Here is a 72,089-nt window from a genome sequence, read left to right as displayed (position 1 = left end):
GTCTATCTAGAGACACTGAAAACTCTAAGTTAGGGGGTGAGAATCATCCTCCATGTGCTTTAGCTCTTAGTAAGGTCCCTCACTTGGGACTTGACATCAATGCCTCAACCATCTTACAAGATTATCTTCATACTCGTTTTCCAGAACCTAATGATATCCAACAAGAGTCTCAACTGTTAGAAACCCATCCTCTGGTTGATGTGGTTAACCCAGGCAATAATACCAAGATTGATTTTGTTTTCCCACCAAATAGTTTTCTTCCAAATGTGGGAACATATATATTTCAAATGTGTCGAATATTAAGTTGTGAGACTAAACCTAAATGCCTTAGGAAATTAGAATCGACACATTTGCTTAAGAATGACCACTACTCTCACTGTGGTCAATTATGTAAGTCAAACCTGATTGACTTAGAGGATCCTCAGTTATTTAGGTTATTATTATTTTGTGATTCTAAGTTCTTATTTGAGTTTTTCCAGACTCTATGACCTAATAATTTGGATCCAACCTATGAGGAAATGCATCCGAGGAAAATATTTTATTTAGACTCTTTCATAGAACCTGAACCTGAACCACAATTAGATATAAATATCTTAATCAGGAAACTAGATAAGGGCATGCTATCCTTGTTCACTTTCTTGGGTTATTGTAGTTTCCTTTGGTCAGCTCTATTTCGTTTTGAAGACCCACAGTTATTTCGACTGTTACTTTATGGTTCGAGTTGACTAATCCTTTCTGATGTCTGGCTGAAGACTTTAAACTTAGCACTTCTTGGGAGGTAACCCAATATTCTTGCGACACGGTAATATCCTTCCTTATCTCTTTTGCTTCAAGTGGTAACAGTTTCTCCTTGTTCATGCTTTTAATTTTATCTTTAGAACATTGAGGACAATGTTAGATTTAAGTTTGGGGGTATGGGAGAAACATTTTAGTCGCATTTTTGAAACTTCTAGCGTCACATAGTACCCGGTTAGCTAAGTTTACATACTGTTTCTCACCGAAAAGATAGAAATTGGAATGCTAGAGATAACAACTTATTGAGACATTAGAGAAAAAGACATTGAGATCCTTGAAATTCAGGAGAGAACTTGTTCCTTTTAGAGGGTAACTGTGATGGACCTAACCATACATGATGGGAAGGTAAGTAGGTCAGAAGGAAATGCCAGAAAGACAAAGCAACCTCACAATGTAGTCTTAGTTACTGGATTACGACTCACTCTCAGTAGAAACTTATCATCATCAACAAGCGGAGTGACATCAAAATTTATGAAAAAGTTGAAGACGTTTAAGGTTTAGAAGCAACAATGGAAAAGAATAATCCAAAAATCAAAGTTGAAGACTTAGTTACAAGAGCAAATGATATAAGTTGTTGAAGTTCATGATACCAAGACATCACAAGTTGTGAAGATCCAAGTTCTAAAGTCCTTCTCTCATGGCCATGTAAATTTTTGTTTTCAAAAAAAAAAAAATGAAAAATGAAAAAAAACATCATTACGTTCTTTTTGTTCAATAAGGCCATAGGGAAGAAGAAATTTATAAGTCAAGCAAGAAATCGAAGAGAAGAGTTAATTGTCAAGGTTCTATGAGGTTCGAGAGTTTATCATCAACAGTTGAAGACTGAAGAAGGCGTTGTTTCTACTGAGCACTGTGAGAGAGTCGAAGAAAGATGCATTTTGGTTCCTTTGTTAGTCTGCTTTCAATCTGGCACAAGATCTTTCTAGCACTATTTTAACTCATCACACGTAATTAGTCCAGCTGTGTAGCAGATGTCCCTGTCATCTTTATCTCTCTCCTAATCTTATCCAGCTGTAAAGCAGCGGACGCATCTTACAATGTTTATCTAGCTGTGTAGCGGATATCTCTTTATCTAGCAGTCGTGCGGATGTGTCTCCCCTTTTCTTCAGTCAGCTTTAGAGCTGACACCTTTAATTTCTCTGGCATTCTAGTTACTTGGAGATAGGTTGAGAATATGTATGTCCTCATAGCTCTTTGGATATTTGTGACCAATTAGAAGTCATGGTTTTTGTGGGTACACCTCTGTTAAACCCACCCGAGATTAACTCGGTTTTATTTTTTAGTTTTGCTCGAGGACTAGCAAATAATAAGTTTGGGGGTATTTGATAGACGCATTTATGTGTCTATTTTGTTCTCGATATTCTGTATTGTTAGACTCCATTAAGTACTTATTGTGTTATTTTGTGTTTTTGTAGATGTTTTTAGAGAAATAAGCCTTTGCGGCGAAATGAGCTCGAAAAGTAGTGTTTTACACCACAGGATAATGTACCGGAGGCACCTCAGAAATACATCGGAAGCGTCCCAGAAATGTGCCGGAGGAATACAGAAAAATTACTATTTCCACCCCAATTGTTATTCGCACCCCCAGTTTGGATAGGGGACACCATCTTCTTCATTTCAAAAACTGAATTTTGGCGGGAAAACATGCATGAGAACTGGCAGAAGTTTGATCGAATTTTTTAACGTGTTATAGGGAGATTAAATGGCTGAGACTTGGCAAGAAGATGTGATTAAGCCTAAGGAAGATATTTTGGGTGTCGGGTCCGATCGAATTTGGATAGAATTGGCTAGGGAAGCCACGAACTCAAAACAGAGACACACGTACAGGGAGGAGAAAAACACGAGTTTTGGAGAGTTATGGACGTGTTTCGATCGAGTTTGATGACTCCAGCAACACTCTGGGTGATTACAACATGATTTGGAGCGTGTTGGAAGAGATTTGGAGCGTGAAGAAGTTATTTTTGGAAATTATTCTCCGAAATAAGAAAAACAAATATTCCGAGTAAAGAAGGATTTTCACGAGTTATTGCGGGGGATTTGATGATGCATGTGAGTATATAAAGGTTCTTTGGGTCAAGTAGAGGGGTTGTCGAGAGTTGGGAGAAGAGAGGAGAGCGCAGGAAGCAGAAATCACGAGTTGAGTTTCTGTTGCTGCTGCCATTGATGAAGGCCAAGAACACGAAGAACGGACTTGCATAGACAGTCGTTCTCGAACAATGTTTAAGACGCAGTTTGGTGGGTCGTAGTGTGGGTCGTAGTTTGGGTCTTGCAACAGCATAACATTTTTATCGTTCTTCTTGTAACAGTTGAACAGCGCCTTTGCAACAGTTATTTCTGTTGCAATTTTTCTGCTCAATTGTTTTACTCCCTTTAATCAACTTTTGAGCTTTATACATGTATTTTGAGATTATGATTAATATGAGGAGCTAAACCCCAACACTGGGGCGATGGAGGAAGCCTTAATTCATCTATGTGGTAATTTTATTTAATTCTATATTTACTTTTTGCACCAATTTTAATTGAATTAAGATTTTAATTAATTATTTGTGATTTCATTTGATGGTTTATGCTTATGCCATGCTTAAGAAATACAAGTAATATTTTATAAAATCTACTTTGGCAAAGAATATAGTTAATATTCATTTTGTTTTGAATTATAATTGCTTAGAATTAATTTCTGAACCATTTAAGAAATGAATTTGGCCGAATCCTAAGACCCAGTAACTCTCACCATTGTTAATATTTTATTGTATATATTTATATTTTTTAATCTTTACAAGTCCGAGCAACGAACTTTTACTACCACTTTCAAAATTACAACAGGCGCCAACGAGATGTGGCCATAATCAACGGTCACATCTTCCATGGATTGCAATCTCGGTCGTTCAACTTCGCTAGCAGAATTGACCAGCCTAGGTTAAATATTAGGTGACTAACCAAGACTAAATTAATAGCGTCACACGCTATCTCTTGTAGAAAATCTCATGAATTATCTCGCCACATATGATTACCCATCGCCTAGCTTGCGTGTGATTGGTCATAATAACTAAGTCTTGCACACAAGACCCACTCAACAATCAGCTGCACATTTTCCATGAAAACACTCGAGACATCAAACATGTCACAAACTGGGGGATACTCATCAGGGTATTAGTTTGGAGGTTAACAGCGTGCGGCATGAAACACGCCCATTACGAAAAAGTGTCGGGAAAGGGCGGACGATTAATTAGAAGTAAGTGAGTAGTGGGTGTAAAGATGACCAGTCTTCCCTCGTGATGGAAACATGATGGTCACCACTTTTTGCACGACTCCACTTCTCCACTACTTAACTGTCTACACCTCCTATGAGATCAGGCGTGCTCAATCATGACTTGTATAAATATGTTTTCGACCTATCTCGACAAAAAACAAGTGTTATCAACAGAAGTATCCAGAAAACACCGAGAACTGATAGCTTACACTCTGCAATCCAGTTCCACATTCTGATACAAGTCATAAAATAACCACACCTTCATAATTCAACATTCTGATCTCAAACACCTTCTTCGCTTCCCTCCCTAAGATCAACCCTTCTCCTTCACTTTGTCACCGAAGCAAGACTGGGACGGCCATTTCTTGGTTTAGGACATGATTGTACAGATAGATCTCTCGAATCCAAAGTACTCATGTGCAGTGCATTTGTTTGGGGGTTTGGATTCGTTTCTCATCAACACAGCCGAATTTACCAAAACCAGCAGAATCAGTTTTTACCCCAAAATACTCGCCCATCGAAAATAAATTTTACTAATAGACGCACGACTATTCAAAAAAAAAATTCTCTCGTACGAGCATCCACATTTGAAACGAGAGTTTATTCCATTTTGTGAAATTTCATATATTTAAAAAATAAAATTTTGGTTTTCGTGAAGGATCATAAACAAAAATTTCTCATTAGACGCAGGTCTACTTTAAAAAAATATCTCTTATGCTAAGGATCATTGTTTGTTTCTTAAACTAACAAACGAACGAACGTTTGTTCCTAAAACAAGGATTTCCTTTTTGGGCCCTGGCCCATAAACGCTAAACCGACCAAAACTGGACGTCTGACCATCCAAATCAGCAGTGCCTTGTCTCTTCGTGCTCACGAGATGACACTCTATCATACTAACATGGTCCTTATCTGGGAATTTGCTCGTACATGACATCATTGGAGCAAATCAGGGATTCTAAAAATGCCTTTGTACGATTAAGTTCAACTACTTATCTCATCTACTGGAAAATCACCATCCAGTCCTTACTGCGGAACATAATTATCCCTCACTAAGAAGGGGACTTAATGTTGATGGTGGATTTTCGGCAAGGGCTAAAATCGTAAAATCATGATGTTGCATGTTTCTGGCCCGACTTCAGGAATGTATGACAATTCATATTTTATGATCTGTGAACCATTTAATGATCTCTGACTGAGCGGACGTTCCTCTCAGAGCTATGATGAATATATTTCTCGAAGGGCCTCTCAGCTGAGCTTTCGATGCTTCACATATTTCATCATCACCTCTACATAGCATCAAAATGATTGGGAGGCTCCTAGACATATTGCATGCTAGTATATAGCCTAATGTCTTCAGGACGCCAGGTTTCTCGTTGTTCCCTGACTACGTAGAGAATCTCTTAATGATTGGGTGTCTAACGCCTTCAGGACGTCACGCCATTTGTTGTTCCCTGACTATACACCCCCTCAGAACGAGTATGATGCTTCAATTATCTCATATCCCAATTCTGCAAATAGGTTAATTCTAGTGTGCCATCATCGAGTAAGCCTAGAGAAAATGGTGCGAGTGTATCTAGCAATAATGCACAAACGAGCCTGAATGCACGAACGGGCATTCAATAATATGGACAAACGAGGAAACCTGTGCAAAATAGGGAGGAAAATAATATTAATAAAATAATAAAGAGGCGTCTAAGGGGCCATGCCCGAATGAGCAGTATTTTCTCAGATACTCGAATATTGTTTCAACTATCAATATTCAGTAATTTATCGAAGAACCAATATTTGCTCAGATACTCGGTTCAACTATCAATATTCAGTAATTTATCGAAAGAACAATATTTGCTCAGATGATCGAATATTGATTCAACTATCCATATTCGGTAATTCATCAAATGAGCTATATTTGCTCAGATGCTCAAATATTTATTCAACTATCAATATTCAGTAATTTATCGAACGAGCAATATTTGCTCAGATACTCGAATATTGATTCTACTATCAATATTCAGTAACTTATCGAATGAGCAATATTTGCTCAGATGCTCGAATATTGATTCAACTATCAATATTCAGTAATTCATCAAATGAGCAATATTTGCTCAGATGCTCGAATAATGATTTGGCTATCAATATTCAACAATTCATCATACGAGTAATATTTTCTCAGACTATCAATATTCATTATGTTGATTCAATTATCAACATCATTCATTCGAGAACTATGCGTCCCAGCAGACATGTTCAATTCATGAATCCTAGAGCATTCAACAATTATGCTCGACTGAACAATACTTAGACTCATCGTCTAATCAAGTCAACAACTGACTAATCAAATACATGTCTGCTTTGCAGACTCCGCGTTCATGAGACATCAATCACGTCACATGGGGGATATTAATTAGGGTTTTGGTCTGGCGTCCTACGGCACGTGTGTTCATCCACGATGAGAAATGTGATTAAGTCGTGCAAGCAATTGAGGAAGTTAGCAAAGTAGTGGGTGGACAATCAACCAAGTCTCTGCACGACCTGGAACTGGTTAAACCAAGATTTCCTACTCTTTCACTCGAGAAACCGTCACACTTAATGGAGATCAATGTGTCTACATTCTAGCAATATAAATAAGTTTCTGAATCCACGATTGAGAACAAGATGGATAATACATACAACATCCATCGTCTAATCAAGAATCATCGTGTGAGCAACAATCTCTCTCAATTGAGCAGAATCCAAACTTATTCGAACCCAGCAATTCATTTGCAGAAACCTACAACACATTCACAATCCTTGATCACCATTGATCTCACACAATTCTCAGTTTCCCTCCTACAAATCGACCCTCTCCCCTATTTGTGACCGAATTGACTCTGGAACGTCCAATATCTTGGTTTAGGTCGGAGTCTTATAAAGATTGATATCTCGAACTTAAAACACTCCAGTGCAGTGCATCTGTTTAGGGTTAGGCAGTTTTCTCGGTTGAGGAGTCTCCATCCGCACAGTCGTCTCTCTACTTCCTAAAAAACAGCAAATCGTTTTCCCCCATCAACACTTATATACCACTCCCTTCACGGCTTTATATGGATATGAACCTCCATAGTTATCATTCCCAGTTGAAGTCACCTCATCTGTAGCTAATGTAGAATATTATATCAAGGAGAGGGATAAAATCATTAGCCATCTAAAATAGTCATTGCAGAAGTCATAAGAGAGGATGGAATTCTCTGCTGACATGAAGAGAACCAATAGAAGTTTCAGTATGGATGATATGTTTTATCTCAAGCTATATCCATATAGGAAGACTTCTATTGCTGTAATAAGGAATATGAAGCTCTCAGCCAAATATTATGGTCATTTCAGGGTCATTGAGAAGATTGTTTCTGTAGCTTATAATCTACATCTCCCTGCAGAGTCCAAAATCCACCATGTCTTCGATGTATCTCAACTTAAGTAGAAGATTGGAGATGCAGTTGTCTATACACCCCATCTACCCCTAGTTAATCAGCAAGGATAAATTATCATGAAGCCTGTTGCTCTTTTGGGGGAGAGGATTATCACTCGTGACAGCTTCTAAGTGCCTCAACTGCTCATACAGTGGACCAACTCAACACCAGAAGAAACCACATGGGAGTATGCCGACAACATCAGAGCACATTTTCCATACTTTTATCCTTGAGGACAAGGATATTTTCATGGGGGGGAGGGGGTATTGTTATATCACGGGGGTTTCCCGAGTGCAAATAAGGAGTGCCTATAGAAAACTTACCGTTGCAATTTATTTATGAGTTAACTAGTCGTTTTAGTAAGTTAATTAATTAAGTAATAATTAGGGTTAGTCTGGATGGTCAGGATTAGGCCTGTGGAAGTGGATCTGTTAGGGTATTTTGTGTAAGGACTATTTATGTTTGCTTGCACTTCCCTTGAGTTTTTATGAAATGAAAAGATAAGAGAGGCTGCTACTTGTTACATATTCGTTCTTCTAGTCCTGTCAGGGTTTTTACCAGTTTTTATTAACATAACAAAAAATTGTGTCAATTATTTGGCTTATGTTTGGTATCTTGTTTATTGTTGGGTATCAAGTGTTTGCTTAGCGAAATTCGGTGCAATTGTAGTACTATGATGTCTATGTTTGTTTCAGTTGCTTCCGTTTAAGAAAATAATTGTGCAAGTCAATTTTTTTTGGTTTTTATGTATTTTTTATGGCTTAACGAAATACGGTACCGTTTGTTTAGTCCAATTCGATTCCTTATAAGAGAAACTAAGTTAATTATGATCTTAGTTAGACTTATCAAATTGGAAGATTCGGTTATTCAAGTTTAATCGAATGCCTTGACAAGAAAAACTAGTTACTAACCTAGTGTTTGTCTTGTCTAAAGAGAAAGGTCTAAGTTATTTTCTGAATAATTAGAAACTGTTGAGAAAAATAAAGTTAATTCTGATCTTTATTTTGGTCTTATCGAAATAAGAAATTATATGTTTATAATCACTTTAACAAGGGAATTAAGTTTCTTAGTCGAATTTTTAAACTATTAGGGAAAATTGATTTGGGATATTGTTCCCTTGATAACATACTAAAACTAAATTACTTGTAGTTTCGGTTTTAATATGGGTTATCTAAAGTGGTATGTGAAACCTTCGTGATTAACTATTATAAGTTGTTTACAAGTCTTCTAGATTTGTAAGATCCTTTCGGTTTGTCCTTTATTTGCTCGAACCTTTGTCATTTTGTGACAAAAAGGGGAAGAAATAAATGGAGTAAACAAGTGATTTGCAATCACTAAGGAAAGGACAATTTTGCTTAAACGTTATAACTAACGAAAGAGTAAAGCAATGACTAATGGGAGAAACATATCATATTACTTTGTAGTAATTGTAGTACAAAAGGGGAATAACAAAGATCTTCGGATTGAATATCTACCTAGCTTCCCTTTATGGGGAGTATAAGCTTTGTTATTCAAATGTCAACAGCGTCATTTATTGATTGAATATATGATGGTTATTATTTTGTTGAAACTTGGAATCAAGTGTATGTAAAATGAATTCTTGTAATTTTTTTATCCACATGTATTAAGAGTATTGTCACTAAAATTGACAAAAGGGGAGATTGTTAGAGCATAACTCAGTATGTCAAGTTTGGTTGTCATATTTTAGTGTGTAAAAACTCATCTAAGAGTCGCTTGATTATTTACTAGAGATAACTTCGTTTAGGTTGGACTAGAAAGTCTAGGAATGTTGAGACATACAAGTATTACTCGAAGACCTGAAGAACGTTAAGAAGTAACGAACTACAACGATGACATCATCCTTCCTCTTGAGGTTAGTAATATTGACTTGAACTGTATCATTCCTAACGTATCTTTCAAGTCGTGCTATATTGGATTTTCTACTTGCTCATAATTTTAGACTAATTATTCTCAAATCTCTATTAGATTTCCAAAACCTTAAGTAATTAGCTTACCCTACAATTTTTACTTCATACTATATACACACAACAAGAAAAGAAATAACCAATCAATCTTTTAGTTTGTTGATGGATTTTAGTTATTAAGATTTATCTCACAACCAAATCTAGTTCTAAACTAATATATTTTACTGACTAGTGTCTATCCTCTAATATTATCCATGTAAGATCTAATAGTGAGCTCTGGTACCAACTTGTGATTCCCCAACCTAATTACCTTCTTATCTAATAGGATTATAACCTAATTTATTGATTTTTAGAAATCATACTTACATAAACTGCTAATAACAAAATCCAAACTCTATGACATTATATAAGTGAAAGTTTCTCGAGTGATATGAATATAATAATGTGTTGTTTTACAGAGAAAGAAAGAATACATATATCAAAGATAAATAAACATCTTCAGTTCACTAAAACTTTTAGTTACGAAAACGGATATCGTCACTGCACCATTTATTCGTATAAATGAAACTGAAGTGGGAACGAGTGACCACATCATCCCAAATGCTTCACAGAAAAGAATATGAAATTAAAACAGAACAATAGAAGAAAGCATATAACACCTTTTTACACACAACACGAAGCAGAAGATTGCTTCAACTCATTTCCCCAGATATTGTGTCCATCGTGGAAATATCCATGAAAGATCCACCACCGGATGAATCTACGAGAATTGAATTAAGCAACCTAAACATATGTTATCCTAACCTCATTTCACTCAATGGACAAAAATATGCTAGGAATAACTCCAGTCTCAAATGATATCATGAATCCAGGTACCGTAAGATATCATTGTGGAATGCGTACACCTCATAAATCCAAATTCCACCATCTAAGTCTGGAATATAATAAGTTTTTGAATACTATGATATGACCCCGCAAAACAGGTTCCCAAAAGGCCCAATTATTATCGTAGACCGAAGTCTCCAAATAATGACCATATCAAGTCATGAACCTAGTATTTCTTCATAATTCAAGGTCATAATAACCCAGTCATACTACTAAGACTGAACAATCAAGTATAATATGCACATGAGTGACTTCCCAAAAATATGAAGTATATATAATATTCAACTGGGGTAAAGGCGGACTACTAAATAATATTCAAACGGGTAAATCCGGACTAATATCTTAAAGCAATAAAATGTAATAGTATTTAACCGGGGTAAAGAAGGACTACTAAGATAATATTCAAACGACGAAGCATTTCCAAACTAAATTTATCTAAGAGCCATGGGAAAACACACACTCTTCGCGGGGAAACCAAACGACGCATACCACACAACATACCCATTGAATTACAAACAATATTCTTACATATCATGCTCACAGATGAAAGTAACTTAATGATTACAAGACGGTTACAAGAGTTCCCACCTGATTTGATGACAAGCCACGCCTACTTTGTATTCCTCAATTCACTGGTTCATCCTTTGAAGCAATCGTTGTTAATAAAGACTAACTGTTAATACCACAATCACTCTAAGAGTTTATTCAATAGGCTCATACAATAACCACAACATAATTTCATACAAGTCTCCAGTTATAGGCTAAGTGAAATAACTAATGGTTCTAGTTTTAACAATGATCCTATAGCTTGTGATTTAATGTTCTAGCCATAAATTGATATCTATTTATCCATATGGGGTGAAATTGGGTTTAATCGGAAATCCCTCGAAAAACCCTACAACTTTTCAGAAGGAACCAAAAGCTAACTAGGACCATAAGTGGTCCAAAACATCAAAATAAAATATTTGTCCCTAAAACTAGCACGCGGGCCAAACCAACACGAACCACTAAACCGACCCCCCCCCCAAAATATTAAGACACAGTCTGACTCAAACGAGTTATACGGGGTAAACTGATTCATACATATGACTCGGTCGTCTTCCTCGACAACGGTTGATATTTTTTCAAGTGTCGAACACTAAACACAACTTACGGGGTCAATTTCCAAGGTCTCTATATAACTCGTTACATACCCAAATTCGACAAACGACGGTTCATTAGGATCACGAGATTATCCTCTACAATATTTTCCTACTGAATATTTTCTAAATATAGCTTGAACCTATCTAAAAAGTCTCTTACTGTCATTTGTGACTGTCTACACACAATTTCAGCTGCGATGGGTACTTTTCTTTCACTGATATCTCACTCGTGGCTTAACGGAATTGAACAATCTTTATATGATCAGAATCACCACGTGATTAACTACAATTTATGTTTATATAGATACTTCTAATTATCAACTTATTGTACCTAACGAAGTCTTTACAAGTTGGTTAGTGAACACTAAGTTTCACATAAAATCTTGTTTTCATGCATTAAGAACATAATCTTGTTTTCATGTATTAAGAACATAATTGTTTAAAGCTATTTTCATATCAAACAACTACCCAATTCTTCAAAAACATTCTAGAGTAGATTAAAAACATTATCTTTGATTTATAGACTTGTTTCCATCATTCCCATGAAATCATCATCATTATATACAAGCTTCATCTTCAACCTAAGAATATTATGTACCTTCTTCTTCTTCTTCTTCTTCTTCTTCTATTTCAACACCACTAGTTAGATCCTAGCTAAACAATACACTAACCCTTGATCTGCCTTCTTAAATATTTTAAGTTTACTATCCAATCTACAAGAATCATCTCCCAAGGGATTATCAAGCTATACTAAAGAACTCTCCTTCCTCTTCCTATTTGTTTTCCTTATTTTTCTTAGACTATTGACTAATTCTGGTCAATATTAACCTGTGTATTTCACATGTTTGCAATTGTTAGGTGTCAGTTGTCTGTTGGCGGTTTAACTAGCCAATATTGTAACCAGTTGTCTGTATAATTTATTTAATATTTCTGTCTTCTGTTGGGTCTGTAAGAATTATCAAATCAATGAAATGAAAACCTGAACCAGATTGAGAGAGGTTTAACGACCCTAACTTTCTTTACATGGTATCAGAAAAAATCAAACCATAAGTTGCCAAAGGTTACAATCAGATAGAATGCATTGACTATCAAAATACCTTCAGTCCAGTTGTTAATCCTACTATAGTCAGAATGTTCATTTCCATTTCTCTCTATAAAGGCTGGCAGATAAGACAATTGGATGTTAAGAATGCCTTTTTTCATGGTCACCTATCATAGGATGTCTTTATGGTTCAGGCACCAGGTTATATTGATAAGTTTATGCCCAATCATGTGTGCAAATTGAAGAAGTCACTATATGGTTTGAAACAGGCTCCTAGAGCCTGGTTTGACAGACTCAGTTCGTTCCTGCTTAAATCTGGTTTTTCTGCTTCAAAGACTGATACTTCACTCTTCTATAAAGTAACTTCTTCTACTTCCATTTATTTTCTTATCTATGAAGATGACATACTAGTCACTGGAAGCTCTTCAACAGCAGTAAATCAGCTCATTCATGTTCTGGGACAGCAATTTGCAATAAAGGATTTGGGACCACTTCATTTTTTCTTGGGTATACATGTTACTTCTACTTTTGCAGGTCTTCACTTATCTCAGGAGCAGTATATTACCAATTTACTTGTCAAGACTAAAATGAAATCATTTAATCCATGTAGCAAACCTTTTACTATTGTGGCTCCACCTACTTAGTCTCCAGATTTTGATGATCCTGTTCTTTACAGAAGCACCATGGGTGCATTGCAATATGCAACCATTACTAGACCAAATATTTCATTTGCTGTGAACAAGGCTTGTCAACACATGCAACATCCATCTGAAGCTGAGTGGTCTGTTGTTAAACGCATACTCAGATATCTGAATGGCACATTATCCTTTGGGTTTCAGTTTAAACAGTCTTCTTATCTCCAACTACAAGCTTACTCTGATGCTGATTGGGCAGGTGACTTTAAAGATAATAGATCAACAAGTGGAATGGCAATTTTTATGAGACCAAACTTGATTTCCTGGTTCTCTTGCAAGTAGAAAACTGTATCCCTTTCTAGCACAGAAGCTGAATATAGGGCTATAGATGATGCTACATATGAATTGATATGGGTACAATCTCTTATGGATGAATTGTCCTTTCATTCACCCGGAATTCTTGTGTTTGTGGTGTGATAATATGGGTGCAACATATCTTACAGCAAATCCTATATTTCACAATAGAATGAAACACATTGAAATAGCTTTTCATTTCGTGAGGGAGCTGGTTGCTGAGAAAGCCTTGTCAGTTCGTTTCTTGTCTACACAATATCAGCTTGCAGACATCTTTACTAAAGGTCTATCTACTACTAGATTTGCTGCTTTGAGACTCAAGCTCAGTGTCTCTTAGACACTGGAATTGCGTGGTGGTGGTGGGGGAGGGGGGGTTAGACTGTTGACTGGTACGGGAGGTAAATTTTTTAATCACCCGCGAATCCCCTGTCAGCGGGTTTACTATATTCCTTCAGGTGCATATATGTTGAGGTTTGAATACGGACATTAATTGCATAGTAAAGGGCAAGGACTGGCCATACAAGATAAGAGTTCGGATTTCATCATCGTTCTCTTCTTGCCCGCTTTAGGAAAACAATACCCAGCGTGAACCCAAGTTTAAAATTTGAATAGAACGAGACAGATATGGTAACGAGCTTGATGGGAAAGTATTTCGAAAGATATTGGTTACTCTTTTAAGCATACTTTAAAGTTCATGATGGTTGATGTAAGTTGAAACGTACCGCCTTGTAATACCGGTGAAACCTTGGGTATTAAAGCTCCATTGAGCTTCCCTCGTCTCTGTTTCACTTACATTACCACAGATTGATTCAAGAGGGGTATACTCAAATTGTAACGAATTTCCTTTCGAAGGAATATAAGCTGGTCTAGAAAACAATCTAAGTGGAGCCATCATGCTTTTTGTTTGCTAGAAATCTTTAGGTTTCCTTTGGTGGAGTCAGCCTGCTGTGTGTTTGTTTGAACAACCTTCCTTGTTAGGATTTTTATTTTTTATTTTTTTAGTGTATACCCGATTTTATTAGAGAACCGGCGTAGAAAAGAGATACTCTAGGTCGTTTAATTAGTGAAAAACCTAGTAGTTTTTCTTGTGGAATCGGGGAGATCGAAGATTCTTCTTTTGAGAGCCCTGTTTTCGGAAATTTCAGCTTTGAAAACTTGACACTTGGTGAAGAGAGCATTCTTATTACTTTGGTAGTACCAGAAATGACGACTTTGAAAGATTTGTTAAACCCAACTAGGACCTCTCGTACGTCATGCATCAAGTTAGCTGTAACTGAGATAACTTATGAACTAAAACCTGGGACCATACAGATGCTCCCAATCTTTTTAGGGAAAGGAAATGAAAACCCCTATTTTGATATTTGGGATTTTGAGGAAATTTTTAGTACCCTATGAATTAAAAACCTAGATGATGATGCTTTGAAGCTTAGGTTATTCCCCTTGTCCTTAAGAGATAAAGCCAAATCTTGGTTATATAGTTTTCCTTATGTATCGATTGAAACCTATGACCAACTTACATCTGCCTTTTTACAGAAGTGTTTCCCTAGGCATAAAATATCATCTATTAGGACACAGATCTGTATTTTTTCTCAACAAGAGGGAGAATCTCTATATAGGTATTTGGAAAGGTTTCATGACTTGTTATCCCAATGTCCTCAACATGGTTTAGATATGGGTAGGATAGTTCAGATCCTTTATGAGGGTTTAGATTACTCGACAACTAACATGGTTGAGTCTTTATGCACTGGTGGTTTTGAATATAAAACTGTTGATCAGGCGATGACATTTTTGAATGAAGTCGCTGAAAAGACCCAGCAATGGGAAAATAGTAGGGAGCCCAAGAAAACAATTCTTCTAAGTAGAGGAAATATCAATAGGGTAGAAGGATCTTATGAGTCTGATGCCAAATTTTTTGTTATAAAAAAAAGGTTAGAAGCCTTAGAATTGAGTCATACTAGTGGTGGAGTAGAGCACAAATCCTTTTGGTAAGGGCAGACTATTGAAGAGCAAGCCCATACTATCTATAATAACTCTAGGTTTGAAAACGTGTCAGAAGTTTGACCCGTACTCAGAAACCTGCAACCCTGGTTGGAGAAACCATCCTAATTTATCTTGGTCTAAAGGACAGAGTCAAGGCCAGTCTAGTAATTCTTAGCTTCCCCCAGGTTTTGGTTATAATAAGAACTCTTCAGGTCAATCCCAGTTCCAGAACCCTTATGAGAATAGAATAACTGGCTTAGAGGAATCTCTTAGTATATTAAAAAAGATCCAGGAGATGTTCGCACAGTCCCAAGAAATGTTATTAAAGAACCAGGCTAGTTTTCGAGAGGAAACCAATCAGAATTTTCAACATAGTGACAAGGCTATTGCTATGTTAGTACTTCAAGTTGGCCAAATGGTAAGATTCTAAGTGAGAGAGATAATGGGAGTTTTCTTAGTCAGGCGCAACCTAATCCTATAGGATTCCATCAAATATCTTTAGATGGTGAGAAATCATCAAACCATGTGAACTCGATAACAACCCTTAGGAGCGGTAAAACGGTAGACAATAAGGTATCCATGCCTAGCGAACATACTGTTGTTCCACCTTCTACTTCCCAAGAGGAACCCGTAGCTGAGGAATCTGAAACAATATCTAAGGATTCCCAAGAAACCCTTGATAGAGCTACCTTTATGCCTAGAGCCCCATATCCACAGTTGTTAGCCCCAACAAAGAATGAGTCGATTTTCAACGAGATAATGGAAACATTTTAGAAGGTGAATATCAACATTCCGTTATTATAGGCAATTAGGCAGATGCCTGCTTATGCCTAGTTCCTTAAATATATTTTTACATGAAAGCGTGAGCTTAATGTCCATAAGAAAGCCTTTTTAGTTGGTCAAGTAAGTTCAATTCTTCTGAACCAAATACCCCCTAAGTATAAAGACTCTGGATGCTCTACCATATCTTGTGCAATTGGTAATCACATGGTCGATAAGGAATTACTTGACTTAGGAGCTAGTGTTAACTTACTCCTACATCATGTATACACCCAGCTAGGTCTTGGTAAGTTGAAACCGACCAAAATGACACTAAAATTAGTTGATTGGTCTGTCAAAGTCCCTCATGGTGTCATATAGGATGTTATGATTGAGGTTGATAAGTTTATCCAGTAGATTTTGTTGTTCTAGACACCCAGCCAATTCAGGACCCAAGTGCTCACATCCCGGTGATTTTAGGTCGCCCATTCTTAGCCACATCTAATGCTGTCATCAATTGTAGAACCAGACATATGAACGTATCTTTAGGTAATATGACTATTGAGATAAATGTCTTTAATGTCATTAAGTCTTCTGAGATATATGATTTAGAAGTGGTGAACATGATTAGCACTCTAGTTCATGATCTTTAGTCTGCACTATGTTTGATAATCCATTGTTTGATGAACCCTCCAGTTCTCCAGAGGAGGTAACCTTGACGAACACCTTAGTTGATGAGCCTATACTAGAGTTTTTCTTCAATAATCCATTATATAAGGATGTTGTTCGTTTAGATGAACAGTTCCCAAAAGAATCTAGTCATTGTGCTGACTTTATGGGCCCAAGAATCCATCCCATAGTTTTTGGTCCATTTGAGGAGATTGTTCACCCTGATTTTCGGGGTAAAGACGATTTTTATAATCGTCAAATATCCTTGATCGAAGTCCTTAACTTGGGACTCGAGCTTTGTGCATCTAGGATATTAAGGATATCATTAACCAATCTAAGTGGATGGAGGCATCTTGGTTATAGGAGTTGAGGAACCAATCTGACTAGATGGAAACATCTATAGAGTCTATTCATAAAAGCACAGAGCTCAGGTGTTAGAAATAACATGGTAGTTTCGCCATATCTCGTTGAGTCCTTTTCACCTTCTGTTTTTATTTTTCTTTTCTTTTAAGTGATTTGGTGGGGCACACGATTCAAGTTGTTACCATTGCTAGGGTGAAATAGAGTGATTGAGATGTTTTTCAAAAAAAAAAAAGACCATACCAATAGACCAATCGGAATAAATATTAACACTTGGATAGCAATATGTGTGTGTTTTCCCTGTCTCCGACGCCTAAACAAGCGTGGAATGCAGGATTCATGGGAATTACCATGTAATCTGCTGACAAGAAGCATGCGCTTGGATCCACAAGATCTAATCATGTTGTTCGTTCTTATACAAATAAATAAATAAATGTGTATTCAATAAAGTCGACCACTAGTACCCTTGTATATGCCAGTTGTGTTGATCTAGAGTTAGGATTATCGACCAATAGTTCCCTTGTATATGCCAGTTGTGTTGATATTAGTCAGACTAGTATCTCAGTCATTTAGGATAGGTTTATCTTGGCAGAGGACTTCAGACAGATACGGGAAACACCGTTCACCTTTAAACCATCTACGTTTTTCTCTATATCCATCTTCTTGATCTTTTCATGTGATTAGTTTGACTCCGAATATGATGTCCATAGTGCGACTATCTGAGTAGAGATCTTTCACTTATATATGAATTTTAGTATGCTTGAGTACAAACTCGTGTATATCAATTGGAATTTCGCATCAGGGTTTTTCCTCTTATAGTCAATAATTGTATGCCAACCAAGGAGATTCTTTAGTGCCTTTCAAGGTTCTGCGTATATAGCTAGGGTTTGGAGTATAAGGTTTTGTGGGTACACCTATGGTAAACCCTCCCGAGATTAACTCGGTCACTAGGGAAACCTAGTGAGTTAGGATTTTATTTTTCTAGATTAGTTTTGCTCGAGGACTAGCAAATAATAAGTTTGGGGGTATTTGATAGACACATTTTTGTGTCTGAATTGTCCTCAGTGCCTATATTGTTAGTGCTTGATTTTATTCTTTTTATGGTGTTTTTGTGTTTGTATAGGTGTTTTTGAAGAAATACACTTGTGTGGAAAAAGTTGCTCGAAAAGTGCTATTGGGACCCCCATAGAAAATTACAGAAAGCACCTTAGAAATATGTTAAAGGTACCCCCAGAAAAATCACTAAAGGCACCCAAGAGGAATTGTTATTGGCATCCATCATTTGGATAAGGGCACCCTAGGAACCCAGAGGATGGAGGCACCCGAGTTTTCGATCAGGGCACTTCATATTCAACCTTTCAAAAAATCCAGTTTTGAAAACTGTGAACAGTACATGCAGATTTTCAATCGGATTTTTGGAGTGATTTCAGGGAGATTAAAGGGCTGGAATTTATTGGTCTCATTCCGAGGACACATAAAAACGTGGTATGATCTTTGGATTCGACCAGAATTGGCTAGAATTCAAGCGTGGAGCAAAACAGGCGTGATATTCCCGTAAGATATTTTCGGAATTTTTGGTAATTTTGGGAAGTTTTTTTGTGGATTCTGCGTTCCTAACCTATTATGGGACGTGAAGGAATGTTTCTGATGTGTGCAGCATGAGATTAGACGCGTCATTAAGTTAAAAATGGAAACTATTCTTTTCCATGCATGAGAATAAATGAGAATTATTTTATGTAATTGAAGCGTGATTTTGGGGGATTTTGGTGTATATAGAGTCACAAGGTTCCACAGAAGGGGTCGAAGAGTTGAGGAGAGGTTTAGAACACGAGAGAAGTCAGAAAATCAAGTTACAGAAATTCTTTATGCTGCTGCCGCACTAAGAACACGAAGAACATTGGACGAAACAGGACTGTCGTTTCTCAACAGTGACAAGGACAAGGACATGAGGGTCTTAGAACAAAAATGTTAGCAACAGTACTCTTTTATCGTTCTTGTAACAGGGTTTTGTAATAATTATAAACGTTGCAAACACTCGATTTTCATCATTTTTCCTCCTTTTCATCAATTGTAAAACACTTGTGAGCATCAATGAAGTATTTTGAGAGGCTTTTCAACATGAGGAGCTAAACCCAATCCTTGGGGCTATGGAGGAAGCCATTGTTTCGGTAAAAGTGATATATTTCTATTTTAAATTAATTATTGCAATATTATTATGATTTTTGCATCGAACTAAAAATGGGTTATATGATTTTGATTAGTTAGGTGTATTTTATCTTGATAGAATATGCTTGCTTTAAGGTTTTGATATTCTATGCTTGGATTAACATCTATTCTTTTGAAAATCTACATGTTTAGGCAAAACTATTAGAATCAATTCGAATTTTGAAGTTGCATAATTATTGTTTTATTAAATCACTAATTGATGTATTTTCAAAAGTTATAGTAAATAGTGGTAAAAATGGGTTTTTTTCAGACTTGTGAAGGGAATGAGATTTTTTAGATTTAAATAAAATTTAGAAATGTAGCAAAAATAGCAAAGTGATGTGAAATATTTTTGGAGAAACTGGGGCTAAGGATTCCACTTTTTTACCAATTTAAAATGATATTTTTATTATTATTATTATGCAATTTTTCCTTCTAAGTGATTCTAATTATTGCAAAAATTGATTTATAAAAGAGCAATTGTAAGTTGAAAGCATCGAATATCAAGAACTCGAAGTTAAGCATATACCATCAATTAAAATAACAATTACTTAATAAAAATCATTGGAAAAACTTTTTTATTCTAGGAAAATAATCATAAATTAAATTGCATAAATAATTAAAATAAAAATTACCACTTTTTCATTGGCGGAATAGCTTCCTCCGTCGCCCCAGAGAATGGGTTTAGCTCATCATGTTGAAATACCTCTCAAAATATTTTATTGAAGCTCAAATGGTGTTTACAATGAAGAGAAATTATAATTAAAACCGGGTTCGCAACGCTTATAAAAGTAACAAACCGTTGTTACAAGAACGATAGATGTAAAGTGTTGTTTCGTTGATGAATGCGACCCTCGGGATTGTGTCATTTACACTGTTGAAGAACGACTGTCCTTGGAAGTAAGTTCTTCGTGTTCTTCGTACTTGCAGCTGCAGAACTGGATATTTTTCTTCTCTAATTCCTACGCTCTGTGTTGCTCCAAACTATCTCCTCTCACTTCCTCCCCCTTCTACTCGACCCAAGCATCCTATTTATACTCCACAGGTGAAGAAAATCCTCGTCAATAACTCCCAATAATCTCTCTTTACTCGGGCAGTGAGAGAAATATTTTTCTTTCCTTTTACAGGGAATAATTCCCTGAAATATCTTCTTCACGCGTTAACTCTCTTCCAGCACGTTCCAAATCATCTTTTCATGCCCCAGAGTGTTGCTCGAGCCATTACACATCATCAGAACACGCACAAATTCTTCCATAACCCGTGATTATCTTCTCCCTGTACGTGTATCTTTGTTTTGAGCTTGTGGATTTCCTAGACAATTCTATCCAATTCTGGTCAAACCAAACACCCACAACGTGTTTACTAGGCCATATCACAACTTCCTACCAAAAATCAGCCATTGAATCTCCCTATAACCCGTTCAAAAACTCGATCAAAAATCTGCCAGAACTGTTCGATTATCTTCCCGCCAAATTTATATTTTCAAACCGTGAAGAAGGTGAGGTGCCATTAACCAAAACTCGGGTGCCTTTAACATATGGGGTGCTCTGGGGTGCCCTTATCCAAAATGAGGGTGTCCTTAACACATTTACTGGGGTGCCTTTAACACTTTTTCTGGGACTTTTCCAACATATTTCTGGTACGCCTCCGGTGCATTTCTGGGTTCCTACGGTGCATTTCTGGGGTGCCTTTAGTAATTTTCTCCGGGGGTCCAAATAGCACTTTTCGAACAACTTTTTCTACACAAGTGTATTTCTCCAAAAACATCTAAACAAACACAAAAACACCATAATAAGAAAAAATGGGTACTAACAAAATACAGAATATAGATGAAAATAGACACATAAATGCGTCTATCAAATACCCCCAAACTTATTATTTGCTAGTTCCGAGCAAATCAAAACTACAAAATAAAATCCTAACTCACTAGGTGTCCCTAGTGACCGAGTTAATCTCGGGAGGGTTTACCAGAGGTGTACCCACAAACCTTTACTCCAGACCCTAGCTATCTACAGAACCTTGGAAGGCACTAAAGAACCTCCTTGGTTGGCATACTTATTGATTATGGGAGAAAGAACCATGATGCGAAATTCCAATTGATGTACACGAGTTTGCACTCAAGCATACTAAAATTCATATAAGTGACAGAGCTCTACTAAGATAGTTTCACTATGGATATCATACTCGGAGTCAAACTAATCACATGAAAAGATCAAGAAGATGTAAAAAGAAAAATATAGATGGTTTAAAGGTGAACGGTGTTTCCCATATCTGTCTGAAGGCCTCTTCCAAGATGAACCTATCCTAAATGACTGAGATACCGGTCTGACTAATATCAACACACTGACATATACAAGGGAACCAATGGTCAATAATCCTAACTCTAGGTCAACACAACTGACATATACAAGGGCACCAGTGGTCGACTTTATTGAACACACATTTATTTAAGAACTAACAACATGATTAGATCTTGTGGATCTAATCACATGCTTCTTGTCAGCAAATTACATGGTAATTCCTGTGGATCCTGCATTCCATGCTTGTTTTGGCGACGTAGACTGGGAGAACACACACATATTGTTATCCAAGTGTTAGTATATATTCTGATTTGTCTATCGGTCTGGTCTCTTTTTTTTTTGGTATCTTTATCACTCTATTTCATCCTCGCAATGGTAACAACTTGAGTCGTGTACCCCACCAAATCACTTAAAATAAAATAAAAAATAAAAATAGAAAGCGAAAAGGACTCAACGAGATATGGTGAAACTATCATGTTATTTCTAACACCTGAGCTCTGTGTTTTTATGAATAGACTCTATAGATGTTTCCATCTAGTCAGATTGGTTCATCAACTCCTAAAATCAAAATGCTTCCATCCACTTAGATTGGTTAGTGCCCTCCTTAATAAGCATAAATTTATAGGCTCTGGAGTTTAAGCTAACAAAAAGTTTCTTCCCCACCCCCAAACTTAAATCTAACATTGTCCTAAATGTTCTAAAGATAAAATTAAAAGCATGAACAAGGAGAAATTGTTACCACTGGAGGGAAAAGAAATAAGGAAGGATATTACAGTATCATATGAGTGCGGGAGCCTCCCAGTAAATGCTAAATTTATAGTCATTAGTTAGACATCAAATACCTCTAAAAGAATTATCACCTTCCAAAGTCGTATACCAATATTCGAAACAATTATGGGTCCATAAGACCAAATATAAAGCTAATGCAAGTATGAGACAACTGCATTGGTTTAGAAAAATGAAAAGAAGAAGCACGTCATCATCTAAGGTTTCTGTCAAGACAACTGGGTTTATCTTGGGTGCATAATTGATCTTTATATGTGTGTCTTTATGAATAGATTCATCCGAAAAATGGGTCTCTAATACCTGGGTTACCTCCTGGAAAGTATCAGGAGGATCGGGTTGCGGAGTCTGAACAGATTCAAGTAAAATATCAGACGCACAAGGCTCGAGTCCCAAGTTAGGGACTCTAATTAGGGATACTTGATGATCACAGGAAACATCACTACTCCCAAACTTAGGGTTTTCACTACCCTCAGACAAACCTCTAATTATTGCTTCAATTTCCGTATCTTCCCAGTCATCTTAAAATACTCAAGAGATTCTTCTAGTTCTCTACCCCGAAACTTAGAATTTTGAGTGCCTCTACATAGACCAGTCACAATATTCCTAATTTCTAAACCTTCGGGTTCTTGAAAAAGGTCAATTGCCTTCTCTAAGTTATAATCAGGTGATTCATCCTCAACTTGCTTCGTATCTTCTATGGTCCACTTTAAAACTTCCTTATTTTCTTGACGCGTGGTCTCTGGCCTAGTCTCCTGATAACTATCCAAATCGGAAGCTATAATCACAGAAAAAGACTCGTGTGGGCCTAAAAATCTATAATTAGGCTCCATCTCAGGAGGCTCTTTTAAACAAGGTATTATGGTAGACTCAGAAGCTAGTAATGGTTCGAACCTATCTTTCCATATATCAATATCTAACACAGGAATAGAATCCAACAGAACATTTACTTGTTCAATGTTACTATTATTGTCGAAATCCAGGCTAAAATGGGATACACAGATCTCTAACGGATCTTCCGATGCGATGTTTGGTAATGACTCCTGATCTAAGGTTCCTATCATGTTCACCTATTAAATGCATGTGTTATCTAGCTCAGAATGTATCTTGTTCGCATTAAAAATATTCAGCTCAATAGTCATATTACCAAAAGATACATTCATGATACCATTTCGACAGTTTATGATTGCATTGGACGTAGCTAAAAATGGGCGACCTAAAATCACAGGTATCCGGTTCTCTGGGTCAGGGACAGGTTAGGTATCTAGGATAACGAAATCCACGGGATAAATAAACTTGTCGACCTCAATAAGAACATCCTCTATCACTCCACGAGGAATTTTGACAGACCTATCAGCTAACTGGAGTTTTATCTTGGTATGTTTCAATTCACCAAGTCCTAGCTTTAAGTACACATGGTATGGTAGTAAATTCACACTGGCTCCTAAGTCAAGTAAAGCTCTTTCTACCCGGTATTTTCCTATTGTGCAAGCAATGGTAGGTGCACCTGGGTCTTTATACTTAGGAGTTGTGGTGTTTTGAATAATCGAACTTACATGACTATCTAAAAAGGCATTTTTAGGGACACTAAGCTTTCGCTTTCGCTACACATATCCTTGAGGAACTTGGCATAATCCGGTAGTTGCCTAATTGCTTATAGTAACGGAAGGTTTATGGTAACTTTCTTAAAAACCTTCATTATGTCATTAAATTTGGATTCACTTTTTGTTGGTACTAATAGCTGGGGAAATGGGGCTCTGGGGACAAAGACGGGATCAATAGGACCCTCATTGGTATCTTTAGAGACTCTATCAGTCTCTTCATTCTCTGGCTCAGCAGGGTGAACTACAGCATATTCACTATCAGGCATGGAAACCTTGTTTTCAACTTTCTTTCCACTCCTAAGGGTTGTGACAGCATTCAAATGATTGTATGATTTATCTCCTTTGGGGTTAAGATAAGTACGACTAGGGAACCTTCCATCTTCTCTTTCACTTATAAACTTAGCTATTTGTCCTACTTGAAGTTCTAATTTGGCAAGACTCTAGGAAGTATTCTTCAACTCCTGCCTAGTTTCTTGTTAAAATCTAAGGTGGTTTTTTGATAACATGTCATGGTTATTTTCCAATATAGTGAGAGTTTCCTCTAAGATAGAGATCTTTTTCTCGGAAGTGTTCTGAAATTGGGTTTGACCTAAAGAGTTCTTAAAACCAAAACCTGGGGGAGGATGGGAATTACTAGATTGGCATTGACTCTGGCCCTTAGACAAAGAGAAATTAGGATGGTTTTTCCAACCAGGGTTGTTGGTTTCCGAGTATGGGTCAAATTTTTGACGATTTTCAAACCTAGAATTGTTATAGATGGCATGGGTTTGCTCCTCGCTAATCTGACCTTCCAAAAAAGAATCATTGGGTTCTATTCCACGACTAGAGACTTGAGAGACTCTATCCTATCATCAGGTTCCACAAGAGAACTATATTTGGGCTGATTTAATTCCCGGTCTTCTAACCTTCTAGAAAAAGAAGCAAACTTAGCATCTGACCTAAAGCTAGTATCCACCACATTAGTTCTACTCTTATTGACCAAGAGTCTCCTAGGGGGTTCAACACTAGACTCCCACTGTTGGGATTTTTCAGCTACATCTTCTAGGAAGGTATATGCATCTTTAGCACTTTTACTCGTGAACCCACCAGCACACAAAGATTCAACCATGGCTTTGGTCGAATAGTCTAAACCTTCATAAAGGATCCCTACTAGTTTCATTTTATCAAACCCATCGTGAGGACATTGTGATAAGAGATCATTGAATCTCTCTAAAAACCTATAAAGAGATTCTCCTTCCTGTTTCATATTAGAACTAATTTTCTGCCTAACAGATGCAGTTCTATGCTTAGGGTACCATTTCAGGTAGAACGCAACAGTAAGTTCATCCCAAGTTTCTATCGATTCAGACGGTAGGTTGTGCAACCATGACTTAGCCATATTTCTTAAAGAAAAAGGAAACATCCTAAGTTTTAGGATTTCATCACTAAGGTCTTTAATCTTGATTGTTCCAGAAATTTCCTCAAAGTCCCTAATATGAAAATAAGGGTTCTCATCGTCTTTTCCTATAAATATAGGAACCATATTAATAGTACTAGGCTTCAACTCATAATTTTTCGTAGTGGCAGGCAATTTAATGCACGAGGGTCGGTTAGTCCTAGTTGGAAACATGTAATCTTTCAAAGTTGCCAGTGTTGGCACAGCTGAAGTACTAGGGGTACTTTCGTCACTCAGAGACAAGTTCTCAAAGCTGAAGTTTCCAAAAACAGGGCTCTCAAAAGAAGAATCTTCGAGCTCCCTGCTTCCACAACAAGAACTACTAGGTTTTTCACTAATTAAACGACCTAGAGTATCTCTTTTCCAAGCCCGTTATTTTAGAAAGTCGGGCATACACTAAAAAAAAATCCTAACAAGAAAGGTTGTTCTAAAAAACACACAGCAGGCTGACTCCACCAAAGCAAACCTAAAGATTTCTGGCAAACAAAAAGCATGATGGCTCCACTTAGATTTTTTCTAGACTAGCTTCTATCTCTCAAAATGAATTCGTTACAATTTGAGCACACTCCTCTGGGATCAATCCGAGCTAATGTAAGTGAAACAGAGGCGAGGGAAGCTCAATGGATCTTTGATACCCAAGGCCTCTCTGGAATTACAAGGCGGCACGTTTCAACTTACAGAAACCTTCATGAACTTCGAAGAATGCTTAAGATAGTAACCAATATCCTTCGAAAAATTTTCCTAATAAGCTCGTTACCCTATCGGTCTCGTTCTAATCAAGTTTTAAGCTTGGGTTCGCGTTAGGTTTCGTTTTCCTAAGGCGAGCAAGAAGGGAACGGTGATGAAATCCGAACCCTTATCTTATATGGCTAATTCTTGACCTTTACTAGAAATTTAAAGCAACCGGTTCAGTCCTCAATAAATAATCACCTTAAGGCAGACAGTAAACCCGCTTGCAGGGGGTTCGCGGGTGTTTCGAAAGACTTACCTCCCGTACCAGACGGTCGATGAACCGTTGTAATCGACTCGGGCCACGACTCCTATGTCATGTGCGAACCTGAGGGCCGAGGCGATATCGTAATCGCCGTCCTTCCCTGCACACAGTTTAATATATATTTTTTTTATTCAATAACCCTTCCGTAAGGTTAAAAAAAAAATGAGTCCAAAAGTTCAAATTAAATGCAAAAAGAAAAAATTACAAGATTTCCTAATACAATTCTAAAATATCTAAAAAATAAATAAATAGTAAAAATTAAAAATTAAAAAATAAATAAATAAAATGATAAAACTAAATCCTAAAAAATTATTTGTCTTCTTTTTTCTTCTCTTTTAGCTTTAAGCTTTGTTCCAAGTCCTTAGTATTCCACTTAAAACCTGTAAATCAAAGACACAAAAAGAAACGTAAAAAGGAACAAATAATAATAAAATAAATAAATAAATAAACCTAAATAAAATTCTACCTAAGCACAAATCCGCGTCGGCGGCACCAAAAATTTGATGTATCTTCAAAAATTTTATTAAATAATGGTAAAAATGGGTTCTTTTCAGACTTGTGAAGGGAATGAGATTTTTTAGATTTAAATAAAATTTAGAAATGTAGCAAAAATAGCAAAGTGATGTGAAATATTTTTGGAGAAACTGGGGCTAAGGATTCCACTTTTCTACCAATTTAAAATGATATTTTTATTATTACTATTATGCAATTTTTCCTTCTAGGTGATTCTAATTATTGCAAAAATTGATTTCATAAAAGAGCAATTGTAAGTTGAAAGCATCGAATATCAAGAACTCGAAGTTAAGCATATACAATCAATTAAAATAACAATTACTTAATAAAAATCATTGGAAAAACTTTTTTATTCTAGGAAAATAATCATAAATTAAATTGCATAAATAATTAAAATAAAAATTACCACTTTTTCATTGGCGGAATAGCTTCCTCCGTTGCCCCAGAGAATGGGTTTAGCTCATCATGTTGAAATACCTCTCAAAATATTTTATTGAAGTTCAAATGATGTTTACAACGAAGAGAAATTATAATTAAAACCGGGTTCGGAACGCTTATAAACGTTACAAACCGCTGTTACAAGAATGATAGATGTAAGTTTTGTTGATGAATGCGACCCTCGCCCTTGTGTCGGTTGCACTGTTGAAGAACGACTGTCCTTGGAAGTCCGTTCTTCGTACTTGCAGCAGCAGAACTGGATATTTTTCTTCTCTAATTCCTACGCTCTATGTTGCTCCAAACTATCTCCTCTCACTTCCTTCCCCTTTTACTCGACCCAAGCATCGTATTTATACTCCACAGGTGAAGAAAATCCTCGTCAATAACTCCCAATAATCTCTCTTTACTCGGGCAATGAGAGAAATATTTTTCTTTCCTTTTACAGGGAATAATTTCCTGAAATATCTTCTTCACGCGTTATCTCTCTTCCAGCACGTTCCAAATCATCTTTTCATTCCCCAGAGTGTTGCTCGAGCCATTACACATCATCAGAACACGCACAAATTCTTCCAGAACTCGTGATTATCTTCTCCCTGTACGTGTATCTCTGTTTTGAGCTTGTGGATTTCCTAGACAATTCTAGCCAATTCTGGTCAAACCAAACACCCACAACGTGTTTACTAGGCCATCTCACAACTTCCTACCAAAAATCAGCCATTGAATCTCCCTATAACCCGTTCAAAAACTCGATCAAAAATCTACCAGAACTGTTCGATTATTTTCCCGCCAAATTTATGTTTTCAAGAAGTGAAGAAGGTGAGGTGTCATTAACCAAAACTCGGGTGCCTTTAACAGATGGGGTGCTCTGGGGTGCCCTTATCCAAAATGAGGGTGCCTTTAACACTTTTTCTGGGACTTTTCCAACATATTTCTGGTTCGCCTCCGGTGCATTTCTTGGGTGCCTTTAGTAATTTTCTCGTGGGGTCCAAATAGCACTTTTCGAGCAACTTTTTCTACACAAGTATATTTCTCCAAAAACACATAAACAAACACAAAAACACCATAAAAGAAAAAATGGGTACTAACAAAATACACAACAGAGATGAAAATAGACACATAAATGCGTCTATCACTAATATCGATCAATGGTAAAATCCTAGGCTCAGTCTCTTCATAATTTTCACAACATCTTTTTATTTAAGTTTGTTATATTTTCATGTATAAAAATTAAAGTCTAAAACAATCTACTTTCACAAGTCTTAGAGTTCGAATCCCTATTTACCATTACCACAACCATTGTAAAAATCACATCACCTGCTAAGTACTCTACAAGCATTATGTATATGTTGAATTACGAAATTCTTTTCTTGTACAATGATTAGAGGAATTTCTTGGGATATTTCTATTTATTTTTGAAGTGAAGGATAAGGACTTACTGCCTTGGAGGAAATTGAAGATGCACTTTTTTGTTTTGAGTAATTCCATCAAGCCAATACATTTCAGGTCAGTGTCGTTGCTAAAATGGCAAATTCAGAGCTCAATTTGTCTACTTTTTTTTATGAACTTTGATACTATTCCTGGATTTTTTGCTATCGTCGCTTTTTAACTGTCATGGTTACCTTATTTTGAAGGTATGGAGATCTTGCAGGGTTTTCGGCTACTTGCCTTCCTCTTACTTACCCTACAAGGCAAGCTGCAGGAACATGATACAGGTTAAACATAACATTTGGTGCATTCTTGGATATAATTGATGATAAGCTTATGAGTGAGCAACATTGATGTTATTAACATTTGATGTCTGAACTAGTTGCTAACTGAAACATTCTACTCTAATACTTTCCACTTAAATTTTCATATAGTCTGGAAAAGTTGTTAGCTAAAACATTCCACCAATTTCTCTTTAGTTTAAATGTTTAGAGTCTTTAACCATTACTTTTACTTCTTTAACATATTGTTTTTGTCACAAATGGCATAGTCTAGATCTTAGTTGTTTAATTTTTAATCATTTTTTGATTTAGTTTTTGTAATATATGCACATGTAACTCTCAGTTACACAACTCAATTGCATGTGTAACTTCTCCTTACACATTATATGTGTATGTGTAACTTCTCCTAACACTAGACATATGCATGTGTAACTTCAAGTTACACAAGTTATATGCTTGTGTAGCTCCTTGTTATACATGCTAAAATAAAAATAATTTTTTCTCCTTACACTAGGCTTCAGAGATAAGTTATCATGTGCCTTTTATGTGATCTTTGTTCTATAATTTTGCCTTGTAATTATTCTACAATTTTGGTTCTTTATTTTTTGTCCACCCAACCTAATCCCATGGATGTTTTTTTTTTGTTTGCTGATGTGCAAGTATATTAGAATCGAGAAAGACAAAAAAAGAAGGAAACATTTATATTATAGGATATAATGGATTATTTCTACGATTTCGCTTTCCATATCTCGTGTTTTAATTCGTTTATTGTGTTAAAACAACCAATTACTATAATTGTAGTAATCGATGAACTGTCAAATTATTGTAATAAAAATTAAAGTAATACATGTATTTTCTGATGAGTAACTTGTAGATACACGTACATAAAACATGTGTAATAAAAAGTTACACATGCATATGGATGTGTAACTTGTAGATACACATGCCATACGCACGTGTAACTTCTGCGTACACATGTGTAACTACAGAGTACACATCTATGTACAAGTTTAACTTTGCGTTACACATTTTATATGAATGTGTAACTTCTGGATACACATGTCATATGCATGTGTAACTTCTGTGTACACATCAATATGGTGGTGGTGGTGGTCGGAGGTGGCTGGCGGTGGTGGTCGGAGGTGGTTCAACGGTGGTGGTCGGTGGCGGTGGTGGCAGGCGATGGTGGTCGGAGGTGGTTTGACGGTGGTGGTCGGAGGTGGTTGGTGGCGGTGGTGTTCGGAGGTGGTTGGCGGTGGTTGTGGTTGAAACATTATCAAACTATATTTTAATAATTTTGGGCCTAAATTTAAATTTTATTTAATTATGGGCTTGTAATACGCATAAAGGTATTAATGTCTTTTAAAAATTCAAGACCTAGATTTAAACTTCTTTTAATTAAACTTGATATTATGAGTAACCCATAGGTGCGACCCTAGCCTAATTTTCTCATAATCGTACCAGACGGGCCCTTAGTTTGCTCATATGTTTTTGTGGGAATGATTTTTTCGGGGACTAGCCCATTTTGGTGGGAGACTATTTTGTGATAGGAATGTCTACCCTACACTTATAAGGGTTGTCCTAAAGTGTGGAAATGACTAATCTACCCTTTACCTAATTTAAAACCAATCTAAAAACCACTTATATATATATATGTGTATAATCATCACCTCCTCCCACCACCGCCGCCGCCCACCACCACCGTCCATCACCTACCACCTCCGACTACCACCATCACCTCTCTCTATATATAGATTAATATAAATCATTAACAAAGATATTCTCACAAACCTATTACTTGTCATTCATTTTTGATTGAAAAAATGAGAAGTAATCATCAAAATGAGTTGAAAATGGAAATTGCAGAGAGAAGTTCGGCTAGAAATTATGTGAAACAGTTTGTCGAACTAGTTGAACTCAGATTTAATGGAGTTTTTTCTTCCAGGAAAAAGTTCGGTTACCTCGCAAATTTTGTTCCCCAGACGAACTTTTAGTTCGGTTACGTCGCAACTTTTTTTCGTTTTTTGCCTAGCCGAACTTTTAGTTTGGTTACGTCGCAATTTTTTTTCCTAGCCAAACTTTTAGTTTTACGTCGCAATTTTTTTCTCCTAACCAAACTTTTTTCTGTAAACCTATATATTGAGTTCGTTTACGTCGAAAAAAAAAATTCCAACCGAACTTTTAGTTCGGTTACGTCGCAACTTTTTTTCCTAACCGAAATTTTCTCTGAAAGCAAAAACTCCATTAAAGCTGAGTTCGGCTACCTGTGTCTTCAGAACCATTAGCCGAACTACACTTGCAGATGAGTTCGGCTACCTGTTCTTTAGATATCGTAGCCGAACTTCATTTCCATGGTCGAAATCAGTTTATAAATTTTTCATTTTTTCGAAATTTTTTGTCAATTCATGCAACATTAACTAAATTTGAAATATACCTAAGTACCCAAAACCCTCATTTCGAAAGCAGCCATCTTAAAAAAGAAACCAAAACCCCCTTCTTCTCAAAAATTATTCTTTTAAAAACACCCAACTAATTAATCTAAACTCACTAATCAATTATATTAATTAATCATTACACTAACTAATTTGGTATTAGAAAAAATTAAGTTAAGGGGTGGTTCAAATTTATTTCAAACATCCACCCCAAAATACAAGAGTAATCCCCACCGAAATGGGCAACATTCCATTGGCTGCGTTTCTTTCAAAGCTAAGCATTATTAAACAAAAATATTACATTAACATGTTACTATCCTGAAAAAAATCGATCAAACACGTGGTTTGGACTATGTCTACTACCAATATGGGCGATGACAAGTGTTTTTGATTTTAGCACGCAGCTCACTGTATGTCAAGTAGGTGCATATCAGCCTTAGCAGTGAGTCAGTGACTGAAGTGATTCTTGCGATACAATGAATGATTTACTATTTGTCGTTGTTCATGTGAGTCTGACTCTAATTCTGAGATAAGTACGTACCCCTGGTGGAAATGTGGGATTATCTTCTCTTCGAATTGGCCCTGAAATAATACTACCTCTGTTTTAGAAAAAGTGATACTTTCACTTTTTTATTTTTGTCTAAAAATAGGTCAAATTGGAAAAAAAAGAAAAGAAAGTATCACTTTTCCTAAAACGGAGGGAGTATATACCGGCCCAATGCCTGGCCTTCTTGGTTCTTAACAGAAAATGATCAATATCACAAACTCCTCATTAAGTGTGGACAAAAAGTAATAGGTTTTCTGAAACATCGAACTTGAAGTTCATATCAAATCAAATAAAGCTCGACCAAGAAAGCAAAAAATTATTTTAACTAATACTAATTAAGTAAGTTAATTTGATCATATTATTTAATTATCTTTCCCTCCAATACTTGTCTAAATGCAGTGGTATAGCAATCACTATGTTGGAGCTTATTAAAGAGGTTAACATGAGACGAAAGTTTACGTTGAAGATACTCCTTGACAATACTCACATGTTGTGCTAATTTTTTTGCATGTTCAGTTTTAATCGAAGTTTGAATTACTTGTGAAATTGTTATCGAGTAATTGCAATGGTGATATAAATTTCTTCTTACACATTCAGTTTTATTTAAGTTTACAGTATTTGTGAAATGGTTATCATATAATTGTAATGGTTGCAAATTACAGTTTATCTAGAGAAAAAAAATTCGTGTGAGGTATACGGAAATATGATATCTCATTTTTATGAAACAGTATCCATAAATGTTGTATCATATATTTGCGGTATCAATAAACAGTACACAACATCATCTACTGTGTTGCCAAAAGATGCAAAGAAAAGTGACAGTATGGTGAAACCAAAAAATATGATGAAACCTATTTTGGTTGCACAAAATTATAGAGGCCTGCAAAAAATCTGACAAACTTATTTACTCTCAGACAAATTATAAAATGAAAACACCCGCAACACATTAACTTCTAAAAAAAATATCTACTGAAATTCTAAAACACCAGGTCCACCATCAATCACCACCAGCAGAAACGAAAAATCAGAACCAACATTCACCACCACTGCCAACCAACACCACCAACAATCAACACCTTAGCCAACATCAACAATCAACACCACTTTCACCACCAACACCAATGAGCACTACTACAACCACCAGGTATACCACCAGCGAGCACCACCACCAACCACTACCACTGGCAACGAAAATATGAACCAACCACCAACAACAACAACCAACACCACATCCAATACCAACAAATAACACCACTTCCAACCCTAACACCACCATTATCCCACCACCATCAACCAGCAAACACATTCACCGACCAACATTATCATCAATACCACCACCAAAAACCAGCAACACCACCATAAAAAACTTACCAGATTACTAGAACATTGGTTTCTACGATAAAAATTAGGCAATAAAATGATGAAACCAAAAAACGTTCCATCATTTTTTGGTTTCTTCTTATAAAAGATGAAAAATGATGGAACCAAAAAAAAATTCATCACCAACACAAAAAAACTGGTTTCAGCTTTGTTTAGTTTTTGTAAGATTTGATGAAACCAGATTTGGTTTTATCAATTTTCTGAAATTTCACCAACACAAAATTTTTTTTCAACTTTGTTCAGTTTTTGTAAAATATCGTTATTCTGACGTTTCACCAACAAAAAACCCTAATTTCAACAATGATGATGTAGCATTATTTTTTGATGATGATTTTCGACGATGATGATCTGGAGGTGTTATAGGTGGTGGATCTGGACATAAAAATAGAAGGAGGTGATGTTGGTGTTGGTGGAGGAGATAGGAGCGATGTTAGTAGTGGATATGGGTGACAGAGATACCATTGGTGATGTTGTTGCCCATCTATCTTCTCTCACTGATTTGGTGGAGGTGGAGCTACTGTTGCTGCTGGTGATGATGTTGGTGGGGAGGAGGAGGCGGAATAAAACATAAAAAAAAAGAGAAGAAGAACCCGTAGAATGGGAAGGGTAGAAGAGGGATTTTAAAAACTAATAAAAACTAAATTTAAACATTATTAATTTAAAAGGGATTTTTGTTTCATTTTTATTTCAAATGGTTTTTATTTATAAATAATAATATGGAAAGAGTTTTTGTATGTTAAGAATGGTCGCCTTGGTTTTTTTCCACTTGTTCTGTTTAATTAAACTTGATATGATGGGTAACCCATAAGTGCAACCTTAGCATAATCGTACCAAACGGGCCCTTAGTTAGTTAGTTTGTTCATCTGTTTTTGGGGTTTGCCCACCGCATAATGAGCTCAAATTTGGGGAGGAACCCTAACCCAGCACCAATCCACCCAGGCGTCTCTCTCTCAGCGTCTCTTTTTGCCAAACCACAACCACGCCACGCCTCTATCCCGTCAAACACCAACTGCTCTCTCTAGAAACTTCCCATGCTCAAACCTTAGCCCAAGAACCTGTTTCAGGCCCTCCTGCAAACGATCCACGTCCTGCTTTCGACGAGATTTGTTGCTAGAAAAACATGTTCTAGTGGTCATGAAGACGAAGTTCCAGGAAATGGAAATGGTAAATTTCATCCTTCATTTTTTAATTCGATCTTTCATCTTTGCTTAAACCTAGCCTAAAATGAATCCAAGTATCATCTTCTCTAACCGCTTATAATGCAATTGCGTAATACATCTCAAATGGTACTGTGCAGAACACAAGACACTTGCATATATCACCTTCGGTGCCACTGTAGCAGAACCTTAATTTTTGTGCAATCAAATGTACATATACTTGCCAATGAAGTTTTAAGCATTAACAATCAACTACCTTCTATGCCTAGTGAATGGTGTATAACTCACCTCGGTTTCACTTGTAAGCATATACTTTAGAACATCTGCCTTGCTGCAATTAGGCTTTTAAATGATGCATGTTTTTTACATAAGTAGCGCTGATAATGGTGAACATTTGAGCTTTTGCAGGCCTTCCTTAATGGGCAATACATGTTAAGTTTGGATCAATTGCTATTTGCTTTGAACTGTTAATTCTAATAGCTAACCTGATCCTGAGCAGTAGATGGATTTTTTTGTCTATAACAATTGTATGTTTGAACTATCTTAATCGCTTGTGTGTATTTAAAAGAGAAACGTCGAATAAGTCAGGGAATTTGGCATTGTTTGAGTTAAAATGTTTAAATTGTTAGTTCTAGTTTGAGTCAGAGCAACCTTAATTTCCTTCTCATGTTGTGCTAGAAGTACATTATAGCTCAGTGTATCTTATGTCCTTTGTGTCATATGAGCTATGCTCTTTCGATGAAACTAAAGCCCCCCTTTCTATTTTTGTTGTGAAAAGATCGATTCAACAAACTTCAAGCATCGAGTTATACATTGAAATATTATGCATCCACGCCAAAAAATGGTGTCAGCTGGGAGGTGACAGTTGCCTCTACACGTTCCACAAACACAAATGCCGCGTTAACTAGGAAAGGCCCTCAGGTGAGGAAATTCAATGACGAAGCTTGGTATTCGAGCTTGATCTATTGCATGATGTATAGGCTTCACCGTTGTAGAGAAAGAGATGGTCTTACCTACTCTGTTCGTTTCCGCTCGCTTGCTACAACTCTCCATACGACCGCCACCATCATCACCAACGTAGCTAGAGTTAGCAGCCACTATGACAATATGCTACTTAGCCACACCAGCTTCACTTCTCTCTCGCCCGTTCTATCTTAATCACAGAACCAACACCACCAACTCACAGGCATGAACGCCACCAGCTAAGTTGGGATCAACCAGAAGCACTACACACAAGACCTGAAAGCGCAAGTAGCAGTGAACCGGTACCCCAATTCATCAGGACCTGTCGTCATCCATTTTCTTGAAGGCATCGTGTTTCTTTAAAGTGATGGTGGCAGGTTATGTGTTTGCACTTAGTCGCAGCGTCGGCTGAAAATAATAAGGTGGATGCGGTAATACTATGGTCAAGCGAGTTCATGATCAATCTTCTTGCAAGCTTGTGATCGCCCCATATTATCTCAAGCAAGAGCAGCACGTATTAAATTTAGTTTTGCTAATAAAGGTACTGCCTCTACCTCTTTAGCGAAATTTTAGTTTCATGTCCTCATTTAGTAGTATTGTTTTGATTATATTGAGTGTCCGATGGTCTTGCTTTCTCATTTCGGTAGTGTGTATTATTTTTTGCTGTTGCTTTTGTAAAAACATCCATCTTATTTTCTGAACAGTCTTTTCACATCGTACATGCAATGATATCAACCTTTGCATTTAGCAGCACAACAAATGTTTGTGGAAAGGCCTAATTAGTCAAGATGCTTGAACTCAGGCCTTGTCAAGTCCCGAATGAGTGCGAACCACGAAATATAGAGAATAGAATTTCTTACTCATTTTCCCTCACCCTTATACATAGCTCGCTTGCATGCATATAATCACATCTAGTCGTTTAAGTAATTTTGATGTAATTTTAAGACGGCAGCAACAAGGATCTATTACGAAATACACACACTACTACTCACGAATACCAAAAAACCAAAGACACATTGCAAAATCGGGAGACCCTGTTTCAGGAAGTGGTAGGATGACCTGAGCCCAAAATTGTCTTCCACAGGAATATAGTAATGACGATAACTCTATATGATTGTCGCACCCTGTTTCAGCAAGTACATCAAACACCTATGTCCTTTTCCCCATCTTACATTGCTTTCTGAATTATTGAATGTCGCCTGCATGATAAAATTGTCAGGGTTCCATGTCTAAATATATCTATATCTATCCACTCTTGTGAATCACAATATATGTATATGTAAGTTGCTGAAGGCGGCAGCTATTTTAATGATTTCACACTATACAGAACATTGCAGGTTGAAAATAACAATGACTGAGAAGTTCATCGACGATGTTGTCATGAGAATGACTCCACCACCCAAGTTCAGCTAGTTTTGACGATGTTGTAACTGGATGGAAATCTTTGTAACGGGATTAATTTCTAGGTTTTGAAAAAAACGGGATTATTTTGTAAACAACTTAAGAAACTGGGACATATGTGTAAATGACCCTTTTTCTTTCTTTCTGTTTGTTCCTTTCAAACACCAACAACACCTCTACAAGGACCACCACCAGCTCCGCCGCCGCCACCACCAGTTCGGTCCATTACATCACAACCACAACAAACCACCATCGTTAACGACCGCCACCACTGTTACGAGATCACCACTTCATTTTTCCGAATTAAATGAGAAATTAGGATCAAACAGAAATTGAGGTTATGATTTACAGATTTGAAATAAAAATCAAATCAAAAACTACTATGGTTTTTCAGATCTAGAATTTTAGGTTTCAATTTCTGATTTTTTTTTAATTGAAGGCTTGCATGTTCGAATCATTGAAGATGAAGACCTAAAAACTAAGTTGTGGAGATTTTCCAAGTTGATTTCGATGTTTATTTTGATTCGAATCATCTTTAGATTCGATTCGTCTTTGAAATAGGTATATTTCTTCTTTCTGTTAGGTTTATTAATTTTATTTTGGTTTAAGGAAAAACAAAAGTCCGTGACTCTGAATTGGGCAAGAAACAGAAAGTGGTTTATTTAGGGGAGCTGCAATTGGAGCTATATCCGGTGCAGTTTTCTCGATCGATGTCTTTGAATCATCTCTTGTTATTTGGCATTCTGACGAAACTGGAGTTGGGTGTGTACTCTATTTGGTTGACGTGATCGGAAGCCTATTGAGTGGAAAATTAGTTCGGGAAAAAATGGGACCTGAAATGCTAAGTGCAGTGACAAGTCAGGTATTACTTGAGCAACTTATTGGTTTTGATCTTTAATGTTTTGAATCACCATAGAGAGTGTTCTTATTCAGATTGTAAATTGGGTATTTTTTATTAGATGAGCTCAACCGAAACAACCTTTGAAGAAGTCGAGTTTGGTTTTGAAGCTGGTGTTTATGAAGCTACAGGTAATGATCAATTTTTTTGTTGTTTATATGTTTTTATGGGATCAATTGTTGTTGTTGATCCATTTTGAGAAACCAAATAGAGAGAGCATTGAAATGGCCTTGTATGTCTTTGAAGAACTCACTGATCTTATCAGATTTGAAAATAAGAGGGAAATTAAAATTGCACTTTGGAGGGCACATGATGAAGAGATGCGGGAGCTGTATGAATATCAAGCAGCTGGTGTGGAAATTGGTGCTGCTGCTTCCAATGCTGAAGTGCGCACAAGGATAACTGCTGTTTCAAGCCACTGCACTTTCAGGTAATAACTGATTGAGTTATTTGAGCTTTGGGTTTCAAGTGTATGTTTTTTTGACACCTTGGTTTAAAGAAGAAACATGAAAACATGGCCATTAGGTTGTCCTTAGTGTGAGAATAGCCGAGTTTTAATAATGACATTCCGGAACTAATACTTAAATGTGAAGAGAGGTAACGGATGATATATGTATTCTTGTATGTGCGAATGTGGTTTTCTGGTAATGGACGATTCAGAAGTTCAGCTACAGAATAGTTCAAATTTTTACGACCAAAGTGTATTCAATTCAGGAGGGCCGTAGAAAACAATGCTGCATCTGAGTTGTGTAGCATCTTGAATGTAACTGGATTTGTAGCTAAGATTGTTTGCTTCGATCGTGGCCCCGTTTGTGCTATTTTTTGTTCGAATATATCAGTAAAAGTATTATTATATACTTGAATTTATTCTGCGAACATATGTTATATCATGACTTTTGTTATTGTTCAGGGATACATAATAACATGGACATGCAACAGATTCAAAATTACCTTACCAATGGTTCTTCCTGGAATTGCCGTGCTGAAAAGAAGCAAAATGAACATAAAGAGATCTAATTCTAGTTGAAAATCCAAGGAGAAATTGCAGATTTTCAAAGTTATCTGATTGCCATAATGACTTCTCCACTAATCAGTAAGTCCTGTGTTTCTCATTGTCTAAATTTTAGCTGTTCACCTGATTTTTGTGCACTCTTTTTTTAATCTTTTTACCATATTTATTAGAGCCCTTCAGTTCAGTTAAAAGAAAGTTAAGGTGAATAGGAAAGAGGTAACAGGTTTCTTATGGCTTTGTGTTGCTTTCCTCCTATAATATTTAATGTTTGAATTTCATTTTGAGCAGCTAGTTGGTAGGCATATACTGTGTTATGGGGTGAAGGCTCTTTGTTTCTCCGCCGACAGATTTTAGTTTAATGCAACAGAACAGATTTCCTTGATATGCATCTTGCAAACCTGATGCTGCTAGCTTTACCGCCGTGAAGTAGAAGGTTCTATTCATGGTATGAATTCAATGAATATATGCTGGTAGATTTTATGGAAATTATTTGCTTTCTGATTCATATATATTGTGATAAATTGTTAATTATAAATACAAAGTAGCTGTTTCAGTTTATGTGTGAGTACTATGTTTTTGCATTTAGTTCTTTATTCTTGTTAAATTTGTGAAACTGTTTCTGTAAGTTTCCTCAAAATTTACATTCATTAATTGCAATTTTCTAGTGCTTTCACAGAGATGTCGAAGAAAAAAAAATGCTGGTTTTGGTGGGGATGTGGTCCACTCTGTGAAGGTAGTGGGGGTTATGGTGGACGACGTATAGCTTGTGTACGTTGTATAGCCTGGTAAGGCTGGTAGCAGTGGATATGGTGGTGGTGGTGATGATTCTGTTGGAAATGGGAGGAACTAGGAGTTAGTGTTAGAATGATGGTCTGACGTTATGTGTTCTGGTTCATATGGTTATTTTGCTCTGGAATTCTCTCTGATTCTCTCGGTTAAATTTTCCTCTTTTGATCCCTGGTTCTACTTAAGTCTTTAGGTTTTCAGAAATGCAAATTGTTGGTCCAAATGAAATGGATAAACACACTATGTTGATCCAATTGAAATGGATAAACACCCGTTGTTGATCCAATTTGAATGGATAAACTACCGTTGTTGATACAATTTAGTGGATCAACAACAGTTGTTGATCCTTTTTTTTGGATCAACATATACTATTGATCCTTTTTTTTTGGATCAGTAACATTGCTGATCCAACTGAAATGGATAAACATCCACTGTTGATCCAACTGAAATGGATAAACACCCACTGTTGATCCAATTTAAATGGATAAACTATCGTTGTTGATACAAAATTATCTGAACCGATGGTGGGGGCGGTGATGGTGGCGGTGGTTGCTGTTATGGATTATGATGGTTTTGTTGGTGGATCTGATACTGCAGCTAATGAAATGGTAGCATTTTTTCCATCAGCATGGATAAACATCCATTGTTGATCCAACTGCAATGGATAAACTTCTACTGTTGATCCAACTGAAATGGATAAACATCCATTGTTGATCCAACTGAAATGGATCAACTACTTTTATTGATACAAAAGTATCTGAACCAGCGGTGGGTGGATCAACTACTGTTGTTGATCCCTAAATTGGATCAACATATGTTGTTGATCCTTTTTTTTTGGATCAACTACTGTTGTTGATCCCTAAATTAAGTTAATAAATACCTAAACCAGTTGTGGGTGGGTGGCGGCGACGGAGGTGGTGATTGCATCAGTGGTGGTGGTGGTGGCGGCGGACTAGTGGTGGTGCTGGTGGCGGCGGACTAGTGGTGGCGCCAGTGGTGGTGACGGACTGATGGTGGTGGTGGAGTGGTAGTGGAAGAAATTTGTTCCATTTTGAAATAAAAAAAAAATATTATATAGGTGAGGGTATTAAAGTAATCTAATATTAAATGGATAAGATTATTAAAAAAGGAGGGACATATTTAGTATTGCATAAGGATATATTTGTAGGGAGTTAAAAGTAAGGACATATAATTAATATACCCTTTAGATAGTGGCGAACCTCTATTTTGTTATAATTGCCTTTACTTAAAACCTCTTAAGGTGATGATCATGCGCTATTTAATGTTCTAATTCAATATACACTCAATATCTATATTTCCCACTTAATATCGGGTATGTAATTGAAACCAAATTCTGTTCGCAAATGATTTGTTGACACTAAATTTGTTTTCTTAATTGGTATTGATAATTTTGGAAACAGAATTCATGAGAATCTAATACATGTGTCAACAAATCATTTATCCCCATGTTCCTTTAAAAAACGTCCCCATCATAAAAAAAAATCCATTGTTGTCTGCACAAATTATTCAAGACTGCTGGTAAGAATCTCAACAAGTTACCCCGGACAATGTCCCAAAACGCTGGGGTTTTATACAGTACTGAGCCGCTCACGGGCCTACTGCCAAGTTACCCCGGACAATGTCCCAAAACGCTGGGCTTTTATACAATAATGGGCCGCTCACGGGCCTACTGCCAGTCTATAAAAAGAAGAAGTAAAGATGCCTCTCTTGAGTTGTTATTAGAGAACATAAAAAGATGTCTTCAGTGAGATCGATTTTGAAGAAGACTTATTCTTGTTTCGAAAAATCAACATTAGGTTTCATGGAAGGAAATCAAAGGATTCGGCGTTTCAAATCTGATGCCAAGGGTTGTCCCGGTTACCGAGATACTAGTAGACACTTTGAAACCAAGGTCTGATTTTAAAAATCTTCCCCTTTTAACTTTCAAATCTTTAATTATTTGCTGCTGCTTTCGTCTGCATCCAGGTATTTTTTTGCTTTCAATTATTTAGGTTTTATTCAATATTCCCAAATATTACGCATCTATTCGTTCTTCGAACCATCCTATATTACCTTTGATTCCACCGACTGTATTTGCGTAACTTAAACTTCACCACTGATCTGCCTTTAGTTTCGCTGCTAAACGAGTCAAGATCATATTTGACCTAGGGCTGTTAATGGTCCGGTACCAATAAATCGGATCCAGTTTGTAAATTAGTGAACCCGGAAACCGGACCCGATAAAACTTGAATATTCATCCAGGTACGCGGCCAAAAAAAAAAGACAAATAAAAGAGTAAACGACCGGGTTCTTCCCCACGATTCTACCGGTCGAGAATTAATATTGGTAATGAGTCAAATTTTAGGACCAAATCATCCAGTGCCGGTTTAGTTCCCAGTAATCTGAGTACCGCTCTAAATTTTAACTCATGACACCTACTGTAAGACCAAAAAACATGTTTTTGCTAGCTCTGGTTATTCAACTATGGAAATGGTTGGGAGGCGAATGTGTTTATAGAAAAAAGTTTATCAGTAAGTAAGATAATTGATAGACAAAAGAAAAAGCTCATGGTTGTAAAACTGTAGTAGTAGTGTGCATACTAAGTTTTCTACAGTGGTAATGTTTGATAAAAGTTCTGAACAGAACTTTTTGTTTCTGGGGATGTTTATGAAATATTGAGTAGGATATCACAGGGGAATTCTACTTAGTTGCCGCTAGAAGTACATGGGAGTTTTTAGGGCGAAGACACTCGCACATGAACATGTAAGGAAGGGAAAATTCCATACTAGCCATGTAGACGAGTGACATGTATTTTTAAATGTGGGTGTTTAGAAGAAAGCATGTGAAGTCTTCAGATATGTTAACTACAAAGAGGTTTCCTCACGGAGATATATGATTATCAAAGGAACAGCGATGCACAAACATGTTAGGGAAAGCTGCCATCGAGCGATACAAAAACAGACGATGCATGCATAACCAAGCCCTAAATAAATATGGAGTTTCAAGATAAGTTAAAATTAGAAATGATGATATACATGATAAACTTGGAGTGGCACCCATTGAGGGAAAGCTTATTCAACACCGGATGAGATGGTTTGGAGTCTGGATATCTCCAACGGAGACCTCCTGAGTCACCAATTCGAACTGGTATCATAAGCGGCATTGGAGGTCAAATAAGATTGACATAGGAGGAAACATTGAAAAAACACTCAAAAGGAAGAGGTTGCGTCTAAAGAGCTAGCTTCAAACAGAAATGCGTGGAAGTTAGCTATTCACGTACTGGATTCAAAACATAGGGAGTTTGGTTAAGGTTTGTTTAGGGGTAGCATTTACAGGCTAGACTCTGCTTAGCGACCCAGGATCAAGGACTTAGAGGTTAAAGCTAAGAACTTTGGCTCCTAGATTTATTAGTTTAGTTAGTATCTAGATTATTAGTAGCATTATAGGTAGCAGTACTGTTCTTCTAGCTTTCTGTTTATGTTTTGGAAACTTCGACGTGGGTTTTCTTGCTAGCCTATCTCAACTTGTTGGGGACTAACGGCTAGGTTGTTGTTGCTGTTGTTTAGTGGTACTTTTTTCTTAATTCTTTTGTTAATTTAATGGGTCATTTATTTTGAAGGAGGAAGAGGAGAAATTCAATGAGGTGAAATTTGGTAGATATCTGCTAACAAGGTTTGAGATTCCTGATTATGGAAAGATATACCAGCAGCTTGCGCGTGATTTAATGGATGAGGAATATTGGCAGAAATATGGTCCGCCACCTGAGTTGACTAAGACTCCGAGTGAAATTGAATATCTAAAACAACTTGATGAGGCGATGGAAAGACAAAAGGAAGTCGAGTATGAGATTGATGACAAAAGACTTGAGGAAGAGGTGGAAGAAATAATCAGGTATCCATTTTTTTTTTAATTGAATTCTTGGACTTGGAATCGTACCAATGACGATATGTGATAATGTGATTCACTAGTGCTTTGAAGGTAGGTTTCTACTAATACTGTAGAAACGAGTAGTATATGACGATATGTGATAATGTCATTCATTAGTGCTTTATTGGTAGGTTTTGACTAATTTTAGTAGAAACAATTAGTATATATCCTTGCTTGATTAAGTTATCTTTGCTTCCCTGCCATTATGCAACCTGAAAAGGGTATACAAAGATTTTAGTTGTAAAGGTAACGAGTTTTGGTATGGATTATGACTGAATATCTCCAATTAAAAAAATGAGAGCGTACTAAATCCTAACTTAACTAAGTTATAGTAAAACAGATACCATTTGCAAAATGATTTATCAATTTACTATATCACCGAGTCAATGACCGATTTGATACCCTTTCTATGATTTCGATGCATTCGTTACCTTTCTCTACCATTTAGGGTAAAATGAAAGTATACTTCAAAACAGAAAATGTGGACATCGTCATTTTTCTTAGCGATAAAGAAATTGGCGTTGATCACGTCAAAGAATCATGAAACTATATATATTGCATAAGCTTTTGATTTCATTGCATTTTGTTCTGTTAAGCGTCTCATTTTTAAAGACGATCTTTTTTTAATGACAACAATGTTTCAATAATGCCTTGCTCACAGTTCAAAAAAATAAATAATGCCTTATTCTTGAGGACCATGACCTAGTTTCCTTTTGTTACCGCTGATTGTATGTTGGTCTTGTTATGCATTATTGATAAATTTGCTTATATGGGTGACTGGTACTGGAGTTTTAATCCTTGTGTGTTTCTAGTGTATAAACTGACGTGTTGTTAAACCTATTACCTATTATTTCTGAATTCACCTGTTGTAAGTTATTAAAAGTAGAACCCGTGATGTACTTTTTCTTGGTTACGGCTTTTTAATTGTTAAATGAGTATCTTGTTCTTGTCTGAGCTTATTTATGGATTACCCTGTAGCTGGTCATAAATATTTTTCTTTATCCTTTTTAATGCGACCAGGTCAGGGGATCTCTCAGTGGAGAGGCTTCGTTGTCGAAAGATTCAATGATTGCAGCTTTTGCTTGGAGAAACCCTATTTACAAGTCTTGTGTTCTGCTTTATGAAAGATTTAATCACAACGATTGCAGCTTTTGCTTGGTGGAAGATTTACACCTGAGCCACATCAGTGGAAGAACTAAAATGTATCTTTTCTAACGTCATTTTTTTTTTTGAGGATTTGTTTTTAACTAAAATAGTGACCACTAGCTGCTAGAACACTATTGCCACGAAGGTAGGCCGGACAAAAAAAACGTAATATCGCCGATTGTATTACGTGTTATATATTCTTTTTTTGTTGGAATGTTATTTTTGAGGCATATACATCGTTTTAGTGGTTACATAACTAAATTAGTGGATGCACGAACCAAAATACGACTGTGTAAATTGTTGTGCATCCTTTGTGATGGCTTCATAATTCATTTATGCATTTTTTTCTTCGTTGGAATGATATTAATATTAATGTGGGAATGTTATAAATACCTTCCATTTTGGTTGACCTTGCACAAATACTCCCGAGGGTAAAGATTAAGTTTTTTGAAGTCAACTACCACTTTTCAGAAGCAACTTGTATAAAATTGCGTCCACTTCTGGAAGAAACTTGTCCTAGTTTTGTCTACTTCTGGAAACAACTTGTGCTAGTTTTTTCCACTTTTCAGAAGGTAGGGGCATTTTAAAAAATTGAATAAGGGTATATTTCAAGAGGTTGGTTTTGTAGGGTATTTAATGTTCCCTTCTAGGTATATAAATCGTTTTATTATTGTAACGGAAAATTAGTTGATGCATAAACCTAAATATGGCTGCATAATGTATTATGCATATGATCGTTTGCATATTTACTAGCCTATGTGTTTAATTTTCGAAGATGTGCCTAAAAGGATAAACACCTCCGAATTTTTCGTAAATAAATTTGATTGTACTCATTGTGTAAATCTCTTTAAAAAATTTCTAACGAGATAAAATTTGTAAAATTCAAAAGCACAGATTCTTAAATATGTTATATTAGGTCGACCGAGCGAAGCGAGGGAGGACTCTATATATGGTGACTTTGTGTCAATGTGGGACATAACTTTTTTTTTTCTAAATTGGATATGGGTGGTTTGGTGGCATACCCTGAAAATCTCCAAATTATCCCTCTTTTTTAGTCCAATTACTATAACTTCTTATGTATCCTAATTTTTGAAGGCACAATTGGGGATACTTAAAACAAAATAAAAAAAACCCTTAACCAAATACTTTTTGTAATGGCTAAATTATCCTTAAATAGATCCCTCAGGTGTTTTAACAGTCGGCAGAGGAAAGTGTTACCCAACAATATCGACTAACACAATCAGTATTAGTTTCATCAACAAAACACAGGTGTTTTAACAGTCGGCAGAGAAAAGTGTTACCCAACAATATCGACTAACACAATCAGTATTAGTTTCATCAACAAAACAATATCGATTATAACAGTCCGTATTGCGTTCATGTATGATAATAGTGCCGATTGAAATATTAGTGATTGGAAATTTGGAATATCCGAACAAATAACAACTATTTTCATGTTAGCCGACTTGCTAAACAATGTAAAAGAATCGTTCAATGAGGATTCAAAGGCCAAGACAACACTTACTATATCATTTTCATGGCAGCATCACTTACATTTTAGATGTATTACTATGTGTTCGATTTTCATAGTTTAATTCTTTAATATAGGATCGAGCAAGAGAGAGGAGAACATAAACACGGAAGCAATAAACGACTACATTGATAATAATTTGGTGTATCTTACAAAGACAATAACCAATGCCTTTTATAGGCATCACAACCTTACACCAATTTCCTAAAATTCTAGCAATCCCATATTAGGATACTACTTCCAAAGATTAATCGGATACCATAAATAAACTCTTTCTAACATAAGGAAACTCTAAACGTAATGCCTAATATAATTTCGACTCATATGGGAAAGTGTCAGTTAAAATCGATTTCCAACAACCTCCCTTCTAGTAGGAAATATCATTTAGTCCTAGGAATAATATGTTAGGATGAATCTCGTCCAATGACTCAATCAATTGTCTGTTTGATCCTTTTTGAAAATATAAATTATAGTTTGGTCATAGAAATTATAGTTTGGTCCTGGGGTGACGTCATGGATGATGTAATTGTCATCTTGTAGTGGCAATAATATCCTTTTGGGACCACATATATAGACAAAACCCTAGAAAATATCTTATTTTCGGATTTACTTTCTCTCTCTTCATGTTTTCAGATCTAGTTTCTTTTCTCTCAATTTATCTGCTACTATTTATTTATTTTTACAGACGATGAATCTGTTATTTTCAGATTTACATATTGATGTGCCAAATAATGTATATATTTATCCCTTTTTGTTGGCATTTTAACTCATCTTTTGTGCATTAATTCTACATTTTATCCCATATTCTGTATTTTCATTGTTTTCAAGAATAAATATTTTTCTTACTTAATTTTGCATTTTTAGGTAATAAATAAAGTCTGGATGACTTGCGGAGCGGAAAAGAGCTGAAGAGTAGTGAGAAGCCGGAAGAAATTACGCAAGGAAGCCGCAAAGAATGGAGCGCACGTCCAAAAAGCTAGGAATGGGCTCAAGAAGGAAGAATTGTTCTTAAAGAAGATATGGGCTTGGCATACCCAAGGCCCAAAACCCTTACCCAAACCCATTTTCTATAACCAAAACCGCCTCCATCTTCAGCCGTCGGATTGGATCCATCTCATCATCCGATGGTCGCTCCTTCATCGCGCATCAAAATCTGAAGCTCCTGCAAAACACCATAGTGCCTAAATTCCAAGCCTTCAGATTAGATCACATTTAGATCATACGGTCGCTTCTTTTCCTGCGCATCAAACCTCGATACTTCCGCTTAACACTACAACACCTAACTCCATCTGGCGCCGTTAATTTCGTTGTATATCTGCATCCAACGGTCGCTGCCAGCATATTCACTTTTATCCGTTAGATCAATCTTCATCTCCACACCCCACGGCTAAGCATCGCAAGACATCGAAATCCGATGAGCCCGCCTCACACTAGAACAACCTAACCCTATTCCCATCGCCAAACACCCCCTTCTCCCAAAAACATCGAGTTCTTCTCCTCCACTCCGTCTGCAGAGAGCTGCTCTGCAACTCCATCACCTCCACCAGCTACACCTCGCTGAACCACACCACCCTGCCATCGCCACTTCCACCAGCTCCAACAACCACCCTATATCTCTACCTATCTATTCCATCAAGCTCTCCCCTATTCTAATCCCTAGGTAAGAGACTGATGAGATAGATCGAGCTAGAGAAGCTAGAAAAGGCATGGGAATGAAGCTACAATGTCAGAGGAAGAATGGGTCGAGTTTGATTTGATGTTGCTACATCAAATCAGGTAAAAATCGAGAACCCTAACTTCTGTCAAATTTGACAAATTTTACCAAAACCCTAATTTCGACTAAGAGAGAATTGAGAAGAGAGAGTAGGTAGAAATAGGGTATGGGTTAGACCCATTTCCCTAATTTCTTGAAAACCTAATTTTACTGTTTTAAATTTGGGATTTAGGGATTTGGGTGAAAACCCTAATTTGTAATTTGAGGGAAATTTCTTTGGGTATAAATTGAGGACTGTGGTGTATGTAATGGGCATGCTGGAATAGCCAGTGTCCAGAACTGTTATGTTCTGTTAATGTTTTTTTCTTCAATTTGTGTTGTTTCATGCACTGCTCCTGTTTAATCATGTATGTGTTCTGTTAAAATTGTTGTTCATGTTAATGTGTGTTGTTTACATGTGTGTTACTGTTTTGCCATTCTAAATGTGTTCCTGTTTAATTTTAATGTCATGTTAGTGCCATGTTTAGTTCACTGTTGTTTTAATTCACTGTCAAGAAGTGGAATGCTAGGTTAGAGCTTTGAAGCATTGTTTTGATTGAGCAATGTGAGAAATTAGTGCTCATAGCAAGCTAATTCTCTTTCCATTCCATTTGTATGCTTAGGATGCATTGTTTTGACTGAGCAATGGGAGAAATTAGTGCTCATAGCAAGCTAATTCTCTTTCCATTCCATTTGTATGCCTAGAGCCACTGCCTTGGCCTTGCATTGTCACCACTGTTAGCTTCTCATCTTCACTGCCTTAGGCTAATTGCCTTTGTGTCACTTTCACTTTGTTCCATTTTGTTTTGTTTTTGTTCACTGTTTTGTTACTCATTATCTTGTTCACACTGTTTTCTTCACTGCCATCTCTTCTTTGCTATATTGCCTTGTTTTGCCCTGTTTTCTTCCCTTGGCTTGCTGCCTCCCTTCCACTGCTTGTGCTACTGCTGCTGTTGCTTCCCCTGCTGTTGCTGCTGCCAAGCCAAAGCCTTCCTTGCCTTGTTCTGCTGCCTTGTCTCCCCTTGCTGCTGTGCACTTGCCCTTTGCACTGCTGCATTGCTTTCCTTCCCCTTCTGCTGCTCCTGAAGCCACTGCTGCTGCTGTAACTGAGCTTGGCTCACAGCAATCCAAAAGCCCAAGCTCAGTTCTCAGTTCAAGACCAAGCCCAGGTTTGAACCAAAAGTTGAAGCCCAGTTCATTAAGGCTCCAAGCCCAAGTTCATTATTAAGGCCCAGTTCAATTCATTTTAAGACCAACTGAGTCCAAGGCTCAGTTCAATTCAAAGGCCCAAGGCCTAAAGAACTTCATCATTACAAACAAACCCACTAAGCCCAAAGCAAATTTAGAGCCCATTAGCAATTTAGAGCCCAAATAGCTAAACACAACAAAACACTCCCGATCTCTGTGGATCAACCCGTACTTGCACGAGCTACAACCGACGACCGTGCACTTGCGGTATTACTGTAGGCCCGCGTTTTCATTTCGCTTAATTATACACATCCCCGGGCCCACCAAGTTTTTGGCGCCGCTGCCGGGGAACATTTTGCATTTAAATATAATATCTTCGGGGCCCACCAAGTTTTTGGCGCCGTTGCCGGGGACTTGGGTCTGTGTTTTTCTTTAGCTATTTTTGCATTTCACTGCATAGCATTTGCATCTGCATCTGCTTCACTTCATTTGTTGTTGGACCTGCTGTTCTGAACCTGTTTTTCCTCTGCTGGGACGCCACCAAGGAAAAGAACCAAAGCCCAACTGGGTTTTTGCAACAATATCAGAGCAGCTGGGCTGTGCTTAAAAGGTAACCCATTTAAGAGAACCCGAATTGTGGGCTTCCAATTTTTAATTGTGGGCTTGTAATATTAAAGCCAATTTTTGGGCTTCTCTTATTTTCTGTTGGGTTTGTAATAATTTATTTGTGGGCTTGTTTGTTTAATTTGTGGGCTTGTATTTAATTTTTGTGAGCTTGTTTAAATTGGACTTGTATCTTGTATTCTGGGTTTAAACCCAGCTGAGCTTGTGACCGATCACGCTAGTTGAACTCGTTAGTGGGCCGAGTACCCAAATTCTAGGCCGAGATTTTGGACTCAGTTCCACCAAAAGTTTTCAACCAAGCGGAGCCAAAGCAAACACACAACCAACAGTGGGCGCGCTCCCATTTCAAAAAAAAAAAACAAATTTTATTTTCTTCATTTTACTTTCTTTTTAAAAAAAAAAAAACCAAAATTTCTACTTTGCTCCCATTTTTAAACCAAATTTTCTTTTTCAAATATATCCCATCAAAACCAAAATTTTCCCATAAAAAACCAAATTTTTGAAAACCCATTAAAACCAAATAGTGGGCTTTGTGTCTTTTCAAAATGGGCCAACCTCGTGCTCTCCATGAATACATGTATCCGTCAATAAAAATTCCATTATCATGTATTGTATTACCTCAAACCAATAACCCTTTTAAAATAAATGCAAGCATGATACAAATACTTCCTATATTTCGAGGGTTCGATTCTGAGAACCCCTATACTCATGTAAGAGAGTTTGAACAAATTTGTCGGACTATGCAACCTGATCATATGTCCGAAGACTCTCTGAAATTGCGTTTGTTTACATTTTCTTTAAAGGAAAGGGCCAAGACATGGTTTTACGGTTTGAGACCACAATCAATCAACACTTGGGACCAACTCACAGATCTATTTTTCAAAAAATTCTTTCCACATCATAGGACCATCGCTATTCGTCAAAGTATCAATTGTTTTGTCCAATTGGATGAGGAAACTGTTTTTCACTATTTTGAACGTTTTAATGATTTGTTGAGCGAATGTCCGCACCATGGATTTGAGAAGTGGAGACTTGTCGTCATCCTCTATGAGGGACTAGACTTTAAATCTCGAACCATGGTTGAGTCTATGTGTAATGGTGAGTTTATTGATAAATCTGTGGATGATGCATGGAATTTTTTAGCCGAGATTGCAGAGAAAACCCATCAATGGGAATCCGTTAGGGAAACAGGAACAACACCACATGATATGAGTCACCCCCATGAATTAGAGTTTTATTCTTGTAATAGCTCCGACCTTAGGATTGAAAATTATCCTAGATTGCAAAATCCCTATCATGATGATGATGATGATTATGATGTTATGTTAGAAGAACATGTCTATACTGAAAATGTTATGGAACCTTTGGGTTCAAATACATTAGGTCTCTGCCCCGACCTTAATGCATGATATTTCTTCTAGTATTCCATGTGATGTTTCCCCTGATGTGCCGATACACGAGAATAAATCTGTTGATGATGTTGATAATTCTGATTGTGATCTTGCCAATTTGATTGATGATTGTGAGCATGATGTGACATGTGTAGATGAGTTAGAGATTTTGATTTGATTGATAATGATATGCCTATTCTTCTACCTAAGTCACAATCTGATGGCCTTCCACCCAACCTAGATTTGGTTTGTACCCATATTGTCAAACCGATTTTTCTGAAAATTCCTAATCTAGGATTGGAACTGTGTGCTCCCAAGTCCTCTTGGACTATTTTGCTTCAAAATATAACACTTTTAAAGAGCCACAGTTGGAATGCATTTCTTTGCCCATCCCGAAAACAGTCCATTATGAGTTAGACCTTTTGAATCCTGAACCCCTAAAATTAAAAGATTTTGTGCTTAAAAGTAAACCTGTTGAACAATTTGGTTTAGGGGTGATTCATTCGGTTTTTCACTCTCACTCCCATTTAAGTCCAATTTTAGTGTTTTGAAACTTTCTATGTCTCTACACTTTTTCTTTTGGGTTGATCCTCAACTCTTTAGATTGTTAGTGTATGGTGTTTTTTGTATATAATCCAGTAGATAAAATTTCTTAAAAACCCTTTTGTTCCTTTTGTATATATTTTGCTAATCCAATATGATCTCGGCTGAAATATGTTGGATTTTTGCCTTGAATAACGGAGTTTTAATTCTGCTTTCGCCGAAATCGGGTATTCTCTCTCCTTTTACTCTACTCAGCATGTCCCTTTCCATATGTTGCATTTTAATTCTTTCCATATTTTGAAACATTGAGGACAATGTTTAGTTTAGGTTTGGGGGTATAGAGTAGATACCATGATAATTTGCCATAATTGAAAACGAACTCCTTCTTCTTTTGAAAAAATTGAAAAATTCCAAAAAAAAATTGAAAAATCAAAATTCAAAAAAAAAATTAAAAAATTAAAAAACATAAAAATGGAGCTCATTTACCTTGAAATGTTGACTCTTGTGCAAATATGTATTTTATTAGGAGTCTTAGTCTAGATATTTAGGCACCCTGATTCTAGCACAATTCACATAGTGATAAGAAATTTGCACGCGCACGATCTACCAATACATGTATGGCCTCGATCTTCAAGGTGTTTGATAGGAAGTTACGATTGCCAATCACTTTAGAATACTGAACGAAACTTGACTAGCTTGTTCTTTGGTTGGTTGGGATAGAAGGTGGAGGTTACATTAAGAAAGACAACCATCGAATTTAACTGGGTGCATCAAAAAGGGCTACCTCTTGCAAAGTGTCATGTAATTTTTGTTTCCTTTTGTATTTGTATCAAAAGTTTTCTTTTCAAAAAAAAAAAAAAAAAAAAACGATGTATATTCAAAAAAAAAAAAAAAAAAAAGAAAAAAATATCAGAAAAATACAAAAAAAAATCAAGTATTTATCAATTCCATCATCTCTTGTTCCAAAAATAAAAGAGAATAGTCAATGTAAATAAGAGTCATGTAAATAGTCATTTTGTTGTTTCATTGTAATAAGCAAGAGGGTGTATGCCATTGATGTACAACGCGAGTAATTGTGAAATACCTCCAACTCATTCACAATTCTCGTAAAGTCCGGACAGCTAGCTAGATTTCGACCTGGTTCTTAGCCTGAGAAACTATCTCTTGGTGATTAGTAGTCATAACTTCAGATCTTTCTTTACACATGTGTAGATACACTTTACACTCTTATCACATGTCTTTTTTTGTTATCAGTGCTAGGATTGTGCCTTCGATAGCTAGATTGACATCTCCATTTTGCTGTGAGCTTAAACTGTTTTGCACATGTCACATTTGATGGAATCTGAGCTTATATTTTGACCTAGAACTTTGTAGGTACGTTCTAAGCAAACCTTCACGAGACTTCAACTCGTCCACTAGGGACACTTAGTGGTTTAAAAGGCTTAGTGCATACGCTAAATGCATTCGAGAGACCAGCGACAGTGGTATAGTAGGATTTCCTTAGTTTTGTTTTACTTGAGGACAAGTAAAATTCAGGTTTGGGGGTATTTGATGAGTGCCAAATAATGTATATATTTATTTTTTGGCATTTAACTCATCTTTTGTGCATTAATTCTACATTTTATCCCATATTCTGTATTTTCATTGTTTTCAAGAATAAATATTTTTCTTACTTAATTTTGCATTTTTAGGTAATAAATAAAGTCTGGATGACTTGCGGAGCGGAAAAGAGCTGAAGAGTAGTGAAAGCCGGAAGAAATTACGCAAGGAAGCCGCAAAGAATGGAGCGCACGTCCAAAAAGCTAGGAATGGGCTCAAGAAGGAAGAATTGTTCTTAAAGAAGATATGGGCTTGGCATACCCAAGGCCCAAAACCCTTACCCAAACCCATTTTCTATAACCAAAACCGCCTCCATCTTCAGCCGTCGGATTGGATCCATCTCATCATCCGATGGTCGCTCCTTCATCGCGCATCAAAATCTGAAGCTCCTGCAAAACACCATAGTGCCTAAATTCCAAGCCTTCAGATTAGATCACATTTAGATCATACGGTCGCTTCTTTTCCTGCGCATCAAACCTCGATACTTCCGCTTAACACTACAACACCTAACTCCATCTGGCGCCGTTAATTTCGTTGTATATCTGCATCCAACGGTCGCTGCCAGCATATTCACTTTTATCCGTTAGATCAATCTTCATCTCCACACCCCACGGCTAAGCATCGCAAGACATCAAAATCCGATGAGCCCGCCTCACACTAGAACAACCTAACCCTATTCCCATCGCCAAACACCCCCTTCTCCCAAAAACATCGAGTTCTTCTCCTCCACTCCGTCTGCAGAGAGCTGCTCTGCAACTCCATCACCTCCACCAGCTACACCTCGCTGAACCACACCACCCTGCCATCGCCACTTCCACCAGCTCCAACAACCACCCTATATCTCTACCTATCTATTCCATCAAGCTCTCCCCTATTCTAATCCCTAGGTAAGAGACTGATGAGATAGATCGAGCTAGAGAAGCTAGAAAAGGCATGGGAATGAAGCTACAATGTCAGAGGAAGAATGGGTCGAGTTTGATTTGATGTTGCTACATCAAATCAGGTAAAAATCGAGAACCCTAACTTCTGTCAAATTTGACAAATTTTACCAAAACCCTAATTTCGACTAAGAGAGAATTGAGAAGAGAGTAGGTAGAAATAGGGTATGGGTTAGACCCATTTCCCTAATTTCTTGAAAACCTAATTTTACTGTTTTAAATTTGGGATTTAGGGATTTGGGTGAAAACCCTAATTTGTAATTTGAGGGAAATTTCTTTGGGTATAAATTGAGGACTGTGGTGTATGTAATGGGCATGCTGGAATAGCCAGTGTCCAGAACTGTTATGTTCTGTTAATGTTTTTTTCTTCAATTTGTGTTGTTTCATGCACTGCTCCTGTTTAATCATGTATGTGTTCTGTTAAAATTGTTGTTCATGTTAATGTGTGTTGTTTACATGTGTGTTACTGTTTTGCCATTCTAAATGTGTTCCTGTTTAATTTTAATGTCATGTTAGTGCCATGTTTAGTTCACTGTTGTTTTAATTCACTGTCAAGAAGTGGAATGATAGGTTAGAGCTTTGAAGCATTGTTTTGATTGAGCAATGGGAGAAATTAGTGCTCATAGCAAGCTAATTATCTTTCCATTCCATTTGTATGCTTAGGATGCATTGTTTTGACTGAGCAATGGGAGAAATTAGTGCTCATAGCAAGCTAATTCTCTTTCCATTCCATTTGTATGCCTAGAGCCACTGCCTTGGCCTTGCATTGTCACCACTGTTAGCTTCTCATCTTCACTGCCTTAGGCTAATTGCCTTTGTGTCACTTTCACTTTGTTCCATTTTGTTTTGTTTTTGTTCACTGTTTTGTTACTCATTATCTTGTTCACACTGTTTTCTTCACTGCCATCTCTTCTTTGCTATATTGCCTTGTTTTGCCATGTTTTCTTCCCTTGGCTTGCTGCCTCCCTTCCACTGCTTGTGCTACTGCTGCTGTTGCTTCCCCTGCTGTTGCTGCTGCCAAGCCAAAGCCTTCCTTGCCTTGTTCTGCTGCCTTGTCTCCCCTTGCTGCTGTGCACTTGCCCTTTGCACTGCTGCATTGCTTTCCTTCCCCTTCTGCTTCTCCTGAAGCCACTGCTGCTGCTGTAACTGAGCTTGGCTCACAGCAATCCAAAAGCCCAAGCTCAGTTCTCAGTTCAAGACCAAGCCCAGGTTTGAACCAAAAGTTGAAGCCCAGTTCATTAAGGCTCCAAGCCCAAGTTCATTATTAAGGCCCAGTTCAATTCATTTTAAGACCAACTGAGTCCAAGGCTCAGTTCAATTCAAAGGCCCAAGGCCTAAAGCACTTCATCATTACAAACAAACCCACTAAGCCCAAAGCAAATTTAGAGCCCATTAGCAATTTAGAGCCCAAATAGCTAAACACAACAAAACACTCCCGATCTCTGTGGATCGACCCGTACTTGCACGAGCTACAACCGACGACCGTGCACTTGCGGTATTATTGTAGGCCCGCGTTTTCATTTCGCTTAATTATACACATCCCCGGGCCCACCAAGTTTTTGGCGCCGCTGCCGGGGAACATTTTGCATTTAAATATAATATCTTCGGGGCCCACCACATATATGTTGTTGTTGATGATGAAGAAGAAGAAGAAGAAAAAGAAAACGATGACGACGATTTCACTGATTTACTGCTGTTTTTGATGTTGTTGTTGATGATGATGAAGAAGAAGAAAACGATGACGAGATTTCATGGATATGTTGTTGTTTTTGATGTTGTTGTTGATGATGATGAAGAAGAATAAAACGATGACGTTGATTTCATGGATCTGTTGCTATCTTTGATGTTGTTGTTGATGATGATGAAGAAGAATAAGAAGAAAACGATGACGACGATTTCATGGATCTGCTGTTGTTTTTGATGATGATGATGATGATGATGATGATGATGAGGTTCATTCCATAATTGAATTCTGGTTTATATATGTTTTTATCAGGAGTTCATTCCATAAATGAACTATGATTTATATAGGTTTTTATCAGGAGTTCATTCCAGAAATGAACTCCGGTTTGTATAGGTTTTTATCAGGAGTACATTCCATAAATGAACTCCGATTTATATAGATTTTTATCAGGAGTTCATTCCAGAAATGAACTCGTGATAAAAACCTATATAAACAACGTTTCATTTCTGGAATGAACTCCTGATAAAACCAGAAATGAACTCTGGTTTATATAGGTTTTTATCAGGAGTTCATTTTTGGAATGAACTCTGGTTTATATAGGTTTTATCAGGAGTTCATTTCTGGAATGAACTCTTGATAAAAGGTGATTTTTGAAAAATTAAGTAGAAATTAACAAGAGTTCATTTTGACGAATGAAATGCTACAAAAAATAAGTTGGAATTAACACTGAAGGGTACTTTGGTCCATTCAATATTTTTAAATAATTATGGACCAAACAGTAAAGGCGTTTTCTCAAATGACTAAACAGACATGGGACCACCTAAAAAAGGACCAAACGATTATTTTCCCTTAACTGGGACTCTATTAAGAAAACATTCTCAGCAATCTTTTATAACCGACAAACGGTTTACTCTTCAACATACTCCTCGGCATGTTCACCTCCTTGGTTTCTTCGTTAGAATACTTGTGTACTCCCTAGATGAATACTTGTGTACTCCCTAGACAGCATGCAAACCTGCATATCCCGCCGTCTCTCCATGATACTGCATCATCATAGTAACTTTCCCTAACAGGCTAGAAACATTATTCTATTTGTTGCACTCTATTCACTTGCTAACTGAACAAGAAACCAAGTAACCAATTCCTTTAGTTTTTTCACCTACTTCACTTGTAGGATTTCATACAATCTTACTTCACTCATAATTTGTATCCCCAGAGCATTGTTGCTCATATTCTTTAATTTGGAACTCATAACTCCATTAACACAAGAGTCACAATATTAGGAGATACGTATGTGTTGGGCTCAAGACTATGTTTTGAGACCCACGTAATCAGTCTGGACTCTGAGACCAAAGTGGTCAGTCCATGTAGGTGGTCAGTCCATGTGAGTAGCTAACTTGAGACCCACGTATTCGGTCTCAAGTCGGTGTCTAAGGTTAGTGTCTTGAGTAACAAGTATGGTCTTGTATAAGAGCTACGGCGTTGATGAATGAAACACACAGAAAGAATTTACCAAAACTTAACATGGCATCAAGACCCAGTTGAGAACCCTAAAAGAAAAAAATGGATGGTGAAGTAGAATCATCAACCAAAGGGAAAATATAGAATCTGATATGCAGAAGAAGAATCCAGTATACCATCTGGGGTCGAGTGATGGTCCAGGCATTATCATCACGCCGATTGTTCTAAAGGTAACTAACTATGATGAATGGGCTAGAGCCATAAGAAGATCATTGATAGCTAAAAGGAAGTTTGGTTTTGTTGATGGAACAATCACAAAACCTGAAGATTGTGACCAGTTGGAAGAGTGGATTGTTGTCCAGTCAATGCTTGTTTCCTGGATTAGCAACACGTTAGAGTCATCAATTAGATCGAGTTTTGGAGACTATGATAATGCAAACTTGTTGTGGACACACTTGAAGAGAAGATTCTGTGTTGTAAGTGGAACAAAGATCTGTCAGCTGAAGGCTTCTTTGAGTGAGTGCAAACAAAAGAAAACAGAAGGTGTAGCTGATTATTTTAGGAGATTGAACAAGATATGGGATGAGATGGTGACATACATGAAGCTACCTCAGTGCAAGTGTGGTAATTGCACTTGTAATATCGCAACTCAGGTCAGTACGTTGAGAGAAGAAGACTTCTTGCATTATTTTTTAATTGGATTAGATTCTGTATATAGTTCCTTGCGTGAACAACTGTTGGCTAGAGACCCGTTGCCATCAACAGATGTAGCATACCAGACAATGGTGAATTCGGAGCGTCTGAGAATAGGAGACGTAGCTATGTCAACATATGTACATGATAACGTGATGGCATTCAGGGTGCAATCTGATCAGCGTCAACTCAACAATACATATGATCCTACCAAGTATTGCAAGCACTGTAGCAGAGATGGGCACTCAGAGGACGGGTGTTTTCAGCGTATTGGATACCCGGAATGGTGGGGAGACAGACCTAGATGCGAAAGAGGATCTGGTCGAGGAGGAAGATCCAGTGGTAGAGGGCATGGTGGCACTAACTTTACCAATGGCAGAGGTGGTAGAGGACAGGGAACTGGCAACCAGGTTCGTGCACACAATCTTAATATATCAGAAGCAAAGCAGTCAGGTGGTGCGTACTCATCAGAAGGCTCAGGTTTGACCGGAGTAACAACAACACGGCTTCAACAGGTGCTTGAGTTTTTAAACTCAAGAAATTCCACACCTCAGCTCCAAGGTAAGAAGAATAAAACTGTTTGGATTGTAGACGCGGGAGCTACAAACCATGTCACGTATAAAAGAGATGACATGATAGAGATGAAAGATATTAGGGCATGCACTATTGGACTTCCAGATGGGAAGTATGCACTCTCTGAGAAAATAGGAACCGTTATCCTTCCTGGGGGTTTGAGACTAGAGAATGTGTTTTATGTGCCTCAGATAACCTGTAACTTAATTTCAGTCACACATCTTATTGATGAGTTGGCATGTAATGTTCAATGTACTAACAGCTTATGTATGATACAGGACCGGTTGACGAGGAAGATGATTGGAGTGGGTGAATGACAAGGTGGACTATACATTTTATGTGATGTGCCTCAAGTTGAAGTAATAGCTGTCAGTGAAGATTCATACGAGCTGTGGCATCGACAAATGGGACATCCATCAGAGAAAGTATTACAAAGGTTTCCAGGTGTGAGTAGATTATTAAAGAAGAATAATGATGCTTGTGATATTTTTCCACGAGCAAAACATCATAGGAGTAGTTTTGCTAGCAGTCTCAGTAAATCCAGTTGTATTTTTGAGTTAGTTCATATAGATTTATGGTGTCCTTATAAGACTCAGTCATCTTGTGGAGCTCAATATTTTTTGACAATACTAGATGATTTTTCAAGAGGTGTGTGGATTTATTTGCTTCGAAACAAAACTGAAATTGAACAGACATTTCTTAACTTCATTGCTCTTGTGAAACGTCAGTTTAGTAAAGAAATCAAAATTGTTAGAAGTGATAATGGAACTGAGTTTAATGCATTGCGTGGATACTTTCGGACTAATGGGATAGTTTTTGAGACATCCTGTGTCGGTACACCACAACAGAATGGAAGAGTTGAGAGAAAACATCAACATATAATGAATGTGGCAAGGGCTTTGAGATTTCAAGCCAATTTTCCAACACGTTTTTGGGGGGAATGTGCATTGACTGCTGCGTATTTAATTAATCGTACGCCTACACCTATTCTAAATAATAAAACTCCATATGAAATTTTGTTTGGAAAACATCCTCCATATCATCAGTTGAAGATGTTTGGATGCTTGTGTTATGTGCATGATCAAAGCAGTAAAGGGGTTAAGTTCGCGAGTAGAGGAAGGAGGTGTGTCTTCCTTGGATATCCATTTGGTAAAAAGGTATGGCAAGTATATGATTTAGACACGAGACAATTTCGGGTGTCAAGAGATGTAAAGTTTTATGAACATCAGTTTCCGTATAAGACTGATATGCATGGTGTTTCAAATGAGACGGTGCAGTCGAATCCAGGTGCTTCAACTGAGAAGATTCAGTCGAGTTCTGATGCTTCAACTGAGACCGATATGCCTGGTACTTCAACTGAGACAGTTCAGTCAAGTTCTGCTGCGTGCTGGAGTGATGATGAAGACAGGGAATAAGAAGTATTAGTATCTCACGGAGATGAGACTGCTCTGCCTAGTGCTTCAACTGAGACCGAAGGTGCTGGTGCTCAACTGAGACCGAAGGTGCTGGTGCTTCAACTGAGAACGAAGGTGCAGTTGACAGAGTACAAAACGATATTCCGAAACAACATGAAGAAAACGTTGCTCCTAGCAATGATGTAACAGTTGAAGGTGAGATGGGTAAAGGAAAGCGTCAAAAGATTCCTTCTAGTAGACTCAAAGGCTTTGTGACGCACACCATTCGAGAAAATAGTCCACCTCATCCTCATTCCACACAATCATCATCCTCAGGTACGCCTTATCCTTTGACATATTATGTTAGTTGTGATAAATTTTCTGTCGTGCATAGGAAATATCTTGCAGCTATAACAGCTGGGTCTGAACCGCGCAACTTCAAAGAAGCTATGAAGCATCCAGGGTGGCGGAAATCCATGGAAGCAGAAATACAAGCATTGGAAGAACAAGGTACATGGGAATTGCAAGAATTGCCGCCGGGCAAGAAAGCCCTAGGGAGTAAATGGATTTACACAGAAAAGTATGATGAAAATGGGAAGTTGGTACGGCTAAAAGCGAGATTGGTAATCTTTGGAAATCATCAAGTTGAAGGATTGGATTACAAAGAGACATTTGCACCAGTAGCAAAAATGACAATGGTACGTACTTTTCTAGCCGTTGCAGTAGTTAAACATTGGGAAGTACATCAGATGGATGTGCATAATGCATTTCTTCATGGAGACTTGGAGGAAGAGGTGTATATGAAGATACCACCGGGATTTTCCAAAGGTAATCCTAATATGGTGTGTAAAATGAAGAAATCATTATATGGTTTAAAACAGGCTCCTCGTTGTTGGTTTGCCAAACTATCAACAGCCTTGAAGAAATACGGTTTTCGGCAGGCATACTCAGACTACTCTCTTTTCACTATGACCGGGGGAGAGATGCAGCTTAATGTTTTGGTGTATGTAGACGATTTGATTGTTGCAGGAAATAATTTGGTGGAGATTAATAAATTTAAAAACATACTTGGGACAATGTTTCAAGACGAAGGATTTGGGAAAATTGAAATATTTTCTGGGCTTGGAGATTGCTCGCAGTAAACAGGGTTTTTATATATGCCAGCGGAAATATGCATTGGATATTATCATGGAAACGGGTTTATTAGGAGCCAAACCTGCAGAGTTTCCAATGGAGACTAATCATCGACTTGCTTTGGCGAAGGGAGATCTTTTCAATGATGTGGAGAAATATAGAAGACTGATTGGTAGAATGATTTATTTGTCAGTGACCAGACCCGATCTTACTTACTCAGTGCATACGCTGTCTCAGTTTATGCAACAACCGATAATAAAACATTGGGAAGCAGCACTTCGTGTGGTTAGATATTTGAAGAAGAATCCTGGGCAAGGTATTTTGTTGCGCTCTGATAGTACTTTGAGTTTACAAGGGTGGTGTGACTCAGATTGGGCAAGTTGTCTTTTGACTAGACGTTCATTGACAGGATGGTTTGTTCTTCTTGGGAATTCACCGGTGTCTTGGAAGACAAAGAAGCAACAAACTGTTTCTCGTAGCTCAACAGAAGCAGAATACAGGTCCATGGCGGCAGCTACATGTGAGCTGAAGTGGTTGAAACAATTACTTGGTGATTTGGGGGTTCGTCATACGCATGGAATGAGGCTTCTTTGTGATAGTCAGTCAGCATTATATATTGCTCAGAATCCAGTTTTCCATGAACGAACCAAACATATAGAGGTGGATTGGCATGTTGTCAGGGATGCGATAATAAAGAAGATTATATCACCCTCTTACACTCCTACGGCGGTGCAATTGGCAGATATCTTCACCAAATCCTTAGGGAAAGCTCAATTTCAAGGACTTATGTCCAAGATGGGCATTTGTGACCTGCATGCTCCGTCTTGAGGGGGGGTATTAGGATATACGTATGTTTTGGGCTCAAGACTATGTCTTGAGACCCACGTAATCAGTCTGGACTCTGAGACCAAAGTGGTCAGTCCATGTAGGTGGTCAGTCCATGTGAGTAGCTAACTTGAGACCCGCGTATTCGGTCTCAAGTCGGTGTCTAGGGTTAGTGTCTTGAGTAACAAGTATGGTCTTGTATAAGAGCTACGGCGTTGATGAATGAAACACACAGAAAGAATTTACCAAAACTTTCAAACAAGGAGGAGCAAGTCGTACTTATGGATGTAATCATGTTAAGAAAGCAGGTCCAATAACCATGGATCATGTTTTATTGGCGTTGCGTGAAACTAAAGAAGAAAGGGAAACCCGAACTCAACACAATTGGGGATACCAAATTAGAAAATCCCCATAGTCAAAATCCAGCCCCATATAACCATAAGTATCCCCCAATTGCGCCTTCTATTTTTAGGGGTATAACATATCTAAAAATCCGTGCTTTTAAATTTTACAAAATTTATCCGGTTGAAATGGTTTACAAGAAAAATTACTCAATGAGTACAAAAAACAATATCAAATTTAGAATTTTTACGAAAAATTCGAAGGCGTTTATCAGTTTAGGCACAATTTTCGAAAATTAAATGTATATCCATTATGCAAACCACCACAAAGGATATGTAATACTTTATGTAGCCATATTTTGGTTTATGAATCAATTTATTTTCCGTTGCAACTAATAAAAAGATGTACTCCCTCCATTTCAAGAAAAGTGATGCTTTCACTTTAGGCACAATTTTCGAAAATTGAATGCATAGCCATCATGCAAACCACCACAAAGGATGCATAACAAATTATGCATCCATATTTTCCCTGAAATTTTTAGGGGCGACCACGAAAGAATTGGGGGCGACCAATAAAAATAATAGGGTCACCCAAACGTAAAATGAAGCCATCCCATATCTCAATTTTTTCAAAGTAGAAAATATGCCCTCCATAATCGGTAGTTAAGTTTACAATCTGGAAAAACTTGTTATATAGAAGAAATTCCATTTTCACATAATTGAGAACAACTCAGAATCGGTAGATAATCGAGTACCATGTCTACCGATTGTAAACTACTGAGCCAAAATATATTTATAATCAGTACAAAATGCTATTTAATTGGCTTCCGATCACAATGTAGCCCCAAAATTGGATTGTGCCAAAATCTTTAAGTTTTCTAATTCTCTACAATAACATAATCGGTAGTAGATTCTCGAATTTTCGTGATGTTCATTATATACCGATTGTGGTAGTACCCCCAAATTCAAAATTTTCAAAAGCCAATGGAATTTTGGATTTCTCTATTTTCACAATCGTTAGTTTTGTGATGTTCATTACCTACCAATTGTACAATCGGTAGTTTCGTGATTTTCGTTATCTACCGATTCTAGAAGTAGCCCCAAATTCAAAAATCAATGGAATTTTGGATTTCTCTATTTTCACAATCGGTAGTTTCATGATGTTTATTGCCTACCGATTACACAATCGGTAGTTTTATGATGTTCATTATCTATAGATTATGATAGTAGCCCCAAATTCAAAATTTTCAAATACCAATGGAATTTTTGATTTCTCTATTTTCACAATCGGTAGTTTCGTGATGTTTATTGATTTATACAATCGGTAGTTTCATAATGTTCATTATCTACCGATTATGGTAGTATCCCCAAATTCAAAATTTTCATAAACCCATGGAATTTTGGATTTCTCTATTTTCACAATCGGTAGTTTCCTGATGTTTATTACCCACCGACTGTGGTAGTAGCCCCAAACTCAAAATTTTCAAAAACCAATGGAATTTTGCATTTCTCTATTTCCACAATCGGTAGTTTCGTGATATTACCTATCGATTGTACAATCGGTAGTTTTGTGATGTTCATTATCTACCAATTATGGTAGTAGCCCCATATTTAAATTTTTCATAAACCAATGGAATTTTGGATATATCTATTTCCACGCTCGCTAGCTTCGTGATTTTTATTATCTACTGATTGTGATAGTAGCCCCAAATTTAATTTTTTCAAAAAACAAACAAAGTAGAGATAACACAGTCATAATCGGTTGATAAAATCAATACTAAACTACCGATTGTAAAAGGGCATTTAGGTATTCTCTGAACCATTAGGACATTCCATAATCTTGTCTATGGGTTGGGGGAAAAAGTTGCCCATCATTCTTTCGTGGTCGCCCGTAAAAATGATAGGATATTTTGATATACGCATCGGGTAATTTTCCGTTTTAGGAAAGGTTATACTTTCGCGTCGTGTCATAAAAGATGATACTTTTCTGCCTTATCATGGGAAATGATAATTTCCTGACGTGTCGGGAAAGATGATACTTTCGCGTCAATTTTTTCGGTCGGTCGCCCCACCAGGACAGCGGTCATCTAATATGGATTGCTTAGAAAAACGGTACCAAGACCAACTTTTTCCGAAAGGATTTCCACGAGTCTGCTTTGGTGATGTTTTTATGGAGTCCGGATATATTACAAACGTTTTCTTTTCCAGAACAAACTCGCATCTTTAAAACACTGACTCTAAGTGGTTGGGGAAGATTTTTGTTTAAATTTCTTGCAATAAATATTAGATGGGTTTATGCACAAGATAAGAGTCAATCATTGGCATGCGAAAGTGCAAAAAAAGAAAAAACTACTCCCTCCGTTTTAAAAAAACTGTCCGCTTTGACTTTGTCAAAATATTAAGGAGTCCATACTATTTTACTTGATTATCCTTAGTTACTTACCTAATTTATTTTAATAAAAATGTTTGCAATACTACCTAAAATTGTTAAGAGGATTATAAACACGAAATATAAAAGAAAAATAAAAAATTATCGAATTTATGGAGAATAAACTTTATATGGAATTTAATTGTTGGAGCAAAATACATATTCTCCTAAAAAGAATGAAAGATATATTATTTCCCTTCATTATATAGATTTCTTTAATATCTTAGATCAGGTCATGTTAAAAATAAGTTTATGAATATAAAAATTTTAAAAGTATATTAGAGAGTTTATTGAAAAAATATGATTATAAACAGAAGCTGGAGACAATTTTAAAACGAACGAAAATGAAATAGAAGATAGTCTTTTTAAAACAGAGATAGTATAAAATATAAGAGAGTTAATGATTTTTTGCATTTGTGACGTGCAAATATTCATGAATTTTTAAATTTCTCCCCGTATAAATGCATTATCTCTCCGTAATTGCATTATCTCGTATTATTAGATTGTAGATTATATATCAGTGTATCATTGTCGATGTGAACTAAGACTGCGTTACCATGAATGAGTTTGAAACATTCCTTGAAGACGATTTTCGTTGATCAATTGAAGGCTTACGAAGAACGTTTGTTGAAGAAGATAGTTGGATCCGGTGATAATTTACTGGAAGCACCGTCAGATTCTAATTCTCAAGATGACTTGAACAAAGTTTTTGACAGCAGATTAAGTTTCACTGATGGAATGGGTAATACGGGTACCGATTCACAATTGATAACTGATGCTGGTAAATTGAAGTCTGGATTTGAAGACACCGGTTTAGCTGGACCTGAGTTAATTCATTCGAAGGTGATTGAGGACGAGGTTGATGTAAATTTGGAATAAATTCCACATGATTCAAGTGATTTAAGTTCGGTAAGTCAATTCTTTCAAAATTCTTCAACTCCTAGTCCAGCAGATGAAAGTAATTTTCGAACTACACCAATAATTGCTTTCTATGGTGTTGATGGATCCAGTGTTGTTAAGGAAGTTCGGAAATATAATGGAAATTCAATGTTTGTGGATTATCAAGAGGGTAAACCCTTCGTTTCTCAACATGATTCTCCTAATGTTGTTTTGAATTCTCAAGTAAGAAAGGTTACAAATATTGATACTGAGGTAAAGGATTTCAACTGGTTAAATCAGAATTTCAGTGTAGAATTTCAGCAGTTTGAAGATTGGAAGTTTATTACAGATGATAACCTATATCAAATACCATTCTCTTTCATCAATTTTATCCGGTTGTACTCCTTTTCTCACTTAACTCATACTACTTCTAGTGGTAATGTTTCATCTAGAACTAACTATTCTAGAACGTTATTTGATCGTGGGAAGGATTTCAAACTTCTTAAGAGGTTTTCTTATTTAGCTGGAGTTTATGAATTTGGTTATAATACAACTGCTTCATGTTCGTTTGGACTACATGTATGTTCAATTTTAATGGCCAAATACAATGGCAATTGTTTTCATGAGCTGATTAGCAAATATGGGTGTCAACCAGATAGGTTGATTAGTGAAACAGTTGCTTGTATATTAACTAATAGTGGTATTACTAATACTGCTTGGGTGTTATTTAGTAAAATTTCTGATAGAGAATATTGGTGTCTGTGTGGTGGTGGAGCTGATTTTCTCTTTCAACTTAAAACCGCTAAAATGGGTTACAAACTGATAGTTGATGAAAGTATGCTCGTTATTATCAATTTTGCTCGTTGGGTATACGATCGTGGCAGAGTATTAGATAGTGTTAAAGGGTATATTTATTCTTACAATGCTTATGAATTGTATGTTAGTACCATTACTTCTTGGGAGACTGTTGTTATTGGGTCTCGGAATGTGCTAGAACTGTTCTATCAAATGCTTGTTAGAAATAATAATCTCCCTGCAGAAATGAAATAAGCTTGTAAGGTAATCATCCAGCAACTCAATTTACTGGCCTTCTTAACAGAATATGAATTAATATTGTTTTCCTTCAATTTAAGGAGTATGAAAGTTAGTAGTGGCTTTGAGTTACTTAGCTCTATTATTTCTGGAGGTAATGGTTAGCGAGTCAGCTGCAATGATAATCACCTGTTACAGCCTCAGAATGGTGCTTCTGTGAAGATAAAATTTAAGAGGAATCAATTTATAAGTTATTGTGGCGGTGAGGTTCTCAAGATGAGGTTCAAAAGTGTCCAGCATTATCCACTCGTGTTGCTAGTACCTAACAAGTATGAACTGAGAGTGGTATTGCTTAATGGGTCCATAGGAATTAATGGAGTTGTTTGTGGTACTGTTTTTGACATTTTGAATGAGTGGTTCATCCACATATTTCAGTATGTTTCTTGCATTCAATTGAGTAATTTCCAGCCGTGGAATATGGAAATCAAGGAGAATGGGATGAATGTATGAACTACTGAGGGTATTCTCATTATGGTTACATCTCGACAGAACCTTCCTTGTGACAGTAGAGTGTTTGGTTTTCTATTACAAGACAAGAGGCATTATACATGTGTGGAGTTTTGTGAAAGAATTATGAGAACCAAGAAGATGCCTTTACAGCTTAACAGCTGTGAAGTTTTTGGTTTGCATTCTTGGCAGGTTGGTTATGGTGGTAAATGGAATGAGCTGAACATTATATTGAAGACTCAGTTGGAGGTTACTATACTCATTTCAGGTACGGGTAGTGATGTTCATGGCAGTGGGAAAATGTCAGCTCGTGCTTCAGATTTGGCGATAGATTTTTTTATTGCAGTGATACTTGTTTGATTGTTGTTGGTGGAGCTAGTGAGAGTGTGATCTATCCTTGTTGGATACAACTCTATATGCAAGTTGTATTGCCGCTGAAGGCTTTATCATCTGAGAAAGGTAAGAAGCTTGAGTTACTTGCCAGCAATGAAGAGGTTAATTTCAAAGCGGTGGAAATATGTTTGCAACTGCAACTTCACATGCAGGGTTATTTCAGGGAAATAAACATGAAGATTCATGTTCATACCTCAGCTAGCAGTGGAGAAGGTTGTCTCATACTCAAAGGTGATTGTGCAGTCAACATCGATGTTGTTTCTAAAGGAAGGACCACAACCAAGACTTATGTTGCAAGAGGTATTTATACCAGTGCCTACCAAGTTGTGAGTTATGATGATAAGGAGCTGGTGTACCTTGGAAAAATAAGTATAAGAGGCTATGATCCCTACTGTTTGAAAGAGGGAGATCATTTATTGTGGGTGTTAATGCTTAAATTGAGAATGGTCATTATGCCCAAGTTGGTTGGTGTACAGGTACTTAGTCTCACCACAGTATACGACTTTCCCGTATACAGACTACATAGTAAAAGGTATATAGTCCTTGGATGGTTTTGGCTAGAGCTGTTCATTAAATTAGCTACTTCCCTTCAACTAACTCATCACAATTCATCACCCTCGAACAGCTGCTAATAGCAAAGGATCTCTTGTTCTCATGGGTGCTTTTACAATTAGTGGTAGTGATATTTTAAAGTGATTTATGACTTCGGTGGAACCTCAGCTAATACTGGCACTACAAGTTATGCTTCTTTTAGTACCTATTGGGCAGTGACTTATGAAGATGTGGGTTTGTTTAACCTTGAGATAATAAGCACCAGTGGCTCGTTTTCACTGATTATTTTTGAAGGAGAAACCACTAGCAGGTGTGGTTCCCACAGTTTACAAGAAAAGACCAGTCGCTATGGGCTTTATGTCGAGATCATAAGTCACATTCCTTGTGGTTCCGGTGTCCGTGAGGAAGATGCAGCAACAATGCCTTCCATTAGGCGAGCTCAACCCTCAATCCTTAACATCCAAGCTCATTTCTTACCTTCCATGCTTGAGGACAAGGATGATTTGGAGGAGTGGGTATTTTTCATGTACCTGGGCTAGGATAAATGTGGTAATTATGTTATCTGGAGGGTAGTCTAGGTACTCATATGTTGAGAGTAGTAATCCGGCTATATTAGCCAGAAGAGTTGTATTAGTGAGTTATCGAATAATGAAATGGATTGAGCTTTTTCCCTAACTTTCATCTGTGTCTCTTCTTCTATGTCTAATTTTACTCCTATTCCTATAAATTCCCTTATACTTCTTCAGTAGACCCATCTCTTTAGGGATTTGATCTGTTCCTGATAATCCCATTGTAGTGTAGACCACTACAGATGATCTTGGTAGCTTGGTGATTGTCATAGAGATATGATCAAACCCTTTGAAAAGAGAGTCTTGTAAGTTAGTTTCTGCAAGATCTATGGTGCATCTTCGTGAAAATTGGGGGTTTTGATGATACTTTTTGTTGTTCAAAAAAGATAAGGAGAAAAGGGTTTATGTTTCTGACATCATATGATAGTTTCGTTTGTTGTTTTAGAGTGTTTTAGTGGTGGTTCTAGGAGAAAGAAGAGATTCCAGGTGGTTTGGGGGACTGGTTTGCTGCAAAGACGGAGTTGGTGGAATAACACTGGAGTTCTCAGGAGGTTTGTTGAAGATGGTCTTAGTTTCATAGGGTATTTTTGCTTGGCAGCTTCAGTGTTGGTTAGCATAAACAATAAAGCTGTAATGAAACTGACTGGTAATATGAGTTGTAATATGCTTTCTTTCAGTTGTAATGAATGTAATAGGACTTGGTTTGCCTGATATCTTTTTCTTTTGAATTTTAGTAATATAATGGTGTCTATAATGGTATCTCTATGTGAATGTTTGAGCTAGTAGGAAGATAGGATTGGTAAATCTAGTAAGAATATCTAAAACTAGGATAAATAGTTGCTTGATTATACAGAGGAATGAACAAATTTGATTGAGTTTCATGATCATAAAACATGCTTACGTCAACGAGCAAGATTCAAGAGAATTAAAACATGCTTACGTCATCTTGACTTATCAAAGCAAAAAACACTTTTTTAGATTAGTTTTATTCGTTTTTAGTTCCTACCTCTTTGTCAAAAGGGAATTGTGACGGTATATTTCTTTTCTATTCCTTACATTATCGAAGGCTTATCAACCTTTTATTTTTGAAAATAATACTTATATTACTCGGTCTCCGTTAATCTGCGAATTCAAACTCTTGAGATACAGATTCATGGTGAGTTGTTCTTCCAATGACTGGATTTCTTGGATTAACATCGACAGAAGAAACTACAGAGACATTGTTATTGAAAGTACATATATCATAAGTCTTGACAGTTTCAAGATCTATTGCGGGAAGTAAAAAAACTAGGAGCTTGATCATTCCAAGAAACCGTGTTGATTGAGCTTCTCCCCTTTTTTCCAACAAGTCTGCCACCTTGTTTGCTCTTCTCTCTATGTACTGAAAACCTAAAAATGAAACTGATTGATCTGCTAATAATTTAACTTCTTCTAATATTGCTAAGCATTGCCATTGAACAGTTGTTTGCTTTCCTTGAAGATACCATATTATCGCCTGACTGTCCCCCTCTATCACCAGATTTTGTATATTTTTTCTGTTGGCCCATTGAGTTGCTCGTAGCAGAGCTACAACTTCTGCTTCCTCAGCTGAGAAGGTCTTGCAGCATCCAATTTTTGTTGCTTGAAAGGTGCCTGTCCAATTACGAATGATAAAACCAAAACCAGCATTAGTAACCTCGGGCAACCAAGAAGCATCATAGTTTAGTTTAAAACTGTTTACAGTTGGTAAGTTCCATCAAATATTAATGTTCTGAGTAGTGCTGCTTGTTTCAGTTTTCTTGGCTCTATTTTTTGGGTGCCAGTAAGCAAAATACCTGGTGATAGCTAGAGCTAATTGTTCAGGTGATCTAGATTTATCTTCAAGGACTCTAAGGCACATTTCTTTCCATATAAACCAACACTTGGTGGCTGCTAGTGCTATAGAAATAGAATGTAAGTTATTCATTATAGTTATCTAGGAAGGATTTATTTGCAGTATGTAAGTTTAGATGTACTCCATGTGTAGCTATTGGTGGTAAACTCCAAATAGCCTTGGCAAATTCACATTCAAAAAATAGGTGATAAGTAGATTCTTCCACATTTCGACAAAAAACACAATTTTTATCTTCATCTCTGGCAGATCCCAACTTTTGCTTAGTTGGTAAGGCATATTGCAAATATTTACAAATAAAAAGCTTTACTCTTTCAAACATATCCATGCTCCATAATCCTTTCCAGAACTTTTTATAATAATGAGAAACAAGATTGGACGGATTTAAGAGTTTTGCATATAAGGACTTGACAGAGAATTCACCATTTTTAGTTAAGGTCCATCTTAATTTGTCTTTTTTCAGATGACCATTCCTAGTAGTGTAGAGATTGATGTTCATTATTTCCTGAACTACAGCATTATCAAAAATTGATTGTAAAAATTGAATATTCCACTTTTTTTGTGTCTGGATTAATCAATTTATACACAAGTGTTATGTGAGTGTTTGTCCTTTGGACAAAGTTAGCAAAAGTCTCGGTTATGGCTGAAATCCATCTATCATCCCATATATTTATCAAGGCACCATCCCCTACCTCCCAGATACTGTATTTTTTTATATGCTCAATGCCTTGAAGAATGCAATTCCATATCTAAGAAGCGTTTGATTTATCTTTGGACTATAAAAATCCTGTTTTTTTTTTTGAAATATTTACCCTTTAATATTTGAGCCCACGGGTCATCTGGATGGCTAACAAGCCTCCAAGCTATTCTACTAATCATTTCTTGATTCACCTTGTTAGCTTCTTTAAAACCTAGTCCTCCTTGATCAATTGGTCTACATAAGAAATCAAAAGCTTTAATGTAAATTCCTTTAGAGTTTGTATGTTTACCCCACCAAAAATCACGTTGTATATTGTTTATTCATAATTAAAGCGCACCAATCTTCCGAGAAACCAAAAGTTTTCGGTAATAATGTCCAATTTACCCTATCAAAGGTCTTTGACATATCAATCTTAAAACCTACATTACCTTTTCTTTTTTTACTTTTCTTCATTAAATGCACTATTTCATGGGCAACAATGATGTTGTCTGAAATCTGCCTAGAAGAGAGGAACGTAGATTGCACATCTCATTTGTTTATCAACCTTGCAGCACAAAAATGTGTCAAATTGTACATCTCATTTGTTTAGATTCATCTGTACATATAAAAAACATCAAACAAAAA

At 36.9% G+C, this 72,089-nt stretch overlaps 2 protein-coding genes across 2 annotated transcripts; both read left to right on the top strand.

The window, feature by feature from the left end:
* Nucleotides 1-37,728: 37,728 nt before the first annotated feature.
* On the top strand, nt 37,729-39,981 carry LOC113319024 (NEP1-interacting protein-like 1; the record flags this gene model as incomplete). The annotated part of the gene is made up of 6 exons (XM_026567330.1): nt 37,729-37,956; nt 38,054-38,123; nt 38,239-38,422; nt 38,903-39,085; nt 39,293-39,449; nt 39,681-39,981. Coding segments are annotated over 4 exons (492 nt in total), but the record flags the coding sequence as incomplete, so codon positions are not given.
* A 1,556-nt stretch (nt 39,982-41,537) lies between these two features.
* Nucleotides 41,538-45,211, top strand: LOC113316841. Its single transcript, XM_026564986.1, has 3 exons — nt 41,538-41,702; nt 43,410-43,681; nt 44,738-45,211. The coding sequence occupies exons 1-3, from the start codon at nt 41,547-41,549 to the stop codon at nt 44,784-44,786; spliced, it is 477 nt and encodes a 158-aa protein (XP_026420771.1). The 5' UTR covers nt 41,538-41,546; the 3' UTR covers nt 44,787-45,211.
* Nucleotides 45,212-72,089: the final 26,878 nt, after the last annotated feature.

Source organism: Papaver somniferum, chromosome 10, assembly GCF_003573695.1.
Source record: "Papaver somniferum cultivar HN1 chromosome 10, ASM357369v1, whole genome shotgun sequence".
Classification (NCBI taxonomy): Eukaryota; Viridiplantae; Streptophyta; class Magnoliopsida; order Ranunculales; family Papaveraceae; genus Papaver; species Papaver somniferum.
The sequence above is the reverse complement of the archived record's forward strand: the minus strand, read 5'-3'. Positions and strand labels throughout refer to the sequence as shown.

What these genes read in the sequence shown, in the direction of transcription:
- LOC113316841 (XM_026564986.1), top strand. Translation starts at nt 41,547, where the DNA reads ATGTCTTCAGTGAGATCGATTTTGAAGAAGACTTATTCTTGTTTCGAA. An exon ending in GTAGACACTTTGAAACCAAG is followed by an intron (nt 41,703 to 43,409) that starts GTCTGATTTTAA and finishes TTTATTTTGAAG; the next exon opens with GAGGAAGAGGAGAAATTCAA. An exon ending in GAGGTGGAAGAAATAATCAG is followed by an intron (nt 43,682 to 44,737) that starts GTATCCATTTTT and finishes TAATGCGACCAG; the next exon opens with GTCAGGGGATCTCTCAGTGG.